The sequence below is a fragment of the Rhinopithecus roxellana genome, chromosome 10 (genome assembly GCF_007565055.1).
Source record: "Rhinopithecus roxellana isolate Shanxi Qingling chromosome 10, ASM756505v1, whole genome shotgun sequence".
Lineage (NCBI taxonomy): Eukaryota > Metazoa > Chordata > Mammalia > Primates > Cercopithecidae > Rhinopithecus > Rhinopithecus roxellana.
In genome coordinates, this window is record NC_044558.1 from 110917090 (window position 1) to 110989178 (window position 72089).

At 34.0% G+C, this 72089-nt stretch overlaps 1 protein-coding gene across 1 annotated transcript; it reads left to right on the forward strand.

Moving 5' to 3' along the window:
- Positions 1 to 21901: 21901 nt before the first annotated feature.
- On the forward strand, positions 21902 to 43694 carry ALX1 (ALX homeobox 1). Its single transcript, XM_010355535.2, has 4 exons — positions 21902 to 22276; positions 25383 to 25687; positions 28661 to 28789; positions 43065 to 43694. Exons 1-4 carry the CDS (start codon positions 22051 to 22053, stop codon positions 43383 to 43385), a joined length of 981 nt encoding a protein of 326 aa, XP_010353837.2. The 5' UTR covers positions 21902 to 22050; the 3' UTR covers positions 43386 to 43694.
- Positions 43695 to 72089: the final 28395 nt, after the last annotated feature.

The window sequence follows — 72089 nt, forward strand, 5'->3', positions numbered from 1 at the left end:
TTTTGTTCTAGGAGTCCATCAGTAGGTTTAGCTCCAATATCAATATTTTGAGGCAAGAGTCTCTTGCTATTTTATTTTCATATGGGTAAGTAATTTTAGAGTGATTATACATTGACCATATTAAATTGCTTCTTTTTATGTTTTTTCATTTCTGGAGTAATCATAGGACAAAGTAATGACTTTGCAGTGAATGCCAAGATGTGATTCTCTCAGAGATGTGTTATTTTACTCCTCAATTTATTTTCTATATAGTTAGTGATTTGGGAATTTATATGATAACAAAAAACCCTCACTAAATGCAATGAGAGAATAAGCTATATAGATTACTGCTCAAATTGTTTATTTACACATAGTAGAACAATACAATTCAAGCTTTTAATCACACCTAAAATATTGTTTTCACGAAACATTATATATTCACTTAAGTGTTTGTTAAAGACTCATTTTCTATAGTATTTTCATTCCACTTCAAAATTGCTATAAAGCTGTCTTGTAATATTACCCAATGTGCTTTTTAAATTGTAATTATTATTTGTTTAAGGAATTATACCAAGCAATGAAAAGTTAAAAAACTGTTTTTAAAATATAGGTTTACATTGTGAATAAGTACAAAAAGATTTAAAGATTCATCAGCAGCTTCAAATACAATATAATAATATTGGGGGGAAAATGTACCATATGGTAAATTTCTGCCAATAGAAAAGTCCCTTAAAATGTAAAAACATTATTAAGAATAAAGGTTTGATCTAAAGAAAAGCTATGCTTTAATGCAATTCAGTCTATTTCATTTTAAAATATTTATTTTAGAAGCATATGAAATTATCTATATGTGTTTACAAAAAGTACTACCCTCCTTACATGTTACTTTTCATTGTTGGTTAAAAAAAAAAAAAAAAAAAAAAGCTTATATTAAGAATAAAACACTTCACGTGCCTTTAGTCCCAGCTTCTGGGAAGGCTGAGGTGAGATGAGAGGATCATTTGAGGCCAGCAGGTGGAGGCTTTGGTAAGCTGAGATTCAAATCATGCACTGCACTCCAGCCTGGGTGACTACAAAACACTGTATCAAAAAATAAATAAAATGAAGAAAGCCCTTAATGCATCTTTATACTAAGATAGTTTCAAAAATATTATTGACAAGAAATTATGTTATTGAATTAAATTTTAAAGTACTTCTACTTATTACTTTGAATAATGCTTGGAAGGCACTTGACTTAGCTTACTGTAGTGGAACAAAATGTGTGTATTAGTCATTTGTGAAAATCTGCTTACTGTTTTATTAATCTCTCTTTTTTATCTTAATATGTCAAAATTGTGATTTTACTTCATTAGTTCATTACTCAGACATCCTTCTCCCTCCACCTCCACCCATGACCCCAGCATTCTCCCTATTTAATGTGTTCTCATAAATACATATTCAGTATCCAGGAAATAGTTTATTTACAAATAATTTTTACTGCTGAGGCAAGATGAGGGTTTACTATTACTTTTATTTTTTTTTAAATGGACAAAAGTAGACATTCCATTCTGTTATCTGGGAAAAAATATGAAGTTATATGTTTCCAATGTATAAATAGTAAGTAGAAGAGGATAAGTTTTTAAGACACTTTCTTAATGCATTTTAGGCCAATAGTTTATCATCTAAGAAACTCTTGCTTCTATGCTTAGTAATATTTCTGTTGCTTGAAAAAGTTCTTGCACTTTCTTGAAGGACTACTGACTGATTTATAGGGAGTAGCTTGGCGTAGAATGAATCTGGCTAACGTGTGGAAGTCAACTTCAGTTGGCATCTCTCTTAACTGTTAGTCTCTCTACTGAGATTTGCCTTCACAAGTGCCAACCATGAAGGTCTCTGAATTCCTGAGCCATGCTCTGTCTCTAGCTCCGTTACAGACTAGTGTCTGTAGACATGAGCATTAGTCTCTATTGTATCCTGCATGTCCTGTACTAAATCGCTAGCCTTTAACTTTATCCCTGCTTTTTAGTACTGTTCTCTTGGTGGAATAAAAGTAAAATATATTCCCTTTATGGAGGTTCATTAACTCCTTTGAATTTGTTTTCCTAATCATAATTTTAAGATTAAAAACTAAAATTCAGTATTCTGTATTTAAAGAGTTTTTAAACGTAAAATGAACATTTACAATCAATATTCACCATCATGTTGCATCAAATTTGAAATTACAGACCGATTTCCTCAAATCGCCTAATGTTTGTTGACTCTTCTATTTATTTGGATGTGTATTTTTCAAATATATAAAATTTTAGTTGGAAAAGTATTAATCTCAAAAAACATTCTATATATATTTTTTTCTCTCTCTGTAACCTTACTTAAACACGAAAGCATCAAAATGGAGAATCATGTAGTTTCAACCTTTGCCTCAAGCCAGTACTGAGGAAGCCCTGGAATGCCTCACTCTGCTGCTTTCCAAACCCTTTCCCCACAGATATAGCCCTGTGCTCTTGCTTAATCCTAACGGGATTTAAAGCAGAGGATCACAATTTTTATTATTTTGTGTTTATTTTATTTATTTATTTATTTTTGAGACGGAGTTTGGCTCTTGTTGCCCAGGCTGGAGTGCAATGGCGCGAACTCGGCTCACCGCAATCCTCCGCCTCCCGGGTTCAAGCGATTCCCCTGCCTCAGCCCCCGCGAGTAGCTGGGATTACAGACATGCGCCACCATGCCCGGCTAATTTTGTATTTTTGATAGAGAGAGGATTTCGCCGTGGTGGTCAGGCTGGTCTCGAACTCCTGACCTCAGGTGATCCGCCAGCATTGGTCTCCCAAAGTGCTGGGATTACAGGCATGAGCCACTGCTCCCGGCCATAATTCTTTAATAGTATTCATGATATGGCATCCTGGGGTCTTACTGAGTAAACATTCTTAATCCACGAACCAGTCTTATGACTATTGTTTTTAACCTCTCAAAGTGTTTATAATATAAAAATAACAATTTCTTCCATTTTATAGCACCTGTGTACAAAGCAGTCTCACTGATCTTACTACCATTTACAACATAATCATAAAGGCAGTCTTCACAATAATCCTGATGTGCACATATTATTTCTCTCACTTATAAAACTGATGCTCAGAAAGACTGTTACCTGCCCAGAGTCACAAAGGTCTATTTTATGTAGCCAGAGTAAAACTCATGAATATCTTGACATTCTAGATCTAATATACTTTCCATTTTACCAAGAACACCTTTTTCTGAAAAAGACCTTCATTCAATGGGACTATTTATAAGACAAATGTTAACATGTTTTATTTATTATAATATAAGTAATTATGGAAATTTAAACTATGGAAATATAAACAAATATAAATACCTTAAAACTAAGAAGATTTATCATTTTATAGTTGTGAAATACCAACGATATTTGAATCTGTAGATAGAAGGAAACTATTATATCTAATATTTTTAGTACCCTCTCTCTATTTAACCTAAACACATTTTATACCAATCTTGATTATGTGGTATTACTTTGCAAACAAAAATAAGCTTAACAAAGATACTTCTGTTAAACTCCAAGATCGTAGACTTTTCAAATGCATGTTTTTGACTTAAATATATTTCTAACTTTAAAATATAATTTATTTGCTTCATATAAGTGAAAATGTACATTTAATATCACTGTCTAGGTTGTTCAGTTAAGGGAATACCAATATCGCCAATAATAACAAATACAAGACCTTCTAAAAAAGAACGTATATCATTCCGAGACAATCCTGTACAACTCAGTGGTGGATGGGGAAGTGGCAAAAAGAAGGCGAACATTTCCAACTAATCCTTAAGGCTTCAGCATTCAAAACATGTGGCAAACTATTCATGAAGTCTGGATATCTAGTCATGATACCAATTGGATACAAGGTTTTAGAGTACTATATTTAATTTGGTTTATTATACATATTTAACAAGTTTGTTTTCTAATAGAGTTATCTTTTTTCTCATCTGTAAAATGGAGTTTTGCATTTCTTCCTGTGTTCATGTGAAATGGCCTCCAGAAAATTCTTGAGCTATTGTAATGAAATTTGCATATCTAGGTTTTTTAGTTTTAATTTTTATGACACGTGTATTAAAGATAGCTTTTGTTACCAATAATAAATATTAATGCTATACACATAAAAGAGAATGTAACTTTCTTATTGATGCTGTTTAATGTAGCAATAATGATTAATATATTAATAAACTTTGTTCTATTAGATTATTGTAATAGAGTATTTCAAAGATAAATTAATACATGGAATAAGTGAAAATGAACAGTGACAAAGGCCTTTATTTTTAAATTTTAAATTACCTTACACAGATTAGAGAGTAATGATAAAATGTATATTCAATTTAAATTAGAATAGAAATTTAAGTAATTATCATTTGGATAATTGGATATTTTATCTGTAATGTCAGATGTTTATTACCCTTATTTATAGAGGTAGATGCTAATTTTGGTTCATTAACATTATTATACTAATTCAAGAAATACTCTATCATTTTAATTTTTCATTAAATTACCTTAAAATTGTCATTTAAAAGTACTTTTTCAAAGTTCAAATTATCATTTCGTAATATTCACCTATTTTCTAAAATTGCAGACCCATTTTATTAAAGTCTTACTATTGTGTGATTAATGTTCTACCATATCTTAGTAAATTTAATGTACAAAATGCCGTGTTTACAGTTAGTTCTCTTAGATCTGTTACTCTCCTGAGTCTGGAACTTTTTCCATAAAGCTAAATTCATAGTTTTTCAGTTTCCATAGCTGTGTTGCTCAATAATAGCATCCAGTGAACTTCAGTGTCTTTTTGTTTTCCCTGTATTTTATTAAAATATTTCACCTAAGATGATTGAAGAGATGTAGAGATACATGTATTAATTTGTATTCCCCATCTACGTTTGGATCCCTATTGCATTGCCAACCTATCTTTTAACTTGACTGAGATAGAAAAGTTAATGAGACTTGAGCTGTCAATCAATAAAGAAGACGTAGATTCATATGTTTTGTCCTAGAATTTCCACTCCATGTGTAGTTGTTTTATGAACATTCTCTTATTGTCATCCTTTTACTAACAACACCCACAAACCAACATAATGTAATAAAGGAAAATATTTTATCTCAGCTTGTTGCGAACCCTGAAGGAGACAAGCCACATTAAAGCTGATATTGATGTTGTTTTATGGATTATATACGGAAATCAATGAAGTGGAAAAGCTGGCATGAGAACTGAAATTCTTAGGATTAAACTGTTTCAGCCCCAAAATAACTTTAATCTATAGTTTCCTTATTCTGTAACCTGTGTAATTGTTTCATTATATTAACTTTGAGGATGATGAATGGTGCTGATGCTCCTAAATTTGTAGGTAATGATTGATATATGTGTCAATAAAATACTCTCCTAATTATGGTGTCAAAATGGAAGTTTTTTAATACTGTTGTTTATTGTGTTCAGCCTTGACATTATTATCTTTAAAAAGTTATTTCAATGCTCAAACTTATCATTTTGTATCACTACTTTATTTGTGTTGATGGAAATAGAAAAGTTAAACTCAAATTTTAAAAATTGGATAAAGCATGAAAGAAATCAAACCAAGAAATATTCTTTCTCCTGTCTCCTTGAGTCAACATTTTGACTAATATTTGTTTTTAAGATTCGGGGAGGTAAAAATATGAGCCTGTCTCTTCACTTAGTTGGCACTGAATTTTGGACTGACCGTGATGGACTTAGGCAATGTTACTATTCAAACATGTGACCCACATTGACGTTTTGTCCTCTCCTGTGCTCTATATCCTACCCCCGACCCCTTCCACATTTAATTCTCACCTTTCTGTAAGTACCCCATCCCAGTGAGGTAACACTTATCATCACTGCCTTCTAGCTAGTAAGAATGGCAAAATGAATAGCTAATCACAAAAAGCTTGGTAGAAGTGCTAGGTGTGGGTGTTTGGAGATTTCAGAATATTTTGATGAAAATCAACTACATTGGTTTATGGAGATAGCCCTGTCCCAAGGTCCAATCCACCAACAATGTGTTTGTGTATATAGTATATATAAGAGATCTTATTAGGTGTTTTGGGCAGCATTCCAAATCATTACTAGATATGGCTCATAATTTCTCCTTTCTTCCTTCTTTCCTTTCCTTCTTTTCTTTCCTTCTTTCCTTCCTTCCTTCCTTCCTTCCTTCCTTCCTTCCTTCCTTCCTTCCTTCCTTCCTTCCTTCCTTCCTTCCTCCCTCCCTCCCTCCCTCCCTCCCTCCCTCCCTCCCTCCCTTCCTTCCTTCCTTTTTTTTTTTTTGGATGGAATCTTGCTCTCTTGCCCAGGCTGGAGTGCAGTGTTGGAATCTCGGCTCACTGCAACCTCTGCCTCTCGGGTTCAAGTGATACTTGTGCCTCAGCCTCCCTAGTAACTGGGATTACAGGTGTCCACCACCACAGCTGGCTAATGTTTTATATTTTCAGTAGAGACAGAGTTTCACCATGTTGGCCAGGCTGGTCTCGAACTCCTGGCCTCAAGTGGTCCACCTGCCTTGGCCTCCCAAATTGCTGGAATTACAGGCGTGAGCCAGCCTGCCCAGCCTGGCTCATAATTTCTTACTGTGTTCATAAGTTAGTTGGAGGGACAGCACTCCTATTAAAAAAGAAAAAAGAATAATATAACAAAAGGCAAAGCATTATTATGAGCACTGCTGCACCTTAGATGCAAAAGAGAGAATACACCAACATTCTTGGACATTAGGTTGAGTTTTTTCTTTCTTGGGGAAAACAAGGGAGAGCACATTTTAACTAGAAAGAATATCTTGTAAGGCATAGTAGGTATTAACAGGTTTCTGAAATTTGAATTTCAAATGAACAATAAATAGCAGCTTTTAAGAAATCTTTGACTACTTTCAAATCCTTGCAACAGTAATATAATAAGCTTTAGTTCTTGTATTTCCTGAGTATACTGTTTAGCTATTAAATTAGTCATTTCCATGATTTTTCTCCTTATTAGTAATTTTCTCATTTTTTTCTCATGTTTCTCCAAATCTGTGTAATATTGATATGAAGTTTAGACAAATAATGTTAAACATTTATGATATATTTTGATTATATTTTACTCTAGTATGCTATAATAAAAGTAGCTGTAATAAGTTTTATAGGAAAGAGAAATAGAGTGATGTCCTTAAAGCAGTATTCATTATTATTTATCGTGTAGCTAATTATTCATCATCTGGATTTGTGGCTTTTATGACTGCACTGAGACCAAAGTGAGTTATAATTAATATATTTTAATTTAGGGGAAGAAGACCCCTAAGGAGTCTACGGGATTGCAGTTGTCAAATCTAATTACTAAGTAGTCACTAACATGAGATATAATTCTATTGTTCTTTTCAGTGTACAATGAAATCTGTTATCTGCCATGATATTTTTGCTTACCTAGATGGAGTTGTTTTTGCTCTAATTATTGTGAAATTCAGAGAAAGACCCTTACTGAGCACTGAAAGAACTGTAATCTAGGTCTATGCTGTGCAACACATTAGTCACTAGACAATTGTGATTAGGATGTACTTAAAATATGGCTAATCTCAGCTGAGATAAAGTGTAAGTGTAAAATTCATATCAGATTTCAGAGATTTCATATAAAAATATAGAACTGCCCAATAATGTTATATTAATTAAAATAATAGTATCTTATTTCTTTTCATTTTTTCAATGTAAGTACTAAAAAAATTTAAATTATATGTACAGTTAACATATTTCTGTTGGACAACACTAACCTTGAAGCTGTTGTGTAAAATAATATAGAAAGGGTGTTTTATGCAGAAAATAACTGGTAAGATATTAGGAGACTCAGAGATGACACAAAACAGGGCACACAAATCCTAGTTTATAAAACAAGAGACCTTAGATTCTGCTAAACATAATGAATATTATGAAATAAAAAGTGGAAATAACCCTTGATTGTGGTTCTAGACTTTAAAGTGGCATAATTGAATTAACCCTTCATTTCCTGTACTTATTTTTTTTTAATCAAAGACCATCTTACAAACTTAGGATAAAATCTTTTATGTTATTTGGATACTTGTTGTAAGAAATAGGATTAGCACCTGACTTGTAATCTATTTCATATCAGGTTTTACATAGATATAATGATTAATTATTCAAATAGCACAATTTGTACTGTGATATGGATGGATTCTTGTAATGAGAGCCATATTATATTTGACATCCTTTTGGATCATAAATCCAGTTTTAATCTAAAAGACACAAAACATAAGAGCCAACAGCAGTCGCATAAGTGAATATATTTGAAAGACAAAAACAAGTATAATGCATTTGTAACTTCCAAGAATCATATGATTATGCTTTGTGTGGCACTTCCTGACAACCACTCCCACTTCCTTTTCAAATATGCAGATCATTTACATTACTGGGAAACAGAATTTTACCCAAACCAAAAGTTAAACTGAAATGCTTCATGTGACTTCTCTGTAACTCACATCCCTGTCAGCACTTCAGGGCAAGGGAGCAAGTAAGTTTCAAGAGCCCTCTCTAGTGGATCTGGAATAGCCACTCGTAGGAAAGGATCATGAGGTTTCCTTAGATTTCAGTACAGAAGAATGCGTAAGGAAGCATGGAAGAGTGTCACAATTGCTGATGTCTGCTATAGCAATGGGAGGTTAGAGTGAGAACTTACTTGCTAGTCGTCTTTGCTGTAAGACAACAGCAAGCCAAGGTGCTACAGGAAGATTCTTTCAAGTTCTTGAGAAAAGTGAACCAGTTCAATTAATAATGCAACAGGAAAAGTTCTCCTTACATTTCATGGTTATATTTGCCATTACTGACGAATATAATCTGCATAACATTCCTACATTTTAGGAGATGTTGTTATAACCACATTTATATTGCAAGAGCAGAGGTGAGAAAGCACTTCAAATTCATAATTTCCTTATGGAGGCCTGAATGCAGCTGCCAGTGATAACCAGATGAGTAAATATAAAACTATTTTTTAAAACAAATATGTCTGAAATGTAGTTTTCTCCCACAAACGCTGTAATGGAAACTTTCAAACTATTTAATCCCAAAGGATTGATCTAGATAAGTATTGTACGACATAAGTATAATGTGAGCCACATATGTAATTTTACATTTTTAAGTCATATTAGAAATGTAAAAATAATTGGTAAAATTAATTTAGTACTGTATTTTATTTAATCTAATATATCCAACAGATACCTTTTATTTAATGGAATTAGGAGGACATTGTCTTACAGGAGAAAATTTTAACTATATAAGCCCCTAAAATTACATGTCTTAAAGAAAACAAACATGCATAAAAATAAAGTAATTTTAGATTAACATCTATAAGTATGTAGCTATTAGTAAATGTTAATACATATTACAAATCAAATGATAAATGCTAAATTAATACTTTAAACTTTCATATGGATGTGAGGTTTTCTCTCAAAGTTATTGGATTCAAGAGTTCTCTACCAAAGTTCATGTATCAGTAGAAAATTACAAGGAGACTTGGTAAGGGTGAATCTCTTTCTCATCTTTCTCCACATTATTCAGATTTGATCCAACAATGGATTTTCTATTAAGTTCGAAATAAAACCAGTGCTTGGAATAACTCAGTGTGATACATAGACAGAGTAAGAAATCAGCACAACAATTTTGTTCTGCTAAGTACATATTTTGGTGTGAGACATATGGAAGAAAGTGAAAGGAACTTTTTTTTTTTTTTTTAATCTGATTGTGTTGTGTTCTAATCCTTGCTCTGATGGGCATCTTGAACAAGTGACAAACTTTCTGAGCCTATTTCCTTACCATTAAGTTCAGACTGATGTATAACTCATAGGGTCAAGTGACAAAGTATAATGAGAAGCCCCTGGCCTAGTATCTTGATTTTCATAAACATTCAGCAAATACCAACTTGACGCAGTAAACCTTTCCAGAACAATATTCCAAAATTAAACCAAAAATACTCTAAGCAGATTAAAATTGGATCAATTCGACATACCATGTTTAGGAAATATTTCCATGAAATGACGGGAAATTTTTCAAAAAAAAAAAAAAAAAAAAAAACTTTGAGAACTGATTCCTCTAGATTTGTCTTGAAATGGAAGTAGAACTCAATATTTTAAATACATCAGTCTTAAGCCTCTTCCACTGTAAGTGTGTAGAATCTTTGGAAATGTAAAATGTATAAATTTCTAATAGCACGTTAACTTATTTTTTCACATGGGCAAGTACAAGACGAATTTCTAGAAAACAGGTGGGAATGTCAACACCAAGACTTTTTACGCAATGCACTATACTCCAAAATGCAACCAGAAAATGTTTCTACTACCAGGGCCCAAAGGCGGGTGCCAGATAATTGATTAGACTGACCTGTATTCTCTGTAAAATAAATTGGTAAAATAATTTAATAATATTATTTTATTTAATATATTCAACATATACCTTTTATTAAATAGAATTATGAGGACATTGTCCTACAGGATAAAATTTTAGCTGTATTAGCGCCTAAAATTATATGTCCTAAAGAAAACTAAAATACATAAAATAAGGTGGTTTTAGATTATTAACATCTGTAAGTATGTAGCTACTTTTTCATCCCTTTCCCTTTAAGGGAAATATTGGCTAGTTGTCTTTCTAGGGAGACAAAGAGAAGGATATCCACCACTGTGTTTTGTTTCGTTCTTAATCTTATTCAGTGTTTAAACTGTGCAATTGTATTTTCTATTGAGAATAAAAAACTTTTTTGTTTTATTACCTTCATAAACTATTTTTAAAATATTGACCTAGATCCAATAAACAACACTAAAAGGAACTTATAGTTTAGTATCCTAAAGGAGATTTAAAAAATGTTTTGGAGATAGGAAGGATTGGTTTCAAATAATAATGGACAGGGAGCAGGTGTTTCCAGATTCTATTTAACTGATCTTGAAGGATGAATTAACGAAAGCATTTTAAGTGAAGAACACAGACTAAATAAATACCTAGAGACAGATCACAATAATATATCCAGGGAATAGAGAGTAGAACAAACCAAGGACTGAATTATTAGATAGAACTGAGATAGCTTGGTGAGAGAGACCAGGAATTAGTGGGAAATGTGAGTGGGAAACAGGATTGGATCAACTACCCTGATACCTGTCCAATCTATAGGCTTCAGGTTATTTGTATAATCTCCAGGTGGAAAACGGCTATGTGATGGTTTTCAAAATAGGAAGGCAATAGTATTCTCAGGTAATGTTAATTCCAACAATTATTGGTATATTTTGAAATAAAATTAGACATAGTTAGGGGAAATAGTAATTTAATTCAAATATGAAGAGATAACAAGTTACCTACACTGAAGTCTGTACTTATTGGGTATATCAATTTATTAGTATTATTAAGTGGAAGAAAACTTGATCTACAGAGGTATTGGCATTTCGTTCTGTTGATAGTTGATTTTACATGTGCTGATGCCTCTTAAATCTGAGTGAAGCTGCTTCCAAGTATAGACATTGGTAGAACCATTTGTAAATACTTTGCTCACAAAGATATTGATATAGACAGTGATTTCCTGAACAAGCTAACCTACTCAAGGGATTGAGTTCCTTGAGGGCTTCAGGAGCACTATGATGAGTCCTCTAAGTCTAGTATTGTCTGCAAAAAGCTAGAATTTCTAAGATTATTTGTCTGGGATACATTAGAATCAAAGAATTGGAATGCCTTTCTATCTTAGACAGCTTGGGCTCTTGTTACAGAGTACCATAGACTTGGTGACTTAAATAACAACTACTTATTTTTCACAGTTCTGGAGGCTGGAATTCTGAGATCAGAGTGTCAGTATTCGGGGGTTCTTGATTAGGGCCTTCCTCTTGGTTAAAGAAAGCCATCTTCTTACTGTATCTTCACATATCTGGGAGAAAGATCTTGTATCTCTTCATCCCCTTTCAAGTGGGTTAATCCCATCATGAGGACCCCACCTTCATGACCTAATCTAACCTTACTACCTTCTAAAGGCCCCATCTCCAAGTACTATCACGTGGAGGATTAGAGTTTCAACATAATGAATTTTGGAGGAACACATCCACTCATAGCAGCATCTTAGAGACCATGTAGTTTAATTGATAAGAATTGTATTTCTAATAAACTTTTCAAAACACATTAAAAATACATAGTCTTACAATTGGAATATTTTAACAGAGAAACTGAGACTTTAAAAGGCAACTGTCCTTGTTTTAGGTTATACAGATTATTAATGGCAGAGTTAGGAGTAGGACCCCCATCTCCTGAGTCACAAAAATCATGGAAAATTTATGTTAGAGGCAATACTTATGTTTATAACTTAACCGAATAATAGTTTGGGGTAAACACACTTACCTTAATGCAGTACACACACCTCAGGACTTAGAAACTTCATAGAGATTTCTTTCTCATGTGTGATCCATTTTCTTTCCATCTTCTAACAATCATAATTATATGCTTCATATTCTTAATGTAAATAGTTGAATCTGTTTCTGCTTTTTAAGTCACTTTTCATTGTTATAGCACCATTTGTTAATTATTTTTTCTATGTCCATAATCCTTAGTAAATGATTTCACAATGTGAATTTTAAAATATATAACAGCAGCAAACACATAATGCTTATTTTATGACCAGGCACTGTTCTAAATGCTTTAGATACATTAACTTTCTTTATATTAACTCCTATCCTTGGAAATAAACAGTCTTCATTTGATAGACGATTACACTGAATCAGAATCTCAGTATCCCATAGCCAGTGAGTGGTAGAGCTGGACATAACCCCAGTGAGTCTGAATCTAGTCTCTACATTATTACATTTTTGGTGTTATAGATGAAATAGATATGCATAAATACACATTATGATAGAAGTGTGTAACCACTTAGCCAAACTTGCTTATCTGTATAACGAAAACATAGGCTAGAATGATACCATAGTTACTCGACAGAAGACACTCTTTTCTAAGTTTAGTCTTTAATTTCAGCTTAAGGCAAAATATAAGGAGTTATTTTCTTCTCCTTAGAGAAAATTAATCCGGATTTTAAAAAGTAGTACTATAACATATTTATGAACAAACTTCAGATATATAAACTATTGTGAGCATTAAAGATGTCATTTGGAAGTTTTGATTTGAAAGAGAATTGCATGACAGGTTTAACCCTGTAACATACCTTGTTCAGTGCAACTGAATGTGCAATTTTGAGAATCAGCCACTTTAGTTACAGGGAATTTTCATTGTTAGAAAGTTAGTCTTTTACATGAAAAAAAAAAAATTCTAACTCAAGTCAATCCACTTAGTTCCACCACTGGGGCAAAACTGAATGAATTTAATCACTCTTTCTAATGTCTTAGCTAAAATTCACTAACTCTTACAACCATTCTTTAATATGATATGGTTTACAAATCCTTTTTGCATCAGCCACAGTATACAAAATAGCTTCATATTATTATTCTTTCTCCATAAAAATAGTTTCCGGAGCTCTTTTTGATTCTCTAGATTTCTTCGTATTTCAATGTATTTTGAAGATCTGATCTTCCTTGAAGTGTGACTGTTTCATTTCTGTTAATGTAATATAACCTAATTTTTTTTAGCTTTCTTAGCAACTAAGTCATACTGTAGACTCAAAAGTATCCTCAGAGCTTTATTGTTGGAACCCCATAAGCTTTGTTTCTCTTCTCTATATTTTTTAACTTTAATTTGCAATTTTGAGTTTGCGTCCATTAATTTAATCCTATCATTCTACCTTTGCCCAAAATATCTGCATCCCAATTGTTGTGATATTCTAAAGATTTAGCTGGCCATCATAAGAATCCATAAATTGTAAAGCATAGTAAGTATAAAATATCTATATTTAAGTTTTTGGTGAAAATATTGAAAAAAGTTACACCTTTAATGGATGATACCTGAATAAATTTTTTAAAGTGATTTACAGGATTCCATGGTGTTCACCTCTAGAACTAAATAGTTGCATGATGTACCATAGAGACACTTTTATATCCTATATGGTTTGCCTCAACTGTGATCCAGTAGAGATGCCCAAAGAAGCCAATATATCTTAAATGAAACAGTACATATAGATCTACTTTATTTCATAAAAGCAAAAATTAGTAAAAGTTCTTTATTTTGCCAAGATTTATATTTCTTTTTAAATTTTAAGCCAAATATTCAAAGTTTTATTAACCTAAGAGAGAATGCAAGATTGAAGGGCATTTCTACTGGAAACAGGTAAATCGGGTATTTAGATTTTGCTTAATTCAACTCAATTCAATTATTAAGCAATTCCTAATGTGGCAAAAGAGTGGCTGTATACCTCTCCCCAAAAGTAGCATATATGAATCAAATACAGTGTAAAATAAAAAATTTCAAGAACAGTAATCAGAAGTGAACCCAAAACAAGTCCTTTTTAAAATTGAAGTGTTTTTTTAAATACTTATTTTATAGTAATTTTAATACTGCAAAAAGTGTTTGAAACCTCATAAAGAAGTGGAAATAAATATATTCTTTAAAGACTTTTTTTTGGTATCTTAAAAATACTTATTTAGTAGAATGGCAGTAAACATTTTAATTGCTTATTATATTTGAACTGTATTAATAAATTGTGCGTTCATGAATGTTTGTGAACTGAGAGAGCAAATGTGAAGGTAAGAAAGTGTTTAATTTTTTTAGGATTGTGTAACGAGGGTCCATTTGGGGGCATCTGATGTTGGAAACTGAAAGATGATGTAATCCCATGAGGTCTCTGAGACTTTTCAACAGAGGTCTTCGGATGCCCAGGGTGCCACCCTGCTATAGGTAATGCGTCAACTTGGTTTAATAAAAAGGTCATTAAAAAATCCAGTAAGGGTTAAGAAATTTTTACTGTGGAACAAGATCTTAAGAAGAGACATTACCGTGACCTGGCATTGAAAATATTGGCAGTCAGGCTGAAAACTGGCATTTATTTTTTTCCATCGGGGGAGTCGATCATTACTTGTTGAGGACAGGTAGTTAAGAGTGAGGTATGAGCTACTTTCGGGCGCTCTCCCCTCACCCGTTTGTCCCCCCACGTTTGTGTGTGTGTGCAGGCGTGCTCTTTGTATTGTCAGAGAGTAGCATGTCTCTTGACTAAACTCCTCTAAATCTGTCGCATTTTGTGATATGGATTAATTCTGATTGCCAACATATGAAACAAAAAGGGCACTGTCCTTACCAAGGGACGGCTAGATGACCCATTTGCCAACATCAATATTTGGATGGAAAGCTTAAAATATGCTGTTTTTCCAAGAGTTAAACTTTAAAGGGGGAAAAGCACCACTGATGAAATATTAGCATCAAATCGGTTAACCACTAACTCCTTTCCATTTTCGTCGTCGAGGCTCTTTTAAGTTTGCATGAGAAACGAAACTTCATTCTCTTTGCTCAGAATACAGACTCCTCCACCTATGCCCGTTTAACCACAGAGTCGTTCCTGATTGTAATGGACTTCTCCCACTGCATTGAGTGGAGACCCGGCCCTCATTCCAGACGTCCCGCAATGCAGTCGCTCATGGCTCCCTCCAGGCCGAGAGCCAGGAGGGTGGTCCTTCACCGAGGTGCGCAGCAAGTGGCGGTCCATCCATGCAATGGGGCGCACCAATCTGCCTCCAAAAATTTGCTGCGTACACAACCTGTCCACAGTTCCTGATCAGAAAGGGCTAACGAGATGTCTGTCTACAGCTGTCACTGGGCGAGGGCGCAGGCTTTGGGAAGTGGTTCAGCGCGAGCAGGGACACCGCTTGCAGCCCTTGGTCCTGCACGCCTAGGAGGGGCGTCCTACAAGCTCGGCTTCCCTTCTGCCAGCCACAGAGAGCTTTTTGTTCCGAAATTCTCATTACGACAGATAGCATATTAAAACTCATCAAAATTCACATCAGGAATCTGTGTTGCTGGGGATAGGCAAGACAGGTTGGGAGGAAAAAAGGAGTGAATATTAATCTTCACCTTTCTCTAAAGTTCTTTGATGATTTTCGAAATAAAGGAGCTGGCGCTCTCTCCTCCCTCTTTTTTTTCTCTGAATAATCCTTGATGTAATAAATGTGTTTGTGTTTTTCCTCTTTCTGTTGAACTTATAAAACACCATGACAAAGAGGATAAGCTAGATTTCGAGACGTTTTCATGCCCACAATGAGATTCATTCTAAGCTCACCACCTTGGGGTCTAAACCCGGGCCTCTTATCTTGAGATAAAAGATATCAGTGGGCATGGAAGGGGCACAGTAGGTAGGGAACTTATGGGAGGCCAATCTACTTCACTCCTTGGACTCGCTTCGATTTTGTATATTGGCTATACTCTGAAGGTCGGGTTTGATTAATGACCACGGACTTCACATTTACGTTGTACAATTCCAGTCCAAAGGAGAAGTATCCATCATTTTGTCTCAGCTATCTTTACTGAGATTTTTCTTTAAGGAAGTCTTTACCTGAAATGGGAAATCTCAAGGAGTAAATATGCACGCACGTCTTTTTGAAAATAAACAGCCCTGTCTTTCAGACATATCTAGTAACTCAGCTGGAAAAAAAAAAAATGTATTTAAATATATCGAATAGAAGTTTAACAGTTCACTTATCAAACAACATAGTGGAAAAACGTTTTAGAGACATGATTAATAGTTTGCTGGTGAAATACCAGTCTATGAATTGAATACAGTTTAACTTACTTATGTACTTCTATATGTGTCATAGAGGAAGTCTAACGTTAACGGTCTTTATTATATTCAGAACTTCCTGAAAAAATGACGACAGCCGTAGAAAGAAATAGAGGTGACTAGATTATTACAGATGAATTATTTTAAAGTTTGGATTAAAATACATTTTTTATACTAAAAGCAAACAATGTCTATAGTAACGGGTGCACATACGTTAAATAAATCAAAATATTTGCACCAAGGGCAAAGAGTCATACTGTATTTTTACATTTAAATTGGATCCTTTAGGAGAACAGAAGTTTACTTCTCTGTCTTTTAAGAAAAGGCAACTGTGTGAAAAACTATTATTGAAACACTGATATTCAGAAATAAGCACCACTTTTTGAAAAGTCAGAAGTTTATAAAACACCAAAACCTTTAATATTATTATTACAATCAGTGTAAAAATTTAATTCATTATACTGGACAGCTTTGCAGCAGCATACTTTGAAGACTTATAAGATCGATTAGCATCTGTCTAATTGTTTTTTTAAAGGCGGAAACTTCAAAAATGTCACAAAGTTACACTTTAGTCTGTAGGTGTGTTTTCTGGAGTAGATAATGGTGGATTGGGCATATATTTTAAAGAAAAGCCTACATATTTATTTGTGTGTGCATATATTTTTATTTTGATGAAAACCTCTTGAGCTGCTTTGATGCAAAATATATTTCAGTATCTGTTATGTCTGCAGAGCTGTGGGAAGGTTGAAGATGAAGGCAGGGAAGGAAAACAGCAGCAGAGCACACACAAACACGAGGTCACCTGGCATCCTGCCATGCTACATGACATTCAATTATTTTAGTACTTTTTCATGAAAGTTTCTCTCCACCAGCTCCTCCCCTCTTCAGACCATTGCTCTTCTACATTTGGCATAGTTCGCCTGATTCAGCACACATTTTTTTTCTTGCTCTACTTATAAGCCTCAAACTCTCACTGCAAAAAGGAAATCCTGTCTTGACATTCCCACTATTCGTATGTAAGTGTGACATTTCTCTCAGTAAGTTGAAATTGGAAGAAACTAGAGTGGTCTATACATTTATTCTACAGCTGCTTTAATGCTGTATATATAAATATTTTTTTCATTTCCCAAAACATATTCACAAAGGGAAGATGGGCATTAAAAGCAGCTTTTAGTCTGTGACGTTTTTTTTTTCTTTTTTAGTAAAATGAGTCAAGATGCCTTAATCTGCGAATCATTTATCTGAATTTTACTTTCTAATAAAGCACTACTTTGGGGGTGGCGGAGCGTCAAATAGTCATTTCAATGGACTTTCTAATAATTTTAACTTCTTCAATTATTCTAATTCTAGGCTCTAAATGGGAACTAAAAAAGAAAAAAAAAGAAACTTAAAACAAATCCCAAATCACTGGGAAAGCTGCCACCTAACAACAACAACTGGTTGCAGGAATAATATTAGATGTCACTTCAAATGGTAGCATCCGTCATCTTTATCTTCACAAAATAGCTTTCTCCCCCTCTGTTAGGATCCCATGGTGCCAGAGGAATGATCTAGCTTGCTCCAACACAGCTCAGTTACTAGAGGAGAAAGTTTTCCAGAGAGGCTGAGACTTGAATCTGTAATAGTCTTGTTAACCCTCATTATTCCTCCTGATTCCCGCTCCACGCCTCACCCACAGGCACTGCTCCTCATCCCCATCAAGAAGATGTGAAGTAGCATCACTAAGCCATGAAGATATGAAAGTGCTGAAATCCTAGGATGTCCTAAATTTTGTTAGGTTTTCAAAGAAATCAATTACTCCCCACCTCTGTTGCTCTCCTACTGCCTCTCTCACCCCATCACTTCCTGCAAGTGTTGGTGCCCATCCGGAAAGTTCAGATTTGAAGGAAGCAAATCAGAAAAGGATGCACAGCAGCTTATTCTAGTTAGATATCTTGACTGACATAAAAGAAGGAACGCTGAATTCTGGGTTTATATCCTGAATATGGAAAAAGATGAACAATACTCTAAAAGGCAAAATAGGTGGGCAAAGAAGAAAACTGATGCCTGGGGTTGATGGGCTGAGGCCCCAGGAGATAAATCTCCACCTAGAACCTGACCTAATAAACTGGATCACACTTGCCTCAGAACACACTTGCCCCTGGGGCCAAGCTGACTTGTTGGAATTGAGGAGGACTTTTAAAAGCTGTGGAAGTAGGAGCCAAGCTGGATCTGGAAGGCTGAAAGCATTTATCAAAGTACTGTGATCAATTTCCAAGAAGGTTATCCTCAAAGCATTGGTGGAAAAAGCCCAGGTAAAGCTCAGGTAAAGTGAGATCGTCTCCAATCTAATTTCTTCTCCCTTCCTGTGACTTTTAGAAATTATTGAATTAGTATTGTTTTAATTAGTATTATTTTCAATGTATTATTAATGCCCCTATCTCTAGAGCTGTGTCAGAACCATAAACTCCATCTCAACCTCTCGAAATTCATGTAATGCAGGGATTGGCAACCAAATACCCAGCTTCTTGCCCAAAACTGCAGATTAAACATTCGTTATGGGAGTTTGCCATTAGCTGTTCCCTCTGTTATGGGCACATGTGGTTACATGTCACAAAACACACGGGATTCTGTGTAGTATATTTGCATTTCCAGGAATCTCCAGGGATATTATGTGGGTTTGGTGACACCTTACCCCCATCCCTCCAACCACTGCCATCAAAAGTGAGTTTTGGTAACGGGGTAGAAACAGGTTTACTAGACAGCTCTTGTCCTCGGCTACGCTGTACTTTTCTCTATGAGTTGGACCTTTATTGGCATACAAGTATCCTAGAACTTGTATTACATGTTTTTCATTTAAAAGACACCTAATGTTTTTCCGGAAATTTAGGGTTTTTAAGACATATATTTATAAACAAGCTGGCACAGCTCTACAAGATAACTTGGTTGATAACTAGTTTGTATACTTCCTCAAGTCAGCAATAGCTGTTGTTCTTGCTGCTGTGAATTTTTGTAAAACATATTAAACGACCATTTTCTTATCTTTCCCCGTGTTTATTAGAGAAAGGCAGACTTTCAGGATACCTGAAGATAAGAAGATACCGAAAGGGATAGGAAGGAATAGAAAATGGCCAACGCAAGAGGAGTGAGTAAGTCAACACTCAGCGTTTCCACAAGGCTGCCCGGGAGCCGGCTAGAAACTGTCCAAAGAACGCAGAGCTGAGCCTCCTACTCACGCAAGGTCGGGATGCTACAGGACACTTTAAGAAGAGCGTTTCAATGGCTTCTTCCGACACCTCACCCTCTCCCCCTGGGCCTGACCTCAGAATGCCAGGTTGTCTGGTTTGGAGTTCCTATGCTCCTACGCCCCGACGCAGCGTGGCTTCCTGCTGAAGCTCAGTCCCTAGTGCTTTTCTTTGAACTTGCTCCCCTGAAATTTAACAAACTGCAGTTGGTGCTGGCAGCAATGCTCCGAAGAGAGTAATAATACAGCAGAAGCTAGTTAGTCCCAGCAATAGTGTCCACTTGCCTGAATCTGAGTGCGCACTCATGGCCACACTGAGCGCTGCGCCACGTGAACTAAGCTTGTGCCCCTCCTCGGGAGAACAGTCTGGGTTGACCCTGGCCGGGCGACCAAGGTTGCTGCTGCCAGCCGATCTGCTCGGGTTCCTGCAGTCGGATCTGGGGGCTTAGGGCCGACCCTGCTTTTGGCGCAATGCTAAGGAGCAGCTCTGGGGTGCACAGCGCTCCCTGATTGTTGCTCTCTGGCTGAGGCCTGGTCAGGTCTCGAAGGTCTTACCAGAGAGGTGAGGGTCTGCCAAGATCCCCGAAGAAAGTGGAGACTCTCAAACCCATCAGCATGCCCACCGCAGCTGGGTTTGGCCTCACCATCCTCAGAGTCGGGACTGCTTGGCCTGCCCGAGGCCTCACCATAATTGACCGGCTTGTCTGGGGAAACGCGACGGCCGCTGTGAGTGCCAGTGTTGACAAAGGCTGTGTCAGGACACATAAGCAGAGGCCTTCCTGGATCACATGTCTGGCTTATTTTCACCAAATTTGCTAGTTTAGGGTGCCTGAGGCAAATACGTTTTTGTGCCCAGGGCACCGAACGCATTTCCCCCAGGCGCCGCGGGCGCCTGGGAAGCCAAGAGTCATGCCAAAAGTCACACAGAAGGGCTTTCAACCTAGCAGTGCTCTCCTGCCTGCCCTACCATCCCCTCTGGCGGAAATGGAGGCCTTGGACCTGTCCGCGCCCAGGGCACCGCACAGCGAGTGCCCCCAGCTCCGCGCGCTCACCACTCACTCCCAGAGCGCTTTTCGGAGTAACTCCACAGAGACTCTTTAAAAGTAAAAGTAATTTCTGTAAAAATATGCAGACATTCCTAGTCTTCATAAACCCCTATTTGTAACAGTCTTCCCTTTGGCATTAGAGAAAAGCCCTTTAAAGGCACTTATCCTAACGGGTTTTCTTAAAATAATTTGGGTCTAATGATAAAATCGTGGACCAAAAGGAAGGGTGGGAAGAGGGTAGGGAATTGGTTGGCATTAGTATAATGGCTTCATTGCCTCTTGCTCGGCTTCTCTCTCCCACCCATCGCCACCGAGTCCACACGCCGCCGCATCCCAGAGAAAAAGAAAAGGCCACGGCCTCGTAAAGCGCCCAGCTGGCCCGGAACGCGAGCTCCTCCCGCTTAGAAGCCGAAGCGACCCTTCTACTACTGCCGCTGCGATTAATAGCTGACAATGCATCTGGTTTCTTGGGCTTCGGATTAATGAGAATCTTCCACGTAAACGATTTACGGAAGAAATGAAAGCCTTTTAGAGCAATACTTCCTTTCAAGTTCTTAAGACGCCTCTAAATCTTTCTGGTAGTGAGTGCCGGCATGGGGGCGGGGTGGGGACGCGTGGCTCAGGAAGGCGCAGGCAGTGGAGAGTGGAGGTTTAACTGCTTTGCGATCTCACCAAGATCTTCCGAAATGCCAGTCCACTGTCACGGCGGCAATGAACTGGGTGTCGGGGGTTCGTCTCTCCTGGCATTTGTCTGAAATGGAGCTGTCTGTCTGTCTATCCTAGGCCTGGACGCGCTCAGCCCCGGTAAGTGGGGAAAATGGGGGTGGGGTGGGGGCGGAGGGGGGACCCGGGGTGGAGTTAGTAGCCCGCCTATTTTCATATTCATTAGAACTGGGAGGTTGCCCAAGATGCCCAGCTGAGTTTCAAGATATAAAAGCAACTTCGGGTGCTCCTTTTCCAGCCGGGACGTATTAAAGGGACCGGAGCGGGGCAGTTCCCGGCGCCGCAGCGTTGGCTTTTCTTTCCCTCCTCTCTGGCCCTCCCTCCTCCCGCCCACTGGCTCCCTCCCCCAGCGCTCTCCAGTTTCTGTGCCTCAGGAGCTACGCGACCGCCTTCCAGGATTATGGAGTTTCTGAGCGAGAAGTTTGCCCTCAAGAGCCCTCCGAGTAAAAACAGTGACTTTTACATGGGCGCGGGAGGTCCTCTGGAGCACGTTATGGAGACGCTGGACAATGAGTCCTTTTACAGCAAAGCGTCTGCGAGCAAATGCGTACAGGCCTTCGGACCCCTGCCCCGCGCCGAGCATCACGTGCGCTTGGAGAGGACCTCGCCCTGTCAGGACAGCAGCGGTGAGTGGCCAGCGCCCCAGCCAGAGCCGCCGCAGACCTTCCGCAATCCAAAATGCAGGATCGGTCAGATCTGGCAGGGAGGGAGGAAGCAGAAAAGTGGGAGCGAGGGTGCTGGAAGGTGGAGGAACGCAGTGGAAGGTGCTCGCTTTATGAAGCGGTGTTACTGCTGCAGCAGCCTTCGGGGGCGGGGGCCGGAGGGAGGGAGAGATCCGGCACCGGATTGCCTCCCAGCGATTCTCCTTTCGCTGTAGAATCTGGTCGCCTACGGATTCTTGAGTCCTTCTGTAATACTGGCTCCTGGAGTAAACTGATAGGGCGCTAAATAGAGCGTAATTGAGTCAAGACAGAACGCTTCTATGCGAGCCCGCCTCTCTGTCCCGGCGGGAGGAACTGAAATCGATCACAGCTCGTTAGAGTACGTCACTGTCGTCCCGAGTAGGAAAAGAAAAGAAAAGAAAAAGAAAAAAAAAAAAAAAAACAAACCGAAAACAAAAACAGAAAACAAAAAACCCTTTGAGCCCCTTTAGGTAAAGATAAATCTTTTTAATTTTCCGAGACGTGGCTTTATTTTTTCTAAGTTTGAGGATCCCCAGATTTCTAGCGTGTGTGAATTTGTAATTTCTGCTTTTTTGCGTTTGCAATACAACACGCGTTAAATGTTTGTTAAACACCGAAGCACATTAAGTAGCTTCGGGCAAAGCATCCCTGGCCGAATAACTCATTCCCAGATTCTACGTTTTCTATTTTTATGACTTCACATTAAAAGTCACCTAAGTGGTCTTCGGAATGCTTCTGGGTGAAATCTTCAACTTTGAATGCCCAAGTATCTCCAAGTCAAAATGTTATCAAAACAAACCATCTATCTTTTCTATCTTGTAACCTAATACGAACCTATTATTTCAGATCGCGACAGCTAAAGCACGTTTACAATTCCAAGAGAACTTTTCCTTATCATTGTGTATATTCCACAGTTAAGCTATAAGGGGAGGGTTGCTTTAAAATAACAAACGAATTAAGTGTGAAATATTTACAACAAGCCCCTTGCCCCCTATTTTATGGAGATTCAAAATCTGACAAAACACTGATCTGTAGAAGCTCATTTTCTAAATATTTTGAACACAGGTTTTTTTTTCTTTTTAAAAAATCTCATATTTAATTTTATTTAACCTTGTAAGTAACCTGTGACTAAGGGTACATCAAAAATAAAGCCGCAAATGATAGAGAGAGAGAAAAAAAAAACAGCTAAGTCGTTTCAGTCATTTGTTTAGAAAGATTCGAGCATATACTTATTATTCTTACACTGAGTTGTTGGTTTTCTGGCTCCGTTTCAGACCTGGTATCTGTATTTGTGGAATTCTTAGATGCATGTGTAAAGTTATTTGAATTGACAGGTCTTTCTTTAATGATTCTGCAATGTCTTGTATTGACTCTGGATGGACTCGATCATAACATTTTATTTTAAATAGTCGGGAATCCAAAATAAGAGACATAGTTGATGCGTTATCAACTTTTAAACAAATATCACACTATTAAGGCGAATTTTAACAGAGAAATGTTAAGGAAGATGAACATAGGCAGTCATTCGCTTAATTTAGGAGAGATCCTGTCTTTCTCTTGAGATGCCCTTAGCCTCTCTGATGCTTCCCCTCCCCCATCCCTAATTGCTGCAGTTCCCCCTTTAATTTTGCCCAAGGAGACAAAACCGTGTTGTTAATCAGTCATGGCTCTTCTTTATGTTTAGTTTAACATCACATCTTCCTTTGCATGAAAACCATTAATTTTAAAATTTTGTTATATATTGACAAATTATAGTTGTGTATTTTTATGGGGTATAAAGTAATGTTACGTTTTATGAATACAATGCAATGTGGAATGATTAAATCACGCTAATTAAATTGGCCATCACCTTAAGTATTTGACATTTTTTGTGATGAGAACATTTTTGAGAGTTACTCCGTTAGTGACATTTAAATGCACAGTACTCAATTGTTAGCTATTTAAGTTATATGCGCATTAAAGTTGAATATATTTGTATAATGATGAAAAGAGTTGTAAAAATGCATTATGGGGGTAATTTTAAAAAAGAAACAAAAGAAGAAAGTATAATCATCTATTGGAAATTATTATTCTGGCTGGATTGAATTTACGTTTTATAAATGTGCTTCCCATTTCACTCTGTGCATCCACTGCATTTGTGGGTGTGTGGCATTATATGATACATTTTTGTTTTATATCATACTGCAATATGCAATCAAATCTGAAGAAAATTACTGAAATTAAACATCCCTTAACAGAATGCCAGATGTCATCCTCTGTAATGTTTTAATAGCTGTTTTAATTTCTGTGTTTCAGCGGAGAAAAAAGTAAAGCTTTCAATCATAAAACATATTTCACTAGCTAAGCAGAAATATGAAATATTTTAAAAAGAACTGCATGATAAGTTTAGGTAAAAAAAAAAAAAATGCTGCTTAAATCTAATTTCCGATAGAAAGAAAGTTCAATATTTGGCATGAAATTTATTTTGTCAATTTAGTAGATTAATTTTGAAGAAAAAGTGTAAATGCAGACATGGATATAAAGTTGAAATATCCAAAATTTAGTGGAAATAATGTCACATCTGAAATCTATCGTCAGTACATTTTACATGGAGGGGGATAATCACTTTCAGATATTAGTATAGAGGTATTATTTAAGATTAAAATGCATTTTCTGAGTCACATTAGTAGCTTGATTTTATCTGCTGTGATAAATATATGACATTAAATTTGCTTTAGTTTTCAAAAATCATGGACACTTAAGGTTTTTTTCATGAAACACCCAGATCATCTTTTAATTTGAGTACATGAATTTAAATAAAAAATATGTGCATAAACATATAAATCCTGTAAAACAGAACTGCAGATTTTGCCAGATCATATCAGTTGCATGCACACATTTTAAAATGGTATTTAAACCCGTCCTACAATGAACTAAGTGTAGAATGTGGTAACTGAATTAATACTTAATAGGCCAATTTCTTGATACTCTCAATTACTTCTACTTATTGATTTAATTGGGATGAGTTTCACAATGCTAAGAACTGTTGTTTTTCCTCCTCTGGGTACAGTGAACTATGGGATCACTAAAGTAGAAGGACAGCCCATTCACACTGAACTGAATAGAGCTATGGACAACTGTAACAGTCTCCGAATGTCTCCCGTGAAAGGGATGCAAGAGAAGGGAGAGCTGGATGAACTTGGAGATAAATGTGACAGCAATGTATCCAGCAGTAAGAAGCGGAGACACCGAACCACCTTCACCAGTTTGCAGCTAGAGGAGCTGGAGAAAGTCTTTCAGAAAACTCATTACCCGGATGTGTATGTCAGAGAACAGCTTGCTCTGAGGACAGAGCTCACTGAGGCCAGGGTCCAGGTAGGAGCCAAACAGAGGCCTTGATGGATGGGAAAGGAAAATAAATGGTGTTAGAATAATTGAATAAATGCATTTTGCTACAAAGAAACAAACTGATTCCGTAGCTGAAGATGAGGAACAGAGTAAAATATATGAATATATGTCTACTAAAATTATTTTTTAATTGCAAAAATTTTGACAACTCACGCAATATATAAAACAAAAGAACACTTGAGTTATTAAGTAGACATAAAAATTAACAATCATTCAAATATAACAATATGATAATATAGCTCTGATTTTCAAAAGCAATTTTTAAAGGATGAAAAGCAGAATCAGGACTATTTAATAATTGGTATATTTATTTGTTTTTTTTTTCAGTTTTGTTAGCCACTGAAGTTATTTTTTAGATTATATATCAGGTATTTGTAAATTATTTGTATAATAGCCCATACATCTAGAAATTTACTAGAGTTGGAGGCATAATAAAAGAAAGAAAAAGAAGCAATCCCACAAATTCCCAATTGTTATGCATATAGTAGAATGTTTTCACTATGGATAATTAAAAACAAGATCAAATCGTGCTCATTTACAATTTTATAGTTCTAGTAGTTGTCAATATGTAATATTCCATTATAATTTTTAAAGCCTAGATAAATTATATGAATTTTGTATAGGCAATAAAAATAATGGCTTTAAAGTAAATTTTTGCATATACTCAATTATGTTTATAATATATATTCTAGTCATTAAATTGCATGATCCAATATGCTTAATTTTTTAAAATAATTTGAGAAAGAAAAATCATACCAGGTAGAATTTTACCTCTTAGGAGTATTTTATTTTCACAAAATTGGATATTCTTAAACTATACTTTACTAGTTTCCAAGTAGTAAGAGTTTAAAATGCAACAATAATTCATGATAATGGCCTTTGTGTTTGTGTGTGTTCTGACTCCTCTACAAGTATTGATTTTTGCAATTCCCATAAACTACTTAAATGGGGGAATGAAAAAAATAGTGAAATTTTTTGTTCTAAATCGAGTAACAGTATTTCTTCCTAAGAGTAAGCCATTGTAAGGCTCTTACATCATTAGAGACAACATCTGGTGGTACACGGATAACAAGCAGCAGATTTTTACTTGATTTTGTGGAAGTAAATGGTTACTTTATCTTGGTTCAGGAAGTAAATATGTAGAAAGTTCATGCTAACAAAGAATTTTAGAATTGTCAAGTATTAACACCCACTCTGTATGTTTGAGATCTTTGTCTTTGTCTATATTTAGTTATACTTGTAACCGTAAACAAATATGTTTGCACACAGAGTGACCAACTGTACATAATGCATCTTTTCCCTTTCACATTCACCAAGTGTTGATTAATTTTTGTCTAAGAACATGCACAGAGAGCCAGCCTGAACTTAATTTACTCAAGTCATTCTCTTTCCTGCTTTGCACATAAGAGTGGTAACTATTACCCATTTTAAGGAAATTGTCAAGTTCTTTTTGTCAATGGAAAAAAAAAAAAACCAAAAACATATTACTAAGTTCCCTTAGTGTGTTCCTGGGGTTTGTCTGTGGAGACAGCAAGAAAATTTGATTTGTTTTGTTTTGTTGTTGATGTCTTGAGCCTTGGCATAATGGATAATAAGCATTTATCAGCAGTGTACTAAAACTATAATGAACATGTAGCTCTCTGGCTCATTTCAATTGCTGAAAATTCTTCAAAGTGCCATCTTAAATTTGTAATATGTACTTAAAAATTAAACTGAGTGTTGATATGTTGCCATAATTGTGAAGGTAAAGATATACAAGATTAGAAATGAGTATGAAAAATAGTGAAAATTTGAAGTAAACTTCAACAAAAGACTTTTACAACTTGCGTTTTTTATATTTGATTTCTAGTTTTTTTTCTAAATATTTTATATTCTGAACATAATTGTGTGAAGAAAACTAAAGAGATTCCCAAAGGCTACTCCTATAATGTTCACTTAAAAACATTAAAGTATATATATTGAATATAATCTTCTGCATATCCCTTTAATATTAAAGTGAAGATCTTGGAGCATTACAAGTATGAATTAAAGAATATCCAACCTGCTGAGGAAGATGGTTTTTATGATAAATACTTCTAATAGGTAATTAGAGAAATTGTGGAAGATAGCTTAGTGACCTTAGTTGCCACACTAACTGATAGACTTCCTTGACACTTGGTTCTATCTGCGCTATTTCTTATATTATTTCCATTACCTGTGCTTTAAATTAAAGAAATTATGTAAAGATATCTGAGCATTTTCATACGGGAAAATATGTTGCATAATGTATATAATAGGCACATTCATGTATTTTAAAACCATAGTTCAACTTTAGATGATTCCTTTTCATCATGCTTATTAAAATATGTAATCTCATTTTTTCCTATTTCTAGATAATCATGATGTTCCTGCTGCTGCCATATATTTAGATGCAATCTTTATGTTTAAATTTTTAAAAGATTATGTAGGTATGAACACATCCGAGAAGAGCTTTCACTTTTGTGACATATTTTAAAGATAATTTTTAATAGACTCAGATATTAATTTGCTTATAGATTGGCTGGGTTTATGTTATGGCGGATATGTCTTCCAGACTTGCAGCATTCTCTTAAAGGAGACTTATCCATGACAATGTGGAGATATATGGGGCATTCAGGATCATGTAATCTGATTCCTTTTTGTTTTCCCTAAATGAGAAAACAGAGGCTCAGACATATCAGATGTATTTCCCGAAAGTCTCCTGCCTCGTTCTATTAAATTATTTTGCCTCATGGGCAAATCACTTACCACATCAAGATACAAGAAAAAGTGAAATCTGTGGATTCTTTTCTAACATAAATACATTTCTTTTTAAGTAATTTTTTAAACCTGGTTTACCTTTCTGGTTTGATGTCTTTTAGCATCACATTTGCTTTATCGAATATTCCTTAGCTAAAATTCTACTTTTTATTAAATAATTAGGTTTGGTTTCAAAATCGAAGGGCCAAATGGAGAAAAAGGGAACGTTATGGCCAAATACAACAAGCGAAAAGCCATTTTGCTGCCACCTATGATATATCAGTTTTGCCAAGGACTGACAGCTACCCACAGGTATGCTAAACTACACAGAATACTGTTCAAGAAAAGTAGATTTGGTTTGTGTATTCTTAAAATGGTTATCATAGGCTTTATTATATGTGATATAATAGTCAAGAATGAAAATTTAAGCTTCAGAAAACATTCTTCATGTCTGCTAAGTTTTAATTTTTCTAAATTATTTTCTTGTTTTTCTTAGAGTCATTCATTTAAAAATATTTCAGGATATTTTTTTCTTTTGAATTTTGTTGTATATTGCAACAAATGAAATAGCATCATTTAATGACACAGGTCTTTTAATTATTCTACATTCTAATTACTCAGACTCTCTCCTTTTGTTAACTTTTAAAAATACTGTAAATAGAGTGTTGCCTGGCATGCAATCTCTGTGGATATGGTTTTATGAACTATACTAAAACCTGATGTCAAGTGTGGCCTATTAAGCCCTTAACTCCACTTAAAAATATATCTCTTTTTCTATTGTTGTTTTTTTCAGACTTCAAATTGCTTATTCTCTCAAGGTCCACATTTGGTCCTGTATGATTTAAACAGAGATAGAATTAGTACCAGACATAATTTTAAAAATTAATCACAGATAAGTAACAGCTCCCCTTTATAATGGGTGCTCTTTTACTTCATTACAAAAAGTGTTAGAAATTCTTTTTCTTCCCATTTTTCTTTTTCAATATAGAGACTCCATATATTTCTTTTTCATATTTTGTAATGAATGTAAATGTTTTGTCTTTCTAACATATTTTTTGTCACTTTTCCTAATACTTAATAATGATATTCAGAACTGTATTTGATACATGATAAAAAACACCTGTGTTATAAGGAACAAGCTATGCATTATTTTGTTATTTATTATTTAATGATATGCATTGTAAGAGACCCCTATGAAAACACCTATGAAACAGATATGCTGGAGAAATACCTTGATAATTTAGTAACTAGATGATCTGAACCCCAAACCTGAGTATTCATTTTCTTCAACACTATGAGTACAAATTCAGTTCTTTAACGTTGTTCTTTCCTTGTGTTCCTATGCCTTTTATGATTCTTAAAAACCAATTTCATAAACCTCACTCCTCCAGAAAATCCCCCAAATTTATTAATATAATATTATATGTTAAATGAAAGAAGTCTTGGAGGTCACCTTGTTCAAATCCTTCATTTAAAAAAGTTATGAAAACGGGCTCAATTGTGTTAAGGAATTGGTTCGTGATCACACAAGTGGTTTCCTGCAGGAGAGACTATAAAGGTCGCTACATCTAAGCCTTTACCTGATAGTTTGCTAGAAGACTATTGTTATGGATACCTTTTCAGTAAATGCCCCCTATCTCCTTGTCATAGGAGGAATCTTGCTTCTCTTTTAAAATTTATCTTAAAGAGGTTACCTTATGTTTTCTCCTATTTTAAAGCATGAGGATACCTCTGGTTGTTATTTATCATCACAGGGCTAGTGAAATTTTGTTTGCCGAATATTTTTGAGTGCCTTAGTTGAGTCAGTTTGAGTTAGTTTGAGTGCCTTTTGTTTCTAAACAAAATTCTGTAAAAATGTTTCCCCTCTAGGCTGCAAACTCCATGAGGACAGGGACTGCAGTGTCTTCATGGTTATTAACACTACTGTAGCCCTTACTGTATATCTGGACACTGTTCTAAGCAGATTATATATATTATCTCATTTAATCCTCACACCAACCTTATGTGCTAGGTGTTACTAATTATCTCCATTGCTCAAATGAGAAAGAGGTGAGGTGAAGTTCAGATTTGACCAGAGACAATTTGGTTCCCACTTGCCAGATTTTAACCTGACAATAGAATGTCTCTCCCTGTGAATACATTTAAATGATACCAAAGGAGCATAAGGCTTGAGCTGCATTATTCTAAGTCTGTGCTTTAGTGTGGGGGAGCCACAACCAGTGAAATAACAATAAAAATATAGGTGAAATGGAGAATGGTTTATATCATTTTGAACTACTTGACTGTGGTGACTTCAGACGTAATAAAGTAACAAATTACGAGCTCCTCACATGGATTTTAAACAGTCTCACTAAGTATATTCCACAACACTTGACTATGACTACTTTTTTGTGCATCTTATTCTTTCAGTCTTCATTTCCTTTCAAACCCCATTTCTGTCTGTTTTCCACTTTTCTGTCCCTATATGTTGGTTGTTTTATATTTGACTCTTCTTGCTTCTTTGGTTTAGGACAAAGCAATCAGAATAGGGCCTACCACTGATTAAGCCCTATATACAGGGTAAAGCATTCAGAATAGTGCTTAGCAACTATTCTGAATTTAAAACTTTATACAGTTTTAAGACCTGAATAAAGGCACAATATGACTCAATGTACTGTGACTAACCATCTCTTTTCCCTAAGGTTATTTTGCCATTGTGTTAATGTACCTCAAAGCTTTATGTATTATTAATTAGAAGAATGAGGTAACTTAGACACCAATGGAGGAAGGGACATGGTACACCAAATTATATATTTGATCATCTTTTTCACTCCAATGAAAAATTAACTTAAAAAATTTCCCCCCACAGATCATGGGAATTTTGCACTAATTACTCCTCATAATTTGTATACATTGGCTATACCACCTGATAATTTAAGAATGGAGAATATACGTTGGAATTATTTTAACAGTGCCAATCGTGAATAATCATAAAAATTAATACCATGAAATCCATAGTACTTTCCTGTATTGGTAAATCATTTAATGTTTGTTTACCAAAATTTCTGAAATTATGTGGCTGCAACTCCCCACTGTAGCTACTGGATAAAGCCAGGGGAAATTTTTATTTTAACTTAAATATATACAAAATACTTTTTTAGTTTGTTTGAAAAAATAATTGTGCCAAGATCATGTCTCTCAAGAGTTAGCCTAAAGGAAACTTTTTGTTTGTTTGTTTGTTTTGTTTTGTTTTGTTTTGTTTTGTTTTGTTTTTTATCATGGGGCTTGAAAATAGGAAAATAGGAGCTTGTAATGGGAGAAATAGAAACAGAAGTAGAATCCAATAACTCAGTCCAATAAGACACTGGTTTTGGTGACTGTTAATTACAGAAAAAAGTATTAATTTCAGAAAAGTTGGAAACTAGAAAATGTTAGACGAAGGACAGAAATAAAGAATTAGCAGTTTGGCAGGGAAGAAAAAGTCATACATAGAAATACATGAAAAACAGAGATAGTTTAGAAAATGATCTCCTCAAACCTGCTCAGGATGTACAATCATAATATGTTTATTTCTATATAGTAATTAATACTTTCTAATATGTTCTAATAAATACTTTGCTTCAACTGGCCTTCTTTTTACTATAGTAACAACAGCTGTAACAGTAAAAATAATTACTAGTAATTGGGGGCATATTTAAAGCCAGACACTGTGCTTCCTTCTTGTATCTATTAACTTGTTTAATTTAAGCTCAGGTTTTCTGAGCTCAGAAGCCCAGAAACCTTTATTTGACATTATCTCTTTAATTCATCATTGAACAGTGAAATAATTCAACTTGGATCCTAAAATATCACATCATTTTTGCAAAGTAAAAATGCTTCTGTTTTTAAATTTATAGACATTTAGAAAGCCTAAACACTTCACTGACTGTTATAAGATTTTTTTCTTAAACTTGCTTATCTTTGATAGCAAACAAATAAGAAAGTGAGAGATGTGATGTTCATATTAACATATTTTAAGGTAGTACATTGTGATGTACTGACAATAGTATCTTTTTGTTTAAGTTCTTTATTTGGGCTGAAGAGATCAGTTGCCATTTGGCAATGCTATGATTTAGCTAAATTAATGTATTCATTTTTCCTCAAGAGGTGACATTTTTGAAAGCATTGTCATTGCTTGGGATGAATCTGTTTCCTCTATCTTGAATTTCCCTCCCTCACCTAAGCCATATTTACTCCATGAAGCCTCTGGAATGTGCCATCTATCTGCACATCACTTTCTCAGTGACATTTTGGTGGGTTGTATTAAAGATCTGACTTCCCATTTACAATGTAAAATATTTAAAAGATGGCCCAGTTACTAGTCACCTTTGTATCACCAAGGATGCTCTGCTATGGATTGAGCAAATTATATAGACATTGGATAGATGTGAGTAACAGTACAGATTCACTTCAGTATATTAATATATTAAGTAGTGTATCATAAAACAAAAATAATGAGTTTTCAATAAAACATATAGTTTCTGAATTTCTGTTATTAACCAGCTTTGTGGTATAAGCAATTAACTTTTCCTCAATTTCTTCTCCTGTTAAAAAGAATAGGCTAGAAAGATTTGCAGACACTTTTCAGTTGACTTTTATTCCAAAGTTATTTGCATTTCAAAGCAAATATATGCCATGCACTATTGCAGGGATCAGGGATATATAAATGATTTAGACAGAATTCCCTGCTTTGTAGAAAGACTAAAAACTGGGTAATATTTGTACTAAATTTGCAAACACTTCTTGGTGCAAACTAGGCCCAGAAAACCATAAATCTAAATAATTTTGCCCTTAAATTTAAAAAGCAAGCAAAGATCTATTGATATTACATTTTAACTTGTTTCTAATATAGCAAAACCAAAGGATTTTAAAAATAATTATTTTAGTGAATAAAATATTTTTTCTTAATGTATAAGTGTTTTCTTGAGAATTATAATGACCCTTCATTTCTTACAAGAAACTTTACAATTTCATGTTCTTAGGTTTGGATTACATGAGCATTGACATTATTATCTAGATAGATAACTTTGAGTTACAACTTTGACTTGATCTTCAGATTCTTTATTTGTAAAATGGAAGTATTGTTGGTGCTAGTGTTGGTGGTGTTGATGGTGTAGATGATTAAGATGATGATGGTTTTTCTGTTATTGTGAAGACTAAATGGATTTCCGAATAGGAAAGCCCTCTGTAGACTACAGAGGTGTATCCTGGGATTTGAAGAGGACCATTAATGACTATGAACTTCCCAGTCAGAGAGATGTGGGTTCAAGTTTTGGCTTTTCAGTTTAATAGATTTTAGACATTTGACAAATGAATTAACCACGAGGAACATTTCTCTTCATTTATAAAATGGGGGTAAAAGCTCATATAATGTTTGTGAATGTTAAACAAACTTGTTTATGCAAATTACTTAGGGCATTGCCTAGTACAAAACAGAACTTAATAAGTAGTAGGATTTCTATCATTTCCATTAGTTATTATTAATTTTGTTTTAAAGTCCCTGCCTCTCCAGGTAGCTAAATTGCTTGTTATCTTATGTTGTAGCATTTAAGTTAATCCAATCTGTGAGTAAATTTACTATTTAGGGATCTAGGGAAATACTGAGTTCGGTTAAATATACTTTCCTTTTTAAATTGAAAACCAAATATGGTAACTTTAGAAAAGTTTATTTTCAATTCACCAGAATTATTTTCTTATAAAGTAAAAATTTTCATCACAAATTTCAGAAAAAGAACCGAAGTGCTTTTCCCACCAAAATTTTGAATGAGGTTTCACTGAGTATTGTATAGTGAAAACTATGACTAAATCTATGCTTACCAAATGTACCAAGGAATCCACATAGTGTCTTGTCTTCTGTTGTATTACTGAGGACTTCAGAAATATATGCCACTTAGAATTTGAACATGCCAAGTAGTAGATTCAAGTTATAGGTAATTGGTAGTAACTTTTATAATTTAATACACAGATTAAAGCTGTAAAACATTTTAGTTTAACACATTCTATTTAAAATATTGTAATGATACAATTAAAAAAATGAAATTCCAAGGTTTTCATATAATAGTAGATCCCATATAATAGATTGTAGACATATTGTTTATCTACCTTGGTTTTAACAGCAGTTTCTATATTAATCTTAATGGCTGTCTTAACTTAAGCTAAATAAGGAACATAGGACTTGTCTCCTTCAACCACTGTGGCTTATAATTAAAAGGCATTTGCAACATTTTTTACCTTTGGAGAAAGTATCATAATTTTATCCCTATAATTTCTACTTTTTTCCAAATATTTGAAGTAAACAAACCAAAATCTTTAAAAAATATTACTAATATAGTGGTAATTAACACATTGTATAATGAATGCTTTTACATCCATGAAACAACCATTGAAAGTCATACAATGATACAGTGAAAATTCTTGTATGACTTATGACCAAAAATGTTACCATCATTTTCAAAAAATCATGTTGATATTGCACAAATTTGTCACTGTTAATAAACACAAATATTTAAAGTGATAGAAGAAATATAATGTTAATCTACCTTACCAAAATATAGTTTTGCAGCGAGTAAATATACTGATTTAAATTTATATACAGTTTAAATAAATATGAATAAAATCTTTATATATGTATGTGTGTGTGTGTGTGTATATATATATGTTATGTATAGCATGAGACAAATTTTGTCAGTATCCTTAGGTGAAGGTACAGTTAGTTACAGTGAATTCTTTATTTTGTTGAAATATTTTAATTTTAATGAAATGGAATTCATTTAATGAAAAGAAATTTTAATAAAAATGAAACATTTCATTTTTATTAAAACTTTAATTAACTTTTTTGTTGCATATACAAAAACTTTAAAGAGGCAAAGAATATCATCCAAAAGAAACAAAGTGCATTCATGTAAATTATGAAAATAATTAGGTCTGTTCTTTTGAAAAGGTAATATTCTAATGTGACTGTACACAATAAGTTAACAAAATATTTTTAAATAAGTATTTTTTATTTTACAAGAAAAGTAAATCAGTAGGTTGAGTAGATAACCAAATAAATAAGAAGAAAATAAAAATAGATGTTGCAGAGTGCCAGTGTTAGCTTATACATATGAAAACCTCACAAGAAGATGGAGAAATGACAGGCAGAAAATTAAGCCATCAAAGCCCAGGAAGTCTATGAGCACAGACCTGTGGTTTAAAATCTGCTGTTTACACTATTGTTAGTGTGAACCTTATGATATACTTTAATCCAGAATTATATGCATGCCATGTTTATGAAGCCTCATGTGTCTATGGATTTTCTTTTTTATTCTACATCATGGACATTAAATAGGTAAACTTTGGTACAAACTCACAGTTGATTTTAAAAATTACAAAAATAAAATGTCAACTTTGTAGTTAATACAAAGAGATGATGAGTAAAATCAATAGCTTCACTCAATATTTTAAGAAGAAATTCAAAGTCCATATATGACTCCAAGCAAGATCTCTAAAATTAAAAATTTTCTGTGCAAATTAAAATATTTGCATATTTAATTCATATTTTAAGCTATTTATGCATAAAAGCTTAATTTACAAGCTTACATTTTTATCTTTATTTCTTATATTGTGAATTTTATTTCAATAGGAAAATTTCATCACTAAAATGAATCAGACACTGATGAATCAGCAATAGCGATCATACGTGTATTAAAATACATGAAAAATAATGTAACAAATGTTTGGAAAATCCTCCGTATGATCATTATTGCTTGATAGTAATAAAATAGCAAAGGCTAGGTGTTACCAATTTATTTCTTCCTTAAATGAGTTGATTTGAAAACTTTAATTTAAGGCAATCGTGAGAGTTTCTATAAATCTTCTTTTTAAAAGTCACTTAATGTAGAATTTAAGAATACAGCCAACACCAAAGAAAAAATTTCTTAATGTTTTTATATCTTGGACTTGGAGCATTTTTCAATTATTATTTGAATAATGAAAAATGTAAACACATTTATGTGATATTATTCTGAAAATTTACAGACATTAACATTTCTTATTAAGCTTTGTGCTTTTAATTTTGCACTAAAAGTAGACATACACATTTATTTTTCTGCTAAGCCATTTTCTTCTTAAATTATCAGTCTCATATGGGTGTGATATTTAATGGTGATTTTTTTTTAAATGGAAAAGACACCTTTTTTGTTTCAAATCTCTGTACACATATCTAAGATGGAATTTTACTAAAAAGTAAAAGTGACAGTATTTAGTATATGATCTATTTCTGATGAATAAATTATTTCTAATCACTTTAGTTTAATAATATACATTGAAAAAGTACTTTAAGAATGTTTGAAATGTCAATTGATTCATCAAAATCTAAATATTTTGTATATCAACTTAAAACATTTTTTGGTGAAAATTAGATCTAATGGGTAGATACTGATGACAATGTACCCTCACTTTTACCTTAGGGAGTACCTAAAAAATACTCAGATTAATCTTTTCATTGCTTAAATAATTCAAGTTGGGATCTTTTCTTTCAGGTAGACAAAGTCTCAGTGTGTGTTAGTCACTGGTGGCAAATTCAATATCTGAAGATTCACTTATACTCTTTCTCCCTGCCAGCAACTTACTGATGTAGTAAATAGAAAAGTTAATGGGATCCTAAAGTTAGTCAACAGCTAAAAATATCTGCATGTTGCTAAACATATGATTCTTATTAATATTTTGTCATGTAAATATTACAGGAACAAGAATACTAGTGAATTTCATAATAGTCTCTTTAAAAATAGAGCTGTTTCTGCAGAAATCAGTGTTTTTGTTTTTTAAGAGAACAAGTACAAATCTAGTAAATTCAATTACATAGTGATACTGTCATAATACATTTATATAGTATTAAATGATATACAGAAAAGTTAGTAAATGTAAACAGTATGTCAAAGAGGAAACACAAATCAGTTTTTCGATTTTAATGTAAAGAGGTATTGCTATAACATCATGACAAGTAACTCTGTGAATCTCTGATCTCTGTCTTTTAAAGTACCCTTTAATTCCCACAGGAAACTGTGAGCATGTGATGCGAAACTTATGTGGGTGTGTACGTGGTGTGTGTGTGCATATGTATGTGTATGTATGTGTGTTTATGCAAGTAAATATGATCGATGTTGGTGGCAGGGGATAGGAGTAGTCTATCTATAGATGAGAAGTAGAGTTAAACTTAGTTTGGTAGAAAAAATTTGTTACTTAATTAGTAGTTTTGGATACGCTTTAAAATTAAGGGAAGGTTGTTACTCACATATTTTCATGTTTAGTATTTCTATGAAATTTGATAGTGTTGTTTCCTCTAAATAGCACTAACATTAGGATATTGACTATAAAATGCTGTCATGAAACTAATTTTTTTGTTACACCGTACTATTTTACAATTAAGTCAAAAACTAACAAACTCACTATTCTTTTAAAAGGCCTTTTTAGAAAAATATACTAAAAAGTACTCACTATATAAAATCAATAAATATATTAGAAATATTAACCAGGGTTAGAACAACAAAATCTACTTTGTAGTTGTGATTACAAAGAATATATTCATATCAAGGTTCTAAGGTAAATGAAATAAATAGTTTTCTATCCATAACTTACTGTAGTGCTTGAATTTATTACAAATATATATTCACAGTAAAAAGCTCTTAGTATTTATGTTTATATTAATGTATATTTATAGATTTTCCCTTCTTCTTCCTCTGTACTGCTTTTAATTTCTTGGAAAAAATGAATATTAAATGAATTAAGTTTCAGTTTGGAATAAATATGACAAAAATAAAACTTTTCTCTAAAAATTCCAAAATCATGGGATAATTAAGTGTTAACATTTATTTGGTTAGAAAAAAATGAAGGGGCAAATATTCAAAGTGAAGTGCAGTAAATCCACTGAACTTCCATTCATGCTAATGGGGGGCAGTTGGCCAAGTTCCCTGGACAGAGTTCCCTGGATAGTGCTTTGAACACACCCCTGAAAGTTTTTTTTAAAAAGTTTCGGAGCACATTAAAACATGAAATGTTTCTAGATTCTCCACTCCTTTTAAACACAGCAAAGAAAAAAAAAATGTAAAGGCAGTCAATCTTTTTTTCTTCTTCTTCTTTTTTAAAAAACAGACATGGAAGAAGGATATGGGAATTATTTTTTTCTGGTTGTAAAGCCCTTGAATATTGAACAGAGGCCTACAAAAACATCGCAAAATTATATGTTGCCAGGTATTGTCATTGTAGTATCTATGAAATAGTTCAAAATAAGAAGAGTTATCCTATTTAGGAAGAAAGTTATTATTTTTTAATTCCAAAATTGAACCACAAATATGATTTTTCCTTTAATGAATCAGAGTGCAATTTTGATGGACTTCCTAGTTGACAAAAAGTAATATGCACTTTTAGATAATGTGCACATGGATTTATAGATTCCAGGGCATAGTTAAAAAATTACTGCCTATGTGAGAATATATTGGAGGGATGGAGGAACAGTGTGAGTCCAGCTTGACATCAGTATAGTCAGCCATTAGCTCAAATAACGTTATTGTTTAATCAAATCTAGATGGCCTAGATCAAAGATGTGTTCTGCCAGGTTTTTCCTACAGCAATGAAATTATATGCAGTGTATGATATTCTGGTGTAGATGCTATGTATTGATAAGGGTAAAGGGTATTGTTAACCTGAAACATATCCAGAATCACATGATCTGAATGATACAGTGCCTAGAAACTAAGGCATATGAGGAGTGGTTAAAAGCACTGGAGATGTTTACCTGGAGTAAAAAGACTTGGGGGTTGTATCATCATGCCTGATGACATTTTAAGATTTTTACATGTAAGAAAGATGATACTATTCTGCATCATTATAGGGCACATAAATGGAAGCCATAGGTAGAGGTAGAGGAATACAACAGCTTACTTTTACAGAACTCTCCAAAGAAATGGAATGTTTTTTTTTTTTTTTTTAAACAGGTGAGCTTCTTATCGCAAGAGGTAAACGAAATTGGTGTACAAAGAGTTTTTCATTTGGAAAGAAGTTGGACTCCAGTAGTCTTTCCTAATTTCAGTTGATTTTCAGAATTCCATGTGTGTATTTTATTACTATTATTTTAATACAGATCCCCTGATCCATATTAAATGAGTCAGAGTCTTGAAGGATATGTATCTGTGGTGGAGAATCAGTGTTTGATAATAAGAATAAAGAACTTCCCAGGTAAAGGCAGTTAGCAAGGTCTAGGAATGTAATTTTCATGATTACTGCTAAAATTATTGAGTATGGTGATTTGGGAGTTCATATAATGAAACAAAAATTTTGATATATTAACATAAATCATCCATAAAATTTTGATTATACCTGCAAGATGGATCAGTCCATATTTTTCAAGCACTTAATAAATTTGTGTTAAGGATTTACCATGTACCGTTGTTAGACCTGAGGATGACAAAACAGTTGTGAGAAATAATTGTGGGTTTTTCTTCCAGAGAGTAGACTATGAACCTCCACAAAGTAGGGATAATGAGTTAATAAATAATTTCAACTCATAAAACTAGTCATTATTACAGCATTTCTAAGGCTCCCTAGGTTGAGATTTGACCTCCACCATTGGAACTATGAAATCCTGGGTGATCTTCTTCAGCTCTGTTCTATAGTATTACCATCCTCAAAATGGGGATAGCAAAATAACACACTGCCTAGTGTATTGAGACAATTAAAAGTGTTCATATGTATTTAACATAATACCTGACACATGGTAATTAAATGATAACCATTAGCTATAATGAACATGGTCTTGAGCATCATCATCAAATGTTTCAACACCCAGAGGGCAGGCTTCAGAGAAGTAAAATTACAATATACTGAGGATGCTATCTTTTATGATTTGCATCCAAACAGACTCACAATCTGAAAACCAACAATGTTTCTAAAGTCAAATAAAGATGTGTTGGAAATTTTAAAAAGGAAAGATCAGCGGTGGGGCTGGGGAGGAGGAAGAAATAGACATTTTGAAAACAAGATAGATCAGTAAAAATGTGTGAGGGTATCTCTACCTATGGGAATAAATGACAGTCTTCAAAATATTTAGGGTATCTTCACAAGCCCAATTAAAATATTGCTATCATATTTACTTTACCAGTCTGTTCTGTCCAGAAAAGCATGTCTATGTGTTAGAAATTATTTCATCAAAAGTAATGCATATAACATGCTTGATCATGTCCAGATAAGAAGTTTTGATCAAAATAAAATTTGCTTATTTCTGTATGTACTCTACAGAATGTTTTTCGATTTATAGGTACATTTATGTTAATTATGTTAGGGAGGCAATATTTTCTTAATTTATATTTATAGGTTACTTTCCTTGCCTTTACCTTTCTGATTTTAATTTTTTCATCTAGTTCGTGAATATATTTCTGTGCATTTGGAATATGAATGAATTATTTTAATAAAAAATTCAAGCAACACTGTATAAATCAAGCAATTCTTTAACAAACAAAATATAAATAATCTTTCTTTCATTATCTTGTCTTCCTTTTTTTTTTTTTTTTTAAGTACGCAAGCAAAGTTCACTTTCATTTCTGAAAGCTCTTTTGTCAGACATGTGACTGTGGTTTTTGCCGAGTAGCACAATGTGTGATTGAATGTCAGAGGAAAAATCACCCAGATGAAGTTAGAAGAGGTAGTTTGACAGAGTAATGACATTAACAGCCCTCTTGTTGATTTGAGATACATATCTCAGCAATCACTGGTACCAATCATTATATTTTGCCTAAAATGGAACACATATAGTAGAATGAACCAGAATTAGAACATAGCCTGAGACAATTTAAGGATTAACAAAATATGCAAATCATATGTGTGTGAGTGTGTGTGTGTGTATATATATATTTAGATATAGATATGTAGATCTCTTTCTTTGTCTCTTTCTACATACGTATATATTTAACAAGTTTAAAGCAGCTTATACATATATTTACATAAAGAATTATTTTCTAAGACAACACAGATAAATAAGCCCCTTGCCAATCACTGAAACCCCACCTAAAGGTTGAAATTACTTATTAAGGTTTTTCTCTTATATTTTGAACCTGGTTAATCAGTCCTTTCTTGAGTGACAGAGTACCTTTTTTACCAGTGTGATCTAGAAGATTTATTAATGTATTTTTTGCTATTATTTGAAAATTAGTTGCCATAGAAAGTACAACTCAAGTATGGGTATTGTAAGACTACACCAGACGTTATATGTAGGAGCCTGGAATCTCTATGTAAAAACAAATATAGGAAAACATATGTGTCCTACTCATTGATAATTCAACTCTTGCAATCATTATTTTAAAAGATAAGAAAGCCTGATGTGATTAGCATGTGTATTGCTGCTATGTTCTAGTCCAAATATATTATAATAATGTTGCTAAAAGCATTCAGTTTTATTTCATCTTCAAAGGGCTGCATCATAGTATTGCTATCCCACGCAACATTTTCTTTTTTACCTTCCCCAGCTCCTGCCATTTGTCATGATTTTCTCTGAGCTTCCCAGTAATGTATGCGGTTCCTGTTTTTGTTTGTTTAAATAGCTTGTATATTAAGATTGAGATACGTCCCACTTAAAATTCATGTTATATAAGCTCTACATCACATTTCCTTTACATGCTAGTAACTTTAGATAAATTTGTACTTGTTAATATTGCATTGAATTGTTTCCTGTAGAGATTTAATTGTATGAAATGTGAATATCTTGGGTGTCAATGATAATGCAGTTTTTACTAGATAGGAGTACTATATAAAATAAGAGCAACTGCGTTATACTCATCTGATATTTTTTCTAAATAATTACATAGCTTTCTCAGTTATGATTCCATTATTTGGTAATGGCCCCTGTTTTAGAATTCTAACTTGGTTTTACAGGTCACATGTCTGTTTTGAATTCATTATATCATATATAAATCATACAAGAAATTTAAAAAATATGTATATTTACATATTTTGTAATTTCCCAGATTCTCAGAGGTGTTTCTTCAAGACTATAGGATACCAAAAGCAGTGGGCAGACAAACATGTTCCAGAATGAGTTTGATCAAAAATGTCTTTACAGAGCAGTCTATTGTCAGTAATGGTTTCCAACAAAAACTGCCACACCAGGAGTCCAAGTTAGAATCTTTTAAAAAAATGCATTCATGTCATTTTGTTTAGAAAGACAAAAACTATCTTTAAACTTAAAACCAGATTTTAAACTACTTTTCTAAGCATATGAATTGGTCATGAGTTTTGACTCAATCTTCCAGATTCATTTTTAAAATCATGACTATGAAAATAACACTTTTTAAATAAGAGATAGACATGTTTGAGAGTGTGTTATGTGGCCAAGAATGTGGGATTTGTTGCTCTATTTCAGTATAACAAACTAGAAGGATCTCTCAAATAATTATTTTTTAGTCATTGTTGTATGTAATTACAGACCACCCAATAGGAGCAAACAATGAATAGTTAACCAAATTTAGTAAATACAACTTAACAAAAGTAAGAGAACAAAAGTGAGAACATGTAAATGTAATATTTGTTGTTTTATATATTCCAGATTCAGAACAATTTGTGGGCAGGAAATGCAAGTGGTGGTTCTGTGGTTACTTCATGCGTGTTACCACGTGACACTTCCTCCTGTATGACACCTTATTCTCACTCGCCTCGGACAGATTCCAGTTACACGGGGTTTTCAAACCACCAGAACCAGTTCAGTCACGTGCCCCTCAACAATTTTTTCACTGACTCTCTTCTTACTGGAGCAACCAATGGACATGCATTTGAAACAAAGCCAGAGTTTGAAAGGAGGTCTTCCAGTATCGCAGTTCTTCGAATGAAAGCCAAGGAGCACACCGCCAATATTTCATGGGCCATGTAACACACAGTACTCTTTTATTTTTCTTTTAATAGCAAAGTTAAACATTCTTATTTCTTATATTTAAAGGATACCACAATAAGCTGCTGTGTGTGGAATTGCTAAAGGTCAAGATATGCAGTGAGACCAGCTTAAATGAATAGTTGTTATTTAACATTAAAATCTAAGAATGAACCTCTGAAAAGACTAAATAGGTTTACCATGTGCCAGTCTCCACAAACTCTGTTTTAGTCGTAAGATTTTCTTTTTCTATTGTACAGATCAATGAAATATGATCATGCAACCTATTAAAGAATAAATGTGTTAAACAAATTCTTCTGTTATAGATTGATTTATGTAACTTCTGTATAACAAGAAATCTCTTGTAAAATAATACCTGATAAAGAAGGAAATGCACTGGGGAAAATGTCAAGATGACAAAGCTGTCAGGTAAATATTGAACCAGGGTGTTTTGGGGAGTTAACTGCTCTCTCTCTCTCTCTCTCTCTCTCTCTTTTTCTCTCTCCAAAAAGCAGTGTACATAAACCCTGTTGCTGAGAATTTATTTTCAAGCCTCATTTTTATTTTTGTTTTTACCTTTTGATGTTTTAGTGAATTTCCACTCTGTTACACAAGAGATCTTTTAAAATAACCGACATTTGCATGAGATATTTGGGCATAGTTTCCTGAAGCCACATGGCTAAAGGTGAGAAATGAAGTATTCTGGTGTGATTGAAAATATAGTCATGGGAGCAGACTTTATAAATGTCATTTTTCCAGTGAAGAAGCCAGCATAGACTCACTTAATCATCACAAACAAGAAAAAATTTACAAACCTTGCTGTTGCTTTTAAACTAAGATTGTGTTGATTAAACTGTGCACATAAACCGCTAATTAATACTACACTGAAAGTAACATTTTCTGTTAGAGAATCAGTGAGTTGGAATTTATATGTATTTTTGTGGGTATGTGCATGCTTACATGCTTGTGTGTTTGTTTCCTGACATATTATGCCTTAAACATTTTTTGCTACTGTGGTTTTTGCATAGAGAATTAAAATGTCAGAAAGCTTTCTAAAATTTCTGGTGGAAAAGAAGAGAAGAAAAATACATTGCATCTGGAAAATTGCTAACCCCTTTGATTTACTTCTCCTCCCTTTACCCTGTCACATTCCAAGCTTTTTCAGATGAGTGAAATGTCAACCTCCATGAAAGATTCTTAAGTTCATAAAGGCAAAGTAAATTAATTGAAATGAAGATGACTTCCATGGCTCGGATTAGAGCCGAGTTCTTTGTACTCTGTTAGAATCTTCTTGTGGTCCCTGCAGACTTTAGGAATATGCTTGGGATCTGTAATGGCTAAAGGACAAGAATAAATTAATTTTAAAATTAAATTTTGGAAAAAGTACTTAAATCCAGTAAGTGTCTCTTCTCAGTGGGAAAATATTTATAGCAATTAAACATCTTTTGTAATAAAATTTTAAATCAAGCCAATGATACAAATGAGTGATGTCCGAAACATTCCCTGACTTCATAATACTTTATTACTTTTGTGTTCTCTCTATTTTTGTTCCTAGAAGAAACTTGTTCAACTTCTGTTGTGAGAATTATGCTTTCATGCAATTTTGTTAAAAGACCATTTAGGCAGCTGTTAAATATCCTTCATGGTTTTAGAAGAGAATGACTTATTTTCACATATATTCATATATGTGATTAATAGGAATTTGTGAATTAAAACTTAAAACTAAAATGTAAGATTTTCTTTTCAAAAATTTCACAAATTAATAGTGTTCATTTTCATTTTCTTCTGCTTTAATTTAAATTTTAGTATCCCTTTGCTAGTACCATATATTTTTCAGATGAGAGACAGAAGTCATATAGTCAAGTTTGAATTTCATTTTCTTCCTTAGTTTTTCTACTCCTTTCCTCCTTATACTTAATAATTAGGTAATAATTAGTTGGAGCTTCTATAACTATTTTTTTCAGTTGAAACACCTTTTTAATTAAGGTTTTACACATACAATTCTCTGTATAAATATAATTCACACATTTTAAAAACATAGTAGATGAAGGACTATTTGCAATAATAAAATAAATAGTGGAATCATAGTTCTTGTCCTTTATGAGTTCACAATCTTCCTGGACAAACACATGCCTGAAGTTCTTACCCTCACCCATGCCTCAGATTGTATTATGGCAATAAGAATCTCATGAATTTTCCTGTGTTAACATTCCAACTTCCTTTTTTATACAGTGAATTTTTATTATGTATTCAAGTTGCCAAAAATAAATAAAATGAACTTTTGATGTAATAGGATAAAATAAAGCTAAGACAAAGTACATAAAATGAACTTCCTGAATTTCTCTTTCTCTTTCTAAATTTAAGTTTCATATACTAGAATTCATATTGATGTTATACACTTTTCTTAAGAGAAAAAACTAAGGAACATTTTATTTACTTTTATTTGGGCTCATTATTGATAGTATTATTGGGAGTTTTGGTACATTAAGTAATTTGAACCACACGGACATATGTTCCCATGGCTATCTCATCCCCTATTTGCCCCTTCCATACATTTTCCTTGCACACATGGTTTAAAAGATGTTTCTTGTACTCTTTTTCTTGAGCAATGTGGTTAACCCTTGAACCTCAGGATAATAGATAAATTTATGGGAGAATTAGGTAAGGTTTCAGTTTCTTAAGAATAAAATGAAATTTAAGAAATGGTTTATAAATTTTTGAAGGTGTCTTATTTATTTTTATGAATATTAAATAGTAAGTATTTTCTTCTTATATAAGATCTTATGAAAGTAGAAAAATAAAGTCACTGCAGTCTTTGCTCTGAGTCCTGAGAACATATCTTAAAGGAATAACAGTTATGTAACCTATATAACCTTGAGGAAACTCATGAAATTGTGTGTATAAATTATGGGAATGTATTAACTTCATCGTTTCATCTGACTGTTTATTTTGCCTTCAAGGGAGGGATAACAGGCAGACCATTGGACTTAACACAGTTCTTCCCAAGATGATATGCAGTTGTTTTCTTTTTGTATCTTTACTTTCTTCTCTCAAATACCTTTGGACTTAATGCGGTTCTTCTCAAGACAATATGCCATTGTTTTCTCTTTGTATCTTTATTTTCTCATCTCAGACACCGGGTGCTTGTTGTGACTGCCATGATATAATTCACACATCACCTCCATCTGTATTTTGTGTGTGTGTGTGTGTGTGGAGTTTCACTCTTGTTGCCCAGGCTGGAGTGCAAGGGCGCGATCTCAGCTCACTGCAGCCTCTGTCTCCCAGGTTCAAGCTATTCTCCTGTCTCAGCCTCTCAAGTAGCTGGGATTACAGGTGCCTGCCACCACTCCTGGCTAATTTTTTGTATTTTTTTGTAGAGACAGGGTTTCACTATATTGGCCAGGCTGGTCTCGAACTTCTGACCTCAGCCTCCCAAAGTGCTGGGATTACAGGTGTGAGCCACCATGCCCGGCCTCCATCTGTTTTATGTAATGCTGTTCTATATATAATACTATAGTTTTAGTTAACCAGCAACTAAAAAAATTCCTTGGATGAAATAAGAAGTGAAAAGATCAATTACAGTGTTTATGTAAGCTTTGAAAATTTTAATTTTCTAAATTTATCAGTGGCTCTTATTTCTGTCTTTCAACAATTAATTCAGATAGTATTTTATACAATAAGTAATTATGTTAGCTATATTTTGTATTAAAATGTTTGTCACTTATACTACCAAATATTTTAGGAGAAAGATTAAAGGATCTTATTTTTAAAATTCTAGTTGGTGGTGACCTCTCTTTTCTCTAATTAGAATATAAAAATATATCTTTATTATTTAATGCATAATTGTTCTCTTTAACCTATTTCTACTTTAAGAAATTAGGCATTTAAAATTCCAACAGCTATTATTTCCTTATAGGAATTCATATATTGCATTGACTAAGAAGTATGACATTTTGCAAGAGAATCTACTTATTAAAGTTATATATTAAATAATATTTTAGTTCTTAGCCTCTAAATCCTATTATATATTTTTTATATATGCCAGGTAGTTTTAAATAATTTAACTGGTGGTCAAATATGCAAATGAAGTGCTAAATGAAATGCCTAGCAGTACAGCCCCATTTATGGCCCAAAGTCTCAACAATGATTAAATGTGATATTTTATAGCACATAGTAAATGCTGAAAGAGGATTTTTTTTTGTTTCCATAATTCTCTTTATATAAGCATATTATCATTAATCTGGGAAATGTACTGCAAGATGGTGAACAATGCTTCAAGACAGAAACTAGCTAATTCTTCAGTTTTACTGAATAAAGTAGTAAAGAGCTGAAAGAAGCCCTTTTAGTACCTTTTTATTCTTAGAATTGCATACCACTATGTGTTTTCCATGTCCAAGGGGCAAATCCATTATTTCACTTGAAAATTTCATCATGACTCTATTTTATAGTATACTTTTGATTTTTTTAAAAAAAGAAACATTATGTACTGAAGTTTTTTCATGTGTCTTCACGTAGTGTATATTTGCAAATTTATTTTACCTGTTTACCTTGAGGTATATTTTAAAGGCTTAAGAGAATAATCCAGAACAATTGTTAGCATTGTCAAAACATGACAGCTTTTCAGTAGGAGGCAAAAGGAGCCCCCTATGAGCTATTTACACAGAAAACAGGGGAGGATGCCTGTCTGGATATAATTTAGAATTTCCATGAACTGAGATGGAAGATAATTAAATCTTGATTTTCACTAATATCTAGAATAAAACTTAGCATTTTCTTTCATTTAATATATAGACAATATATCTCAGTAGTATTAGCAATACCTGTGAATTTGTCACCAATAGAAAGAGTAGATATTTTCATGTAGAGTTGTTGTAGATTCCTTGAAATAACTATAATTAAAATTCATAATTTGATTAAGGCAATTTTCAAACACGACTTGAACATTGACATAGTTTTTAGCTCTGTTTCTGGCTCTTGCTGATCTATCACAAAGATGCACAGATATCACTACATCGTAGAGTTAGTTTTGTAACTATTTGGATGCCTGTATTTGAACATACTTTGTTTCGCTCCTAAGCCTATGCATTTTCTTTTACTTCAAATCATTTTCTAAGTAAGAATTCACAAACCTTACTGAATTGCCAAAAGGGTTCATAGGACATTCTCTTTTGCCATTATTTTCATTCTGAATACGTTGACTATTTTTAGGATTTTCATTCTTAACGTTTAGTCCTCTTCCTACTTCACTAAAAAATATTTCTAAGGTGTTTCTATGAATATTTTTTCCTGACTTTTGCTTTTAATTTGAACCAGAAAACATATCCACAAGGGTAACTCCTTTAAAAAGTTGCATAAAGCTTTAAATTAACAGAGCACTTTCATATTTATTTTCTCATTTGACTTTCACAATTTTGTGACAGTGGGTATAATTATCATCTCCCTTTCACATTGTGAGGTAACTTAGGGACAGAGAGTATAAGGATCTCCTGTTGAAAGCCTCTCCTGATGCCTCCTTATTCTGCAGACTTTTTTTTAAGCGATGAAGAAAAAAATAATTTAAATATGCATTTTAAAAGTATTTTACTGTATTCTGTGAAGTACTTAAATGAAATTATTTTAAAATAGGCTTTAATTTTTCTTTCTGTTAAGTCAATGTTAGACTTCTTTCTCTTCATTTTTGAATTTTTTAAATCCAGTTTTGCTCAATATACCAAACATTTACTGACAACCCACTTTGAGCCAAGACCTTAGAGAAACTAACATGCTGGTCAGGGAGACCAGAGAGAGTCAAACAAATAATTACAGTATGACATGAAAGTGTCTCAAGCAAAATACTATTGGAAAACAGGTAAGAGATTAATTAATTTAATATTTTATAGGTCATGGAAGACTACAGAGAAGAGATGACATTTGAAACAGACCTTGAAAGATGAATGAATTATAGAAATGACATTTTATCTCTTTTTTATTTTAAATAGAACCCAAATAAGTTTAGAAAAGCTATGTTCATGCTAGTTAAAATGTTTGTAATCCTTTATTATTTATGTCATTCCACAACTTTTCTCTAATTTTAAATATTCCATTTTGTTTTTATTATTATGTTTATTAACTGGACCAAAGTTCTCAAGCTCAACAAAAAATGATTTTTTTATTCAATAATGTTTTTCAAGTTTTCTGTAATACTATTAATTTAAACAAAATGTGCTGAGCTCATATTTTAATGTGCTATGCTAGCCATGGAGGTTATGAATAAATCCAAGCCACGGACTTCGTTTTCAAAGAATATTCACTTTAGTTGGATGGGTGACATTTACTGAAACTTTCATAATATTAAAAAATAGCATACATATATTAATATATATATATATAAAATGTATAACAAAAAGTGGGAAAATTATAAGTGTACTTAAAAATGCACATCTGCAGAAAGCTGATAGTAAAGTTCCATAAGAAGAAGGTTTCACCCTGGTATACCCCTTGATCTCTGACCAAAAAAAAGAGAGAAAATTCTGAGGTCATTAGAGGAAAAATACTCCCTACTCCATGAATGGGAGAAGAAAAAGGGGCAGCTGGGTATTGCTTTTGTGTCTTTAATTTAACTCTTTGTCTGCCTCAGAAGGCCAAAGTCTGTCTCACTTTATACAAAACTGTTTTCTAAATTGTATAAACTGAGTTTTAATGGAGGAACAGCTATCTCTTATCTAAACCCCTCTATTCCCAGCTGTGAAATTGATTGATGTTTTTAAAGTTCTAAGGAGCTACCCTTGTGGATATGTTTTCTAGTCCAAAGGAAAAAAAAAAAAGTCAGGAAAAAGGGAATCATAGAAATACCCTAGAAATATTTTTTAATGACCTAGGAAGAGAGCTAAACATTAAGAAAAGAAACCCTAAAAATATTCAACATATTCAGAGTGAAAATAATGGCAAAAGAGAATTTGCTAGGCTCATGTAGTTACATGACTCAGATTAGCATTTGTAGCTGTGTGAAGATTTCATAGATTTAAAATTCTTCATGTCATGTTTCCATTGGCTTTGGCTAAAGTCACTATTTGGCAGAACAGAATCAAGATTCTGATGCCAGATATGTCACTGATGATCAGTTCCATCTCACCTCGCAGTTCTCAGAGTTCAAATCAATTCAGCAAATATTTATTGAGTGCTTATGGCTGCTGACTTTTCTAAGTCAGAGAAAAGTAATGAGATGTTAGTAAAATGTGACATGTCTCTGGTTAGACAGCCACAGATATAGAAAACCATTATCATCATTGCTATTTTAAACCATAAGTTTAATTTGATTGCGTTAATAACAGCATTAGTGTACATTGCTTCAAATTACCATAATTTCCACACTGGACTCTTATTTTTAACTACAGAAATCACTGGATATGAACTGAAGTCTCCAAGGCTTGACTTATAGGTAAAAGAACACCATCCCTCATCTAGCATCAGTTATGTATATTTCTAATACCTCAGTTGAGGGACAGCATTAAGCCATTGTATAAACTAATTGGGTTAATTCTGCTCTGGAATTTAGGCAAATAATGTAACTGAGATAAACAAAGGGTCACTTATGCATCTACTTGTACACATTTATCTACACTTCTTATTTATACTACTAAATGCTTAAAACAACACTAGGCTATAAATTTGCCTTTTCTTTCTGATTCTCTTGGCAGGGTTTCTTACATGCTTAACTTTTAAAGAGTGGAGATCGGCCTCCTCTCAAATAAATAAGAGAGCAGTGGAAGGAAAAACTGCAGCTACAAAGTAGTTCTAACCCATTAAACGCAGATGGCCCACAGGGGGTTTAATCATCAGGAGCGAACACACATCACGCTGAAATATAGAGCTGTTTTCTATCACTTGTTACCATTTGAATGTCTGTCTCAAGAAAGTGAATTCCATATATCTTCCTGGCCATCAGTTGCCCTTTGAATACTCCTCTCTCTGATGTAGCTAGATTTCTCTTCAGAACTTACTGAGATGAATGAGCTCTTGCCACACGTAGAAGTGAAAGAAAACATTTCTTTCTTTGCCACAACAGATGAGATTCGTCATTAGGAGAATGGATTTGACCTTGTAAAGTGGACCAAAGCAATTAACAAACAAATCCCTTTGGGGCAGATTGAGTTTATTCTAGTCCTTTAACAGAAGCTTTTTTTTTTTTTTTTTTTTTTAAGTACTCCACAGCAATCTTGTATATTTATGGAATCTGACCACAAAAAATCAAAAACGTGGAATAAAAAAAAATCATCTTCTATTAAACCTTTCTATGTAAGAGAATTTAAAAACACTTAAAAATCACATAGGTTTATCCTCAGATACCATATCAACAAGTCAAATTAGTCAAGAAGCCATGAAAGAAAATCGATAAAACCAATTTGATAACATCATATAAAATAAAAACTAGAGATCAGTATTAAGGTCTATTGCAAAATGAGGAAAAACCCAATTTTAGGACAATTTACAGTATCTAAGGGAAATATTAATTGTACTTGCCATCTCATACTCATTGTATGAGCTTCTTTAATATATTTATCTCTTACTCATGATGTCCCTTCTATAGTGTCTTTCCCAGGCTTTTTATCTATGCCTTGTTCTTTTAAAATTTATTTTCCTCTTTCCTGGAGCCTATACCTAGCTAAAGTCCATTCTTCAAGTTTAAAATCTTATGTGACATTCATGGAAAGAACAGCTACCAATTCATTGGACAGCACAGTAAGTAAGCAGCTTTCTTACTTTCCCTAGAGTATGTATTTAGCTAATGCTATTAAAGTGAATGACACAGTCTTGAGTAAACCCAGCTGATAAACCCCATGGAAGCTACTCATCTACCATGGGCCTGCAACACTTTAGCCTTGCTCTTTTATTTGTCTTTCTGAGTTTGTAAACCATTCAGCAGTTTGGACACTTAGATGCAAATTGAAAGTTATTATTTTAAACCTAAATCATCTAGTCAGTTCAAAGCATTAATAAAAAGGCATTTCTTCTTTTAAAATTTTGTGTATTTTGTTTGTTTTGCAAAGTCTGTTTTTTCAAAATCCAAAAATAGGTCAAAGGAAATATATCAGACTAACAAAAGATCTGAGGTCTCAATATGTTTTTAAACATTTGGATGCTTAAAAAGTTTTATTATTAATGAGGAAAATATTAAATCCATTTATTTTTTATTTTTAATTCTTTTTTTACCAGTAGATGGCACTGCACAGATGTAAGAGATATTTACATTTAATGTGATTTAGGGGACAAGAGAATCATCAGCAATGCTAGCTGGTGTGAAATTCCCTCCAATACAGTTAGCTCTTAAAGTATTGTATCTGGGAGTCCCATCGGTTGTGTAAGGGAAGAACACAAATTCATTAATACCAATGTTATTGATCAAACACTTTAACAGTGCTCACTGTGTGACAGATGAGTAGGTTCTCTTATTCGCCTATTCAGGTAAGAAAACTGAAGCTCAGAGAAGTTAAGATTTCTGGATGTCAAACTGCTAGTGAGATACAGGACAGAGATTGAGCTAGGCAATTGAGCCAGTCTGTGCTCACTGCTTTGTCCCCTCTTACCTCACTAACATGAACCACCCATCCATCTATTCAGTGATTTCTAAGGAGCTAACTTGAAGATATAAGGTATTAAAACAAACACGCAGTCCAATTCGAAAATCAGAGAGGTACTAGGAGCATAGGAGTAATCTTGAGGAAAGCAAAGGGGTCCTTAAGAGGAAGAGAACATGTGGGTCTCCCTTCTAAAGAGCAGAGCTATTTATCTGATCACCTACTTGTGCTCACAGGCACACCAGTTATTAGGAGGCTGAAAATGGAACATAAAATCCCAACCTACCCCTGCTTTTGTACAACATATACATATAATTAATAGACCATATTTTCAAGAACAGTCTCAGGTTTACAGAACATTTGAGTAGAAAGCACAGAGAGTTTTGTTTACCCCTTTCTGTTATTAATATTTGTATTAGTGCTCTACATTTTTACAATTGATATGACTTTATGAATACATTATTATTAAAGTCTACAGCTGGCAACAGGGTTCATTCTTGGTGCTGTACTTTCTATGAGTTTTGACAAATATATAATGATATGTATCCACCATTACGGTAGCATTCAGAATAGATTTACTGGCCTAAGGATCCCCTTTGTTCCACCTATCCATCCCTTCTTTCTTTCTTCCAAACCTCTGAAAACCAGCTATCTTTTTATTGTCTCTAAAGTTTTGCCTATTCCAGAATATCATACAGTTGTAATCACAAGGTATATAGTCTTTCTAGATTTGTTTCTTTCACTTCATTTCATCTGAGTTTTCTCCAAATATTTTCATGACTTGGCTCATTTTTCATCACTGAAAAACATCATATGGATGAATGTAACACAGCTTGTTTATCCATTCATATTGAAGGACATCTTGGTTGCTGTAAGGGTTGGCAATTATGAATAAAGCTATTATAAGCAATCATGTGTAGATTATTGTGTGGACATAAGATTTCAACTTCTTTGGGTAAATTACAGGGAGTATGATTTCTGGATCATATGGTAAGAGTTTACTTACTTTTATAAGAAACTGCCAAAGTATCTTCCAAAATGGTTCAACAATTTGGTAACTCCCCCAGCAATGAATGAGAGTTCCTCTTGCTCCACATCCTCTCTAACATTTACTGTTGTCCGTGTTTTGGATTTTACTTGTTATAAAAGATGCACACTGGTATTTCATTGCTTTAATTTGCAATTCACTGATAACATGATTTTGAACATCTTTTTATACACTTGTTTTGTATCTCTAATATCTTCTTTGGTGAGGTGCCCAGACCTTTTACCCATTTTTAAATTTTGTTGTTTTTGTTGTCTTGTTGGGTTTTAAGAGTTCTTTGATATTTTATATACAAGTTCTTTGTCAGATACAGGTTTTGCATTTTTCCATGTTCTATGGCTTTTAATTTTTTCTCTTGACAAAGTTTCTCACAAAGCAGAAGTTTTTAATTTTAATGAAGTCCAACTTACTAATTTTTCCTTTTATGGATTGAGCTTTTGGTATTGTATCTAAAAAGTTGTTACCAAACATAAGGTCACCTAGATTTTCTCCTATGTTATTTCTTAGGAGTTTTACAGTTTTATGATTTACACTTAAGTCTTTCATACCTTTTGAGCTAATTTTTGTGAAAAGTATAAGGCCTATGTCTAGATTCCCTTTTTTTCTTTTGTATGTGGATGTCCAGTTGTTGAAAAACAGTATTTTATTGAAAAAAAGTATCCTTTCTCCCTTGAATCACCTTAGCTCCTTTGTCAAAGATGAGTTGACTATATTTGTGTGAGTCCGTTCTTCGGCTACTTCTGCTTTTCATTTCTCTCTTATTTCCTCTCTTATTTCCTCTGTAATAAACTTGAGTGATATTTATTTCATTCCTGTCTCTTCTCACTCATAGGCAATCAGCTATCAAATCTTATGGTAAGTGTTTTTAATGTATTATTTATTTTATTACTACAACAATCCTATGTATTATTAGGCCCATACTAAGTGAGAAGCAGCTCAGAGAGGGAATCTACTTACCTAGAATAAAACAACTGTATTCTTCACTTCTTTGGGAAATTATCACACACATCTCATAAGTGGCAGAGCAGTTTGACTTCAGGATCTGAACTTCCAAGCACTACTGTAATTTCTAAATCTATTTTAAGTTGTTAATTCCCTTCACCTGTATTGCCATCATATTAATTCAAGCTACTATCATACCACAGTAAATTTATTAACAATACTCAGTATCTTCCTTCCTTCCTTCCTTCTACTCCTTCCTTCTTCTTCTCCCCATTCCCCCGTCTTCCTTCCTCCGTCCGTTCTGTCTTACCTTCCCTCCCGCCTCTCTATCTTCTTCTATGTTTCGTTCCTTGCTTTGGTTGTCGTTCTTCTTTCTTTTTGTCTTATTCTATTTCTGGCTTCGTACTGTCAGGGCCTGTCCTGTGCAAGCTGCCGTGCCATCACTGGGTATCCGGACCTCCTTCCTCCTGCCTCCGTCCTTACCGTTCTCCTTCAGCGCCTCTGGTCGTTTCATTTCTTGTCTTCTTTATATTCTTTCTTTTTGTCTGTCTTTACTTGCTTCGTCTTCTTTCGTTCTTTCTGTTCTTTTTTTTGGACCTTCTTTCCGTCCTTCCTTTTTCCTTCTTTCTTTTGTCTTTCCTTTCTTCTTTCCTCTCCTCGCTCTTCCTCTCCTCCTTCCCTCTTCCTTCGTCTTCCTTCTTCCTCCTCCTCTCTCCTCCTCCCTCCCTCCTCTTCCTCCTCCTCCTCCTCCTCCTCCTCCTCCTCTCCTCCTCCTCCTCCCTCCTCTCCTCCTCCTCCTTCTCTCTTCTTCTTCTTCTTCTTCTTCTTCTTCTTTCTTCTTCTTCTTCTCTTCTTCTTCTTCTTCTTCTTCTTCTCCTTCCTTCTTCTTCTTCTTCTTCTTCCTTCTTCTTCTTCCTCTTTTTTCAGAGATGAAATTTTGCTATATTGCCAGAGTGAACTTGAACTCCCAGGCTCAAGTGATCCTCCTGCCTCAGCTTCCCAAAGTGTTGAGATTACAGGCACCAGCCACTGCACCTGGCCCACTCAGGATCATTCTTATGTTGAGTCTGGCCCCACTCCAGATGTTTTTTTTCTAAATCACAATTCTGATAGCACAACCACAAAACTACCTAATGGCTCTCCATCATCTCTAAAGAAAGCAGGCAATCCAAAATATGATTACATATCTTTTCCTCATCCAAATCTCTAATCCTGCTACACTGACCTTCATGTACTTCTCTTCAGGCACTCTGTCTATGCTTAAATATTCACCGTGTACACATAAGTTCATTTGCCTCTGTTGGTCTTTTCTGTCTGTTCATGTGGCTAATGCTTTGTTTTCTTTCAGATTGAAACTTAAAGGTTGTATTCAAGTAGGACTGTCAAATTTAGCAAATGGAAATTGAAGACACCTAGCAATAGATATTACTTGGGACATAATTATATTAAGAAATTACTCATTGTTTGTATGAAAATCAAATGTTATTGGGCATTCTCTATTTTATTTGGCAATCCTATGTCCTAGGGATATCTTCCCTGAAACCATACCCTAGGATTTGGCTAAACGCTCCTCTGATTTGCTCCTGTAGCATCCTATGGTTACTCTATAACAACACTCATTTCGTCCCTATTACTCGTATAATACATCCATCTCTGTCATCATCCTTAAGGACAAAGAATCTATCTTTTTCAGCAGCATGTTTCCAGCATCTAAATAACCAATGCTTGGTGCTCAATGAATATTTATTTGATGTTTTTAAATGCATGAGTTAAACCACTTTAATTAATTCAAATCCTTAGCCAATTTAGGATGTATTATGAATATTAATACATAGTTTACACCTTATTTTGATGTAAAATTAAATTAGAAATTTTAGTTTAGAATTTTTGAAATGATATCAATCATTTAAAAGAAATTCCTGGCAAGCCTTATGTCTTAGGTCATTAAGACTGTAATAAAATACCATCGACTGGGTGGCTTACAAACAACAGAAATTTATTTTTACAGTCTGGAGGCTGGGAAGTCCAAGATCAAGGCACTAACAAGATAGATTTGGCCACTGATAGATGATGCCTTCTCACTGTGTCCTCGTATGGGTGAAGGAAAAAACTCTGGTCTATTAGGTTCATTATAGGCCACTAATCTCATTCATGAGGGCTTCACCCTGATGATCTAAACACCCTCAAAGGTCCCTTCTCTTAATATTGTCAAAGTGGGTATTAAATTTCAACATATGATTTTTGAGGGGTCACAAACATTCAGACTATAGCAATTTAGCTTCCCTAAGCACAAAAGCATATAAAGTTGAATGTTAGGCTGCTAAATTTGTAACTTACTGAAGATGTAGGAAAAGATTGGGTTCCTTCTCCCTTCCAGAGATTGAAAGTAACAGATGACATGCTCAAAGTTGCCCACTTACCTAATCCGTAGGGGAAAAGTATTGATTTTTCTATATTTGTCATCTAGATTAATATTTTCCTCCACAACGTGTTTCAAAGATCTTTTATTATTCAGGTTGATAACAGGTGTGCTTCAAAAGCAAACATATTATAAGTTTGTTTATCTGCTAGGTAAAACAAGTTTAAACCAATTTCCATCCTCTAGGAATTTTCAGAACCATTAATATATCAATTTATTTGGTGAATTTCCAAAAGGTGTTGTATAATATAGGTGATTTTTCTAATCTAAAAAGAAGAGAGCCGTTTTGTTAAGTAACAACCAATTTAGGAAATCATTATATAGATTTTGTTATAGGGTAAATGTGCATGTCTACCTGATTTTTGTTGTTAAAAACAAGTCTTTGGAATGCCTGACTCAGATATGGGATTGCACAATTTATCTAATACACCTAGCTTTCTTGAGTCACGTTCATCTGTTTTGAAGTAGAGCACTGAAAAGTTTCCAAAATAAATGTTCTTTGGATTTAGTATAAGTAAAAGAAACTTTGTATTTCGTACAGAAATCTGTAAGCCCATAAAGATACATGTAAAATTATTGAGTAGTTATATATAATTTGGATTGCTGAACATTTAGTATATTGGATTTTAAAACAAGAACTTCAAAGGTAAAATATAATTCTCACTAATGAAAAGCACATGTGGTATGGCTAAATCCCTCCAGCCCCCACCCCCATAAACAACAGTCAGGGCAGGCCTAATGTGTGATCAGAGTACAAGGCCACCTGTGAACTGAAGTTTGAAGGACCTGATCTACCTAGCTGCCTTCCAAATCATGCTTACCTCCATCAGTTGAATAAGGTTGAGTGTCACTAGAAGAGTTAATATGTACAGTGTTGCCTGTGAAAGCTGGCACATCAAATTATTACTACCTATTAACCTAGAAGTTAGTATAGGCTTATTATCATTATTGTTACATGCCACGGCACTGATATTTAATAGTAATAGGTAGCATTTCACTCAACCACATATGCCAGTTGCTTTACATGATAGTGACAATAGGAGCATTTTTGACCACTTAGTGTGCTACACATAATGCTAAGTTTTTTACTTACATTATTACATTTAATTATTTCAATAACCTTTTGAAGTCAATTTCACTTTTATATCCATTTTATAGATGATGAAACTTAATGCTTTGAAAACTTAAGTGTTTTACTCAATAGATATAGTAAGTGGCTGAAATGGTGTTTAAAACGATCTTTAGCTGATCTGTGAGTCTGCATTCTTAAAGCTCTATGCTTTAAGAATAATTACAATTCCCCAGTTTGGATAGATGCTGAAGTATTCTTATCGACCTTTATCATGGAAACAACTGAGGCTCATAAAAACCTATATACTTTGTCCAGGGTCTTGAGGGAACAGATATATAGGTTTCACTGCGAGAAAATAAAGATAAATTATGTAAAACTACCTATGCCAGAAGAAGCACCAAATATGAGATTCAGGGCAAGAAGAACATATAGTTTGGCAATACAGAGACGAGGTGAAGGGAGAGAACAAAAAATAAAGTAGGATAAACCCCAAAGACCAAAATGGCCTTTGCAACAATTCCGTTCAGACTTTAAGGAAAAACTCTGTCTATTAAATGTTATGTGATGTTTTCTGTGTAATTTATAAAGTGTCTAAAAAATAAAATACGTTTGAATAGAAAATAATGTTTTCATTCCTAAAAGCATTAGGAAATAGACCACTTGAGGTCAGGGTAACACCAAAAAGAATTTCCCACCACTAAAACGAACCACATTGCAAACTCTTCCTAAGTGCTTAGCAATGTTCTGAAATGGCTCCATTTATGTGAGGCTTGAGAAAGGAAAGGGGCCTCTTGTGAACTTTTCAACCACAGAGAGGAGTGTTCTTTAAAAAGATATATTCAAAGTGCTATAACAAGTGCTACATATAAATTGGTGAATTGCCTTATTTAAAAACAAGTGCCAATAAAAGATAGTCTTCTTGTTGACAATCAAAATAATTCAATTTTCAGAAACTAAGTTTCTGCAAGTTATAATAACTGTTTTGTGTTTAGTGTTCTTTACGTTCTGTAGCTATTTCTTGATTTCTTATATCTGTTTTTAATGTAAGTACTATCTCATTGAAGATCTCATTGTTTTTGCAACATCTTATTGAATGAGTAATGCAGATTGATATGAATAAAAATTGACACTGAGTGATATATGACACACTGCTGCTAAGAAACTTTAGAATATAGAACATAATAATTTGTCATGGTGGTTGTTTGACTTCAAATATTTCCTTTCTAGCGGACTTCCCCAGGAGAAAATGTTGGTTCCAGCTTTCACAGCCCAAATAGAGGTGAGATTATGAATAATCCTTGATGTATTATAACTACAAAGGTTAATATACCAATTTTTTATCCTGCTAAGTACTAATCACTTTAGAAATCACTCTGTGGGACACCTATTATTATTATCCCATTGATAGATAAGGAAACTAGATTTTAGAGAGGTTAAATAATTTATCCAAAGTCACACAGCTAGTCAGTGGTAGAGCCAGGATTTAAATTCTGACAATCTAACTTCAATTCCAACAGCTAACGGTTGTAACTGTTATGGTCTAGATGATCTCCTGTGGAAAAAGCATTGTTGGAAACCCAGTTCTGACACTGTCATGACCTTCGTTTCTCTGTGTCTTGGATTCCCCATCTGAATAATGAGGAAAACTCTAACTGAGCCCTGAGATCTATTTGATGTCTACCGTTCTATACTGTCTCTAATTGTTACAGCAAAACCTTAGAGAAATGACTACTTGTGCATTAGCCAAAATGAGTTATATTACAAATGGAAAAACTAGAGAAAGTGAATGGTTATTTATAAAAGGGGAAATTAAAATCATATGTATTAATAACTCATGAAATACAGTGAATTCATTTAGTGTTCTGGTGCATATGAAAAAATTGCTTTTACAGATGCCTTTGGCGATTGCTTTCCTAGACCTTGTACCGCAAACCTGGAAAATATTTTTTGTTTGTTTGTATGTTTTATGTATTCGAATTTAAACAGCTGATTTAGAGTGCTCTCTTTCTTATATTCCTAAGCATGGTAAATTAGAAAAATTTTGCCAGGGACCCTTCAATTCCCTTTGTCTAAAATATGCTTGTCTGACTTTCTTGGGTGTGACCAAAGGTCTTTAGTCTTATTTTCAAGTGAACTTGAAGGTCCTATTTTCAAGTGAACTTTTCCTCTTTGTAATTCCATCTTCCATTTTTATTAACCAGTTAAGCATGTTTTACTTTACACTGTGATAAGAGGATCAGAAACAGCTTCCCCACATCTAAGGCGATCTTAATCAATTGCAAGGAATACATGAGTGGCATAGTGTGGAAGCTTCCTGCCTAGAGGAAGAAGAGAGCTCCTCTGGATTACTACTTTTGATTCCATCGATAAAAGAAGAAAATTAGGTAACCTTGAAAATGAGTACTTTTGCCTGTGAACCATTTTGAAGGGACATGAGGTAAATTGTTATCCCCCTGTTGACCCTCAACTAACCTTTCACTTTTAACATATGTTTTTGAAGTGCCAGCCATGTTGATTTGCATGGCTGTTTGGGTACAAGTTTCAGAGAATCCTGCTGCCCCCAAGTCTTTCATCACTTTTTTGAACTTTGAGTATAAACATTAAAATGCCCTTATGGCTCACAGAAGACTGGATGACTGGCATCGACTAAGAGATATTCTTTAGTAACACACCCTTAGTAACCCCAAGGTTTGTTACTTAGCTTCTCATTCAGTAACCTAACTATGAGGTCTAGTTACCCAGGATGGAAAATAACTACTATAAGCTCATTGTGCTTGCAGGGATGAAGTGGTGATTGTGTCACAGAATCTCTGGAATATCCTGAATTTTTCTTTGTGGCCCACTGGGTTCTGAGGCATTTTCCAGGTTATTTCAATGTGAATCAATCTACTGTATCCTAATTTCTGTCTCTCAGTGTCAAAGGATATGATTAATAAAAGAAGAAATGTATAGTTAATGTGATAAGATACTGACAAAGCAAATAAAGAAAGCAAAGAAAGTATCAAGGGTTTGCTTTTTTGGCAAAGACTGTTTCACTGTAGTGTAATCTAAAGGAATAAATATGCAAAAGGCTGTTTCACTGTAGTGTAATCTAAAAGAATAAATACGTAGTTAATCATAAGTACACATAATATGGTCCTCAAAAGAAGAGAAGTGCAAGGGTTAAACACGTTAAATTATCTTTCTTTCTTCATCGGTGCCTGTTAAATAACATTATCTTCTATTGTCCTTAATACCAATGCTCCCACCTCTGAAAAACCCATCTCTTTCTCTTTCTCTTTCTCTTTCTCTCTTTCTCTCTTTCTCTCTTTCTCTCTCTCTCTTTCTTTCTTTGTTTTTCTTTCTTTCTTTCTTTCTTTCTTTCTTTCTTTCTTTCTTTCTTTCTTTCTTTCTTTCTTTCTTTCTTTTTTTCTTCTTTTTCTTTTCTTTCTTTCTTTCTTTTTTTCTTCTTTTTCTTTTCTTTCTTTCTTTATTCTTTTTTTTTTTTGAATAAGGTCAAATTAATGGAATGAAAATCAGTTCTCACTAATGTCCAGGGTAGGGGCTGGCAGTGTTCCAGAAATGCTTTTCCAAAATACTGGTTTCAAGTTTTCATTGTGGAAGAGGGAGGGAGAGAGGGGATTTTGGAACACTGAGAACCCCTGGGGATTATCGCTGGCTCAGACACCTCATTACAGAGCTTTAGAGGCAAAGTGACAGGAGAGCTTTGGAAATAAAGTAGAAAAATGAATGTCTTTCATTTGTGATATTGATAGTGATAATCCTATTAATTAAATATGCCGATAGGTTTAACAAACTCAGTGCTGTGTGAAATGTATATACTTTTTATTCTTTGTGCATTTCTAATGGGTAGCCATACATTACACAATAAGTTGGATATAGAAAATACTCAATAAAAATCTGCTGAATTAATTTAAGTTAAATGTCATCGATAGGCAACATTCTTATTTTATCAAATCCGAATATCTACTTTGTGTCGATCCCTGTGTTAATTATTGTAAAGGATAATGGAATACATTTTGTAGGCATACATCCGGTCCTCAAGGGGTTTATAGCTTAACTATGATCATAATAAAAGTTTGAAAGCCAGTCTGATGTGATGTCAGTTCCCTTAAGTTGACCTTGAGTGCATGAAAAAAATAAATCATGCCACATCCAAAGCATTTTATATTGAACTTTCTTTTTCTTTTTCTTTTTTCTTTCTTTCTTTCTTTTTTTTTTTTTTTTTTTTGAGACGGAGTTTTGCTCTTGTCACCCAGGCTGGAGTGCAATGGTGCGATCTTAGCCTACTACAACCTCCTGGGTTCAAGTGATTCTCCTGCCTCAGTCTACCGAGTAGCTGGAATTACAGGTGCCTGCCACTATACCCGGTTAATTTTTGTATTTTTAGTAGAGATGGAGTTTTGTCATGTTGGCAAGACTTTTCTCAAACTCCTGGCCTCAAGTTGTATTGAATTTTCAATTGGGAGTGTAGGTAACTTTCAGTCTTTTAAAAAACTCATGTAACTATGAAGAAATTGAAATTTCACTCTTTAATGAATATATGTATATCAATACCTTTTATAATAATTCTCTGAAGACCCTAATTATTTTACTATATAATAGCAGCTATTTAAAAATATTTCTCAATGTGACATGTATGTACACATATATATGTGTACGTATATGTGTGTGTGATTGTATGTGTGCAAGTTAAACACATGTGGAGGGAAGGAGAGTAAGAGTGAACTTGTACCAAACGTATGTTTCATGAGTTGATGAACAGCATTAGTTTGAGGAAAAAGCTGTTTCTAAATATTTCGTGGAAACCAACATAAAAAGGAAAATTTCTCCACATTGGAATAAAAATGTCATCTATTCACCATGTCTGCATGGATTACTGCAACTCTGCCTTTATCTATCACGATCCATAGCCTATCTCCAAAAAGAGTGTAAAACTGACATAGATTAAGTCACTTCTCTGCGTAAATCTCTTCAGTGTCTTCAGTTGCTTTAGATCCAAGTCAAAACTCAGTATCATGGTTAACAATGGCTACCATAGTCTAGCATTTGCTAACCTCTCCAGCCTTTCTTGCTGGATGCTCCAGCCCAGTGGCTGAATGTTGTTCCATTCCTGAATGCCCTATACCCTCTGTTTGATCTTTTAAGTTTTCCTATCTCTAACCTTTGCCAAGAAAAAATCTCTCTCTCTTTCTAATGGTCTTCCTTTCCTTTGGTTCTAACTTAAGAGTCACTTATTTCTGACACTTTGCTGACATTGACTTAGTTGGTCTGTTCAATGCTTTCTTAGTACTTCTATTTCCTGGGTTATAACAATTGTCATACTTTATTATGATTGTTACTGTAAGTATGTCTCCTCACTACACTGGCACCCTCCATGAACATAGGTAAAATATCTATTTTGTTCACAGCATGTGAAACATAGAATAAATGCAATATTTATAGAATGCATTCATTCATTCAACAAGTACACATTCACTGATGCTAGGCAGTGTTCTAGGTGCTTGGAGTAAAGCAGTGAAGAAAACAGAAAAAAATTCTCTGGTCCCACGGGTTTATATTCTAAAGAAATAAGGGGAATCATAGTTTGTTAGAAATGCTAAATGCTAAATCAAAAAACAAAATGGGAGGAGCAGGTAGGAAATTTCTGTGGTGAAAGGGAGTTATAATTGAGATGGATTAGAAAGGGACTTATTGAAAAGATGATTTGAAGGAGCTGCAATAGTGTCAAGGGGATATGGGGCAGAAGAGCCCTGAAGGCAGAGATACAGCGGTAAGGCCTTGAGGCAGGATTGTCCCTATTGTGTGAAAGGGAGAGTGTTAAGAGATCAGACAGGTAATGGGAACCAGATCACTAAAATACTTGCCAGCTATGCAATTATCCTATTTCTTCCTAAAGTTTCATCTGCTAATTTTAGTATTTATCTGTGGCTCTTGCCTGCAGTAATAATTACTGTAGTATGTTCTAGTGGTGATTTTCCATTTCCCTTGTTTTTTTCTATATTATTTGAAATTCTCCTGTAAAGAAGATTTTCCTTTTTCCCCATTTATTTATTTATCTGTTCAATCATTTATTTGTACCCATGTGTCCTCATAGATATTTATTTTAATTATTGGGTTTATAATTCAATGCCATAATTATTTATTGCATTTGTCAAATTGTTTCAGATTTTGCTATTGGGAAATTCTTTCCGATTGGCTCCTGCTTCCTTTTGATATTCTCTGGTCTTGTTTTTATTGAGCCCTTCCTTACTCTCAGGCACTACAAGATGCTCCAGGATCATCTTATATGCTCCCTGCCCCAGTTGTGTATATTAACCTATGTATATACACATGTCTATATCCAATTATGACTGTCTGTATGTCTGTCTGTATATAAATACATACATTCAGGTAATATCTGTGATTCTAGTCCAGCATCACAGAGTTTAATTCTAGTTTTCTACCTTGGTTATTTACGAGTTCTTTCTCTTACAGCAAGAAATCTAGCTCCCATTATCTATAATTTATTGACTTATTTGTTCCTAGTATGCAGGCAAAGTAGTTTCAGGATTGTTGATCTGTACCCATGGCTTTAATCTAAGAAGAAGGAATATTTCTGTTTTATGATCATCTTTAGAATTATTCTCTGGTACATGTTGGACATTAGCCTATCATTGATAATACTAATAAATAATAGAGTCAGTCAGTACAGCTCACATTTTATCATGTTGTGCAATAGTTAGATATCAGGAAACTCTGACTGGTGTCCCTCATGTCACTTTAATAAAAAGAATGTAACATTGAGTCAAAGAAATGGCTTGTTACATGGCAACAGTAAGAAATGGGTATCTTACAGCATGCATGTTGGGACTCCAGTGGAGACATCTCTGCCCAATTTCATATCATTAGAGTGGCTGAACCACAGATGTATTGACTGTTGTGCTAATTCCCCTTTTGATTAAGTGTTTGTCACTGCTCCATTATTTTGTCTGCATTCGTATAGATTCTTTTCAGATATTTCACAAAATGGAAGTAAATCTGAAGTTAAGGTAGTTAATTTAAGACATTTAAATTAAGACAGTTTGAACATTTAACTTTTAATAGCAAATTCTCTCTCTCTCTCTCTCTCTCTCTCTCTCTCTCTCTCCCCCCCCCCCCCCCCTTGACACATATTTTCGCTCTGTTGCCCATTCCAGGCTGGAATGCAGTGGCACGATTACAGCTCACTGCAGCCTTCAACACCTGGGCTCAAGTCATCCTTTCACCTCAGTCTCCCGAGTAGCTGGGACTACAGGCACAAACCACCATGCACAGCTACTTTTTAAATTCTAGAGATGGGATCTCCCTGTGTTGCTCAGGCTGGTTTTGAATTCCTGGACTCAAGTGATCCTCATACCTCAAACTCCCAAAGTGCAGGGATTACAGGTGTGAGCCACAGAGCCCAGCCCCAATTCTTTTTAAGGTAAATGAGTTCTGCACATTTTAAGACATCTGAAAGATAAGAAAACAGTTAGTATTCCATACCTGAACTGCTAGTTGGAAGTTAGGTGTGCTAACATGAACTCTACTAGTTCAAAAGCAAGTAGAGCTGAGCTATTTGTCAATTAGTCTGTATCTTTTCAGTGCCATCTAAAACTACATAAATATTGTCCTTTGAAAAGTGTTTCAAACGATGTAAAACTTGATATTTTACCTGGTTATGCAGTAGATTAGCTCATAAAATAGAAAATAGTATTGAAAATAATGATATATTATAATTTAATGACATATCAAGTGAATCATTTCATTAAAACAATAAAGGGAAAGGTAAAAAAGTTTCTGAAAATCAGTTATGGACATACATAGGTAGAATGCTTTAAGGTACTGTGCTGAACAAATAGAAGTAATACACAAGCGATTCAGCAGGAGTGAAATGGCTTGGTAAATACTATTCACTAGCTGGCTCAAATGACAGTTATCTTTCATTGTTTGTCACTGTAAACTGAAAGAAAGCAGGAACAAGATGGAATAGCTGCCCTCAGTTTATTTTAAAGAACATTTTTTGTACGGTTCATTTTTGTCCAAGACATACATGTGCATTTTCAGTACACAAATGCAGCAAGAATTTTAAGATGGTTAACGTGTGGAATCTGTGTTACCAGAGACTTAACTAAACAGACATAAATAAGCTGAAATTTTTCCTACAGTCAAAGAGAGCATTTTAGTGTATGAGTTATGTTGTCTGTAAGCCTAAGTTTGCCTGTTCTTTCTCCCTTGCCACAAACAGGACTTACAGAAGTCTCACCTTCCTCTTTCCTCAGTAGCTCCTATTTTCCTCCAGGGACCCATACTCACATTTTTCCTTCCTCCTTCCCTCTCTCCACCCCGCCACCCTCTCTCTTCCTTTCCTCCATTTTATAAAATCTTGCCTTTCTTTTAGGCTTTGGCTTTTTCTGCCACTGACTTGACATCATTCCTTCTGTGTTTACTTAACACTAATAATTCCATTAAAACTGATTATCCTGTTTCTCCCTTTGCCTTCCTTTCCTCTTTTTCAGAGTTATTGCAGGGTAAAGAGAACAGTCTGATCATAAAATGTTTTAACACAGTTACTTCTGTCACTTATGTTTGTCGCTGTGTCCTCTCTTCTCTTGTGCGAAGGGTACACACAGGCACACTGGTTCTTTAGACACACAAACAAATATGATTGTTTTGTCTATACCAGTCAAGTCAATCACAGGGTAAGCCCTTCTTTTTTCCTTCTGACTTGACTGATTGAGTCAGTCAAAGCATCAAAATAGTTTATGTGACTAGACAGCATCACTCTGTGTCTTGTTTGTTATGACATGCCATGGTTCCCTGACTTTTTTGTAAATTTTAAGTTTAGACATTTTCTTTGAAATTTGCTGCTACTGTTTCTTGAGAAATATATCTGTGAAGTCTCCAGCTTTTCAGCCCCCTCGCTGGAAGTCATCACTCTCCTAAATGCTTCCTCTACACTTTGATCATACCCCCATTACTTCATGCATTTTACTTAGCTGAACATGCAAATGTTTCCTCTGCTAGATTATACATTCTTCAAAGAGTAATTTTTTGTACCTTTAGTATTTTGTAAATTTTCTTTTATTTAATGGGTGTCCAGGTACATATTCTATAAATTAGTGAATGACTGCACTATAATTTTTAACAGTAAAATTTTGAGTTAATCCTAAGCAAAAAGATTATAAATCATGATGGCAAAAAAAAATATGAAACCTGGTTTCAAAGGAAAATCACTACTACACCGGTAGTTCTTCTATTATATTAATATTATACTTAACAAAAATTGGGAAATAGTTCATCTTTGCCTATTTTCCTCTCTGACTTTATAGATTCATAGGGAAAAAATAGAGGAATTCTTGTGCTAATTTATGGAAAGTTTTTTTTTTTTTTTTAACATTAAATTAAAGGCAATATGTGTTTTCCATAGGCAAGCATGCTTTGAAGCTTTTACTTAGATTTAAGTTTATGTAACTTTTAATTGGTAACATGTGCTCTGTGGATGTCTATGTGGATGAATGTGTACACAGTATACCTACAGAAGTAGGTATAAAAATGATTCCAATCCTCCTTATCTGTTTATAGGTTTCCGCTTCACAGCTTCTAAAATTTACTAAATTCATCTAAGTCCTATGCCGTTTTGACAAATAAAAATAATGTATTTATGCATCTGCCTCTCAATATCACATCTACACATTTACAGGCAGAGGAAAGAAGAGAACAAGAAAAAAGAAGAGAATAAGGGGAGAGAAATATGTATGTGAGTAAATCCATTTCTAGAGTAGCATGTTTGTGTTTGCGCCTCTGGCAGTGGATCCATGAACACTGGAATATATGAGTAACTGCATCTATATCTTTATAACTCATTCTCTATATATTCATATCATCTGAAGATTAAAAAATATTTTTACTTATATATGTTCTAATTTTACAAATTATCATTTTTAAAAATGGTATCAAAAATAACACCTATTTAAAATTAGAATGCTGGTAATAATAATACAAATTATATAGATAATACAAGATTTGAATTTTAGAGTTATAAATGTGGATATATTAGCCAAAATGTAAATATGAGGAACTTTTTTCATTGCTAGTGAATTATAAAAATTATTGTTCATGGCTGTCTGAAACAGAGAATGAGGTATCAAATTGGGATAATTATTTGATTTTTGACCAACCTAGGTTTTTATTCTTAGAACAGATTGGTCAATTTGCTTCCATAACCTAAAGTGAATGAATAGCCAAATATTTAAAATTTTTTTTGCATAAAACATTTATTTAGTGTAATTCTGTTTTTTAGTAACCTGATTTTATATGTGAAAACAATAACCCTAAACATGATTTGAAAAGCATAAAGAAACAAACATTTTTCCCAAGCAAGATATCTGAAAGTTCAAAGTAATTTAGATTATTTAGAAAACTGGCTTGTTCAAGGAGTGATCTTCATCTCTCTTTTTAATTTTTAATTTTTATTAAGCCTTTTCCTTTTGTTAGTAGCTCTAAGCTATACTTGCTTATAAAGAACATCACCTAAAACTTTAGTGCCATCTGGCTAAATTTAAAAAGTTGTGATTCCTAAATACATATAATCAAACAGCAAAATATTTGTTTCTGTGCTTTTGGAAACATAAATGATTTATTGACCATAAAAATATGAACATTTCATTTTCAGCAAATTAACTAGAAGCTGTCAACATTAAGTATAGCATGTGGAAAGCTTTTGTTGTAAAGCACATAGAAGAAAGAATGTCTATTTAAACTGAAATACTTAGCCATTTGTCTGAAACAGATTCATTGCCATAATTTTTATTCTGATGGCATTTAAAAATGTGAAATAGTAGATGTCATAAAAGTAAATCATCTTATATTTGTTTTCTGGGATTTTTTAAGGCCAGGGAAGGTGATCTTAGTCTTAGCTTCATATTGGTGAATAAATTTTTAGTCATTTTTTTAAAAAACAAAAACCATTTCTAAAAACTTCAGGCAAATAAGTAACTCTTTGATAATAATTGGACAATAAATTGGGTAAATTAACAGTTTTAAAAATTGAATTTAATAATCTTGAAGCTTGTCAAAATAAAGATGGATTTATAGGAAAGAAATTGTTCACAGACTGTGTCCTGTAATATTTATGAACTAACCATATATCAGCTTTTCTGAGTCTAATTTTCTCAGTCTAATTGTTGACTGTACACTCATTGTTTCTTCTGCGCCATTTACAATATATATATATATATATATACATAAATAAAAATTTACATACCCATTGTTTCTTCTGCGCCATTACATACTTATAGGGGCAGAAGAGAAAATATTAAATTTTTATTTCAACTCTTTAGTATTACTGGTGTGAAAAGGGCACCGAAGAAAAGAATGAAAGCATGCATTCACTAAAAATGAGGATTAGGAATTTAAAAAATTATCTTCCTTAAAAATTAATCAGATAATGCACACTCTTCAAATTTAGCATTAAGGCCATGATGAACACATAGACATATGCAGTTTTTATTTGCACGAATGCGGTATGTGTAGCATTCTAATGCTTAATCACTCTGCTTCTCAGAAGTGAATTCTCTTACTACTTTGTGGTCTCCATTGAATTTCTCCCCTCTATATTCTCTTTCTCTCTTCCTGCATCCCCTTTCTTCTTCTTTCAAGGAGGGGGATTGGATAACAATGTTTTAGATAAAATGAGTGAGGTACATAATATAGAAGGAAAAAGTGAAAAGGTGAATGGACCATAGGAGAGGCAATTGCATTAGGGTGCTGAAGGATAAGGCAAGAGTGCAGTACATGATGTGCTATATATTTCTGTTTCGTTTCCTCTGTCATTTTTTCCTTTAAGATCACTTGATTATATGTAGGTATGAAGTATAGGAAGACTCAGATTGTTTCAAAGTACACACTTAGTTCAGAAATTTATCCATGAGTAGAGAATTTAGTATTTGGAAGATTTAAAAAAAGTCCAACTTGAAGAAGAACATGACAGTGCTACTTAATATATGATCATCTAATCAATTATTATATCCAGCTGATTTGTCCACTTTCCTCCTTTTACATGTCTCAGTTATGAATATAGTGTAATCTGTTTCAATTGTTCTGTTTGATATATTAATGGTGTGGGTATTTAGTTCAAGGCTTTCCATTATATAAACACTCTACAACCTGTAAAGGCATTTTTGTTCTAAAAGTATGCTCGTAATTTAGTTGTTTGGAACTTAATAGTCCTTGTTTCTCCAAGAGTTCACAATGTTAATAATGGTAGCTATGATCTCAGTATAATTTCACAAAGGTGCATTTAGCCTAACCTTGTGGACTCGTTTGTCCATCAGCACATATAAGAGACATTCCCCAAGAAAGAAATATACTCTTAACTTCACAATCCCCGCCCCCCTCACCCCCAGCATTGGTGAGGCAGTTTTATTCCACTGTGTTCTGTAAGATGTGTCCTTTCTCTCTTTTCCTCTCTGCTTACTTTCAGCTTTATCTCTCCTCTTCCTTCCAAGATCACAGTTATGTAACACCGACCAGCACTGGCCAGCACCTGAAAAGAACCTTTTCAATAATACAGAGTGATGTCCTTTTATATCTGCCCGATTTCATTAGGCAGAGAGTGTCTGCCTAAAATACCAAGGTGGAAAGGCACTAAGGCTGCTTCATTCTACAAATGACAGATTTTATTTCATGATGGAGATTCTATTTTTCCTTGGGTTTTCTCAGGCAGCTAGTTTCTGTAACACAACTAGTTTCTGTGTTACATCAAATAAGGTATTTAGATTGTACCTGGCTATACAGAAAGACATTTTATTACATGTTGATAACAAACTTCAACATGATGCTAAAACTCTTGAGGAATTGTATACTGAGTCTATTCATAGGTTTATACATCAATGAAGTATTGGATTAGAAATGACTGTTCTTAGATTTTTTTTTAAGTCAACATTCTAGAACTAAAATCATTTTCATCCTTTCCTGATGAATTTTATAATACTTGTAAAGGAATGATGCTCCGCTTCATGTCTCTGAGTTTCACTCAATTGTTTCCTCAATTTTGGTTTGGATATAATCTGTGTGCATTTAATATCACATCTTTAGATCTGGTCAAGGTTTCCCGTTAAACCTAAAGGAAACAGTTGAAAGGAAAAAGGCAGAATAAAATATCTTAGGAAGACTTAGACTTGGTCTGGCTATGTTTAGATTTCTTCCAAATTTTGGCTCAGTTTTAAGCTTTATTGGCAGTCTCATTCAGAATTGTGGCTTTATCCTCTTTTTTCATTTGACTAATATGATTTGTTAAAACATTCTCTGTTTATTTCTTCTTGCTTAACATTTTTCCACACAGCAGGCATAATGAATTTTTGTTTATGATGGGCCGTGCTGCCTGAATTATGGTATGGAATCTGGGTTTGGTTTCTTTGGAAAGATATTTTATTGCAATTTCAGGGGATTTATGTAGCTTCTGGTGTTCAATCTTAGACATGAGTTTCTCTGAACTTGGTTGCTTTAGGAGGAGTTATTTCTAAGGAAAACTAGGCAGCATCTAGTAATAAAAAAAAATCACCACAATTTATTATAAATAGATTTACCAGATTTCTTGGTATAAGTGTTATCATATTCCCTACCAACTTATCTTTGTATCTGAATTATGCACAATTAAAGAGTGACATGCATG

Coding starts and splice junctions, on each gene's coding strand:
- ALX1 (XM_010355535.2), top strand. CDS start 22,051: ATGGAGTTTCTGAGCGAGAAGTTTGCCCTCAAGAGCCCTCCGAGTAAA. Junction 22,277..25,382: donor GCCCTGTCAGGACAGCAGCG/GTGAGTGGCCAG, acceptor CTCTGGGTACAG/TGAACTATGGGATCACTAAA. Junction 25,688..28,660: donor TCACTGAGGCCAGGGTCCAG/GTAGGAGCCAAA, acceptor TTAAATAATTAG/GTTTGGTTTCAAAATCGAAG.